The sequence below is a fragment of the Schistocerca nitens genome, chromosome 4, assembly GCF_023898315.1.
Source record: "Schistocerca nitens isolate TAMUIC-IGC-003100 chromosome 4, iqSchNite1.1, whole genome shotgun sequence".
Classification (NCBI taxonomy): domain Eukaryota; kingdom Metazoa; phylum Arthropoda; class Insecta; order Orthoptera; family Acrididae; genus Schistocerca; species Schistocerca nitens.
Window position 1 is genome coordinate 851,478,041 of NC_064617.1, and position 72,089 is coordinate 851,550,129.

General features: G+C 39.7%; 1 protein-coding gene and 1 long non-coding RNA gene across 3 annotated transcripts; one reads left to right on the top strand and one right to left on the bottom strand.

Annotated features, from left to right (window-relative positions):
• Window positions 1–4,994: 4,994 nt before the first annotated feature.
• Window positions 4,995–16,637, top strand: LOC126253290 (nucleoplasmin-like protein). 2 transcript variants are annotated; one of them, XM_049954517.1, is made up of 6 exons: window positions 4,995–5,172; window positions 5,933–6,051; window positions 11,467–11,680; window positions 11,774–11,859; window positions 14,148–14,228; window positions 15,950–16,637. In XM_049954517.1, exons 1-6 carry the CDS (start codon window positions 5,151–5,153, stop codon window positions 16,040–16,042), a joined length of 615 nt encoding a protein of 204 aa, XP_049810474.1. In that variant the 5' UTR covers window positions 4,995–5,150; the 3' UTR covers window positions 16,043–16,637. The 2 variants fall into 2 exon arrangements, with proteins under 2 accessions (XP_049810474.1, XP_049810475.1); XM_049954518.1 differs by lacking the exon at window positions 14,148–14,228.
• A 30,493-nt stretch (window positions 16,638–47,130) lies between these two features.
• LOC126253291 (uncharacterized) lies at window positions 47,131–55,102 on the bottom strand. The gene is made up of 2 exons (XR_007545935.1): window positions 54,199–55,102; window positions 47,131–47,402 (listed from the first exon to the last, which is right to left on the bottom strand). It is a non-coding gene; the product is annotated as an uncharacterized LOC126253291 (long non-coding RNA).
• Between the last annotated feature and the right edge of the window lie 16,987 nt (window positions 55,103–72,089).

A 72,089-nucleotide genomic window follows, 5' to 3' on the forward strand; every position in this document is an offset into this window, starting at 1 on the left:
TTTTTTCTTTCCCTTTGCATTACATTGGAACTGTACTAATTTTATAGATAGAAAATTTAATTAATCTTTAACTACTTGTACGGGTTATGTTATCACCATTATTATAGTCTGTTCAAAATAACTTTAGGATTGACAGTTCTGCTGGAGCACATGGGGACAGAGAGCAGATTTGCCACATCCTGCATGGATCACATGCATAATCTTAAATTTTTTTTCTACTTGCTCAAATTCTCAAACTATTCACTTTATAAATATAGAACTTGGATCAATGTGATCTGGAAGCTCTGCACTATGTGTTTACTTTTATGTGTTGCAACAGATAATAAGACGGTATATGGACACAGAATCAGATTTTCATTCTGCAGTGGAGTGTGCACTGATATGAAACTTCCTGGTAGAGCACTTGCCTGCGAAAGGCAAAGGTGCCGAGTTCGAGTCTCGGTCTGGCACACAGTTTTACTCTGCCAGGAAGTTTCGGTATATGGACATTTTACGAAACTGCATTTCCTGACGACATTACTGGAATTTCAATCTGCAGGAATCTTTTTTCTTATGGAAATTAGTTGAACACCTTACAGAAATGAAATCTTATGAGTACATCAGATTTTGAAGTATGCCAAATAGGAATTTTATCAGAGTCTTCTAACACAAATAATATGACAGTGTTCCACTCACGCAATAAGTACTAAGTTGTCACCCGCATGGTTTCGCTACCAGAAACGGATCTCTAGTCTTATAATTAACCTGTTACTAAGTTTTCTGATCCACCTACGTACTTGTTGCTCTTTTTGTTGTGATCTTCCATCTGAAGACTGTTTTGATGCAGCTCTTCATGCTACTCTATCCTGTGCAACACTTTTCGTCTTTGGATAACTACTGCAAGCTACGTCCTTCTGAATCTGCTTATTGTATTCTTCTCTTGGTCTCCCAGTACGATTGTTACTACCACACTCCCCTTCATTACTAAACTGGAGATTGTTCGATGTCTTAGAATCTGTCCTATCAACCGATTCCTCCTTTTCGTCAAGTTGTGCCACAAATTTCTTGTCACCCAAATTCTGTTCAGTACTTCCTCATTAGCTACATGATTTACCCATCTAATCCTTAGCATTTTCTGTAGCACCACATTTCAAAAGTTTCTATTATCTTCTCGTCTAAACTGTTTATCGTCCATGTTTCACTTCTATACATACTTGCAATCCAGATAAGTACCTTCAGGAAAGACTTCCTAAGACTCAAGTCTAAATTCGATTTTAACAAATTTCTCTTCTTTGGAAACGCATTTTTTGCCATCGTCAGTCTATATTTTATACCCTCTCTACATTGATCATCATCAGCTATTTTTCTGCCCAAATCAGAAAACCCAACTACTACTTTAAGTGTCTCATTTCCTAACCTAATTCCCTCAGCATCATCTGATTTAATTTGACTACATTCCATTATCTTTGTTTTGGTTTTGTTGAAGTTCATCTTATATCTTTGTTTCGAGACATTATCCATTCTGTTCATCTGCTCTTCCAAGTCCTTTGCTGTGTCTGACAGAATTACAATGTCATTGGCGAACGTCAAAGATTTTATTTCTTCACCCTGAAATTTAGTTTCTACTCCAAATTTTTCTTTCTGATTATTATTGCAGAAAGGAATCTCTGACACTCAGCATGTTACTGATCACCATCAAGAGTCATGTCTTTTTCAAGTTAGTGACATATAGTTTTTTCATTTAATTAATATCAACAGTGACAGTAAGCATCTATCATAGTGACAAGAGTGATATCAGTGGGGTTCTTGGATTACCACAACAGAAATTAAGTACTGTATAATAGGATTCATCTGCATATTTGAAGTGTACAGTCTAAAATAGCAAGTATCTACATAACAGAATTGTATTTTCGTGAGTTTTGACATTTTAATAAGAAGACCTTATCAACAATAAACTGCAAATGAAGTTTGTCTGAGGAATTCAGTCTGTATCACACAAAATAACTATTAAAGTTTACAATATCATTACTGCAATGTTAAAGTAATGTTTTTGATTCGCTTTTGTTCTTTTTCCTAATACTGGCTGAAGTATTTGAAATATGCTCTCTCACTGTATTTAACATGCATAGACCTTAGATTGTATTATGTCACAAATGAACCCCACGAACCATGGACCTTGTCATTGTCGGAGTGGCTTGCATGCCTCAGAGATATGGATAGCTGTACCATATATGGAAACACAATGGAGGGGTATCGTTGCGAGGCCAGACAAACGTATCGTTCCTGAAGAGGGGCAGCAGCCTTTTCAGTAGTTGCAGGGACAACTAATTTGATGATTGGATGATGTGACCATGTAAGATCAACCAAAATGGCCTTGCTGTGCTGGTATTGTGAGCAGATGAAAGCAGGGACAAATTACAGACGCAATTTTTCATGAGGGTGTGCAGTTGAACTGTGTGGTTAAATTATGATGGGATCCTCTTGTGAAAAATGCTAATGAAGTGAAATAATCCTCCATTAAAATCTTCAGACAGGGACCACTCAGGAGAATGTTGTCAGCAGGTGTAACAAAACTGGCTTTCTACAGGTCGGAGAGTGGAATGTTAGATCTATTAATTTGAGAAGTGGGTCAGAAAATTTAAAAAGGAAAATGGACAGGCTGAAGTTAGATATAGTGGGAATTAGTAAAGTTTGGTGGTGAGAGAAACAGGACTTCTGGTCACATGAATACAAGGTTATAAATATAATATCAAATGGGGGAAATGCAGAGTGGGTTTAATAATGAATAAGAAATACGAATGCAGGCAAGTTACTATGAACAGCACACCGAATGCATTATTGCAGCTAAGAGTGACATGAAGCCCATACATTCCATGGTAGTTTATATGTCAACTAGCTTTGTAGATGATGAAGAGACTGGAGAAATGCATGATGAGAAAAAGAAATTCTTCATGTTTGTAATGGAGGACTGGAATTCGATAGCAGGGAAAAAGAAGAGAAGAAAAAAAAAGTAGATGAATATGGACTGGGATATGGCAATGAAAGGGAAAGCCACGTTGTAGAATTCTGAAGAGTAAAATTTAATCATCACTAACACACTGCTTAAGAATCATGGAAAAAGGATGCACAAGTGGAACTGATCTGTAGACACCAGAAGGTCTCAGAATGATTATATAATTGTAAGACAGAGATTTTAGAATCAGATTTTACATTTCAATGCATTTCCAGGGCCTGATGTGGACTCTTGACCATAATTTATTGGGTATAAACTGTAGACCATAATGTATTGGGTATAAACTGTAGGTTAAAACTGAACAAATCGGAAAAAATCTAGGAAATGAAGGAAATGGAACCTGAATAAGTTGAAAGAAGCACATATTACTGGGACTGTCAGAGGGAGCATTAGCAACAGTTGACTAGAACAGGGGAAAGGATTACAGTAGAAGATGAATCGATAGCTTTAAGTGGTGAAGTAGTGAAGGTAGCAGAGGATGAATTAAGAAGAAGACTAGGCCTAGTAGAAACCCTTGGATAACACAGGACAGCAAACTGCCTGAAACTCAAACACATTGGAAGCAGGAAGTGTTCTGGTCATAGGGCGAAGGTTTGGCACTCCGGTTACGTTAGCTGCAGATATTGTGGGATTGGCAGTATTTGCCCCCTGCATGGGCCACTCCCTACTACTTGTAACCTGTCTGCCAATCCTATAGTAATTTTGAACAGAGTATAATGTACTATATTTATTGCCTTAAGAATCATTTTTCCTTTGTTGTATCATCATTATGTTTCTTGTAGATTGTTTTTATAATATCTGTATTGTCATTACTCCTGGTAATGGAAATATCCTATATATCTCACAATAATACCATTTCCATTAATTATATTAATTTAATAATATTGGACTTTAGAGAGCAAGGCTAAGTTATATGCATACTGTTGACAGATTTAGACCACATTCTTCCCCTTTCGGAAAAAATGTCAAGCCAATCCAGACACTTCATGTTGCCCATCTCAAAGGTTCAGTGGCCAGTAATTCTCTCTGGATGCCTTAACTGATGGTTAATTCAGTTTATGTGAAAATATGCTTGTGTACTCAGAAACACTTTTTGTGGAACTTTTCTCCTGAAGCAACTAAAGAAGAGAGATATACGGTAACGATAAGCTTGCAGCGGAATGCATACTGTTCCATAGTCGAAAGTAGCGCCCAATGAAGGCGTCTGACATAAGCTGTGGTTGCAGACAAAATCTTGCGAATTGTAATAGCAATTGCAAATGGTTTGCTGAACTCAGAACGATAGTCTTGAAGCGTTGTTACATCTTTCATATATATATATATATATATATATATATATATATATATATATATATATATATATATATATATATATATATAAAGGAAACTGAATGAGTCCATAGCGTAACATGAACGTGAACAATATAAACAAGAGATAATGTTGGCCTGTAGCGACACAGAACCTCGTTCTAACGTATCTCTGAAATTTTGCACTGTGTCGACTACTGAAGTACAGTTATTTTCACCAATTAAATTTTGGGCGAAATTCTATGAAGGTTGACATTTCCCATAATATTCGTTTGGCATTTTTTTTGTTGATATGTCTATTGTTGAAGTAATTGAAACAAACACTGAATTCTGATGAAGTCAGTCAAGTAAACATTAAATTTGGGAAATACATTTCGTACGCAACTTTTTGTCAAATTAATTACAGCATCTTCAGTCAGTAAATATCAGTTACTAATTTTGTTTAACAATCAGTTATGCCAAGGATCTATTTTTCAATAGTTTTGTAAAATTTTCTTAAAATGATTCAAATGTTTTATTTTATTTGGAACTGCTTATATTCTAACTGCTTCCATCTTGAAGGAGTTTGTTCGTCATGGTTAATAATTATGTAGAAATAAAATAAAGACAACGATAATAGTACTACATGAAATGGAACGCGCCCTCATTTTGCATTCGATCACGTGGGTGAAATGCGTTGCTGGCTATCACCAAGCGCGCCATTTCTTGTACGATCACTTTGTCACAGGGAGCACTGGAGGCAAGAAGGAGTTAGAGGCTTCCGTTACTTGTGCACACGTGTTGTGAAATTTAGCGTCTCTGTTAAAACAGAGCTTCTTGGTTTTATATTCTAAAAAGAAGTACAATCAATATGTCTGAAGAATATTTCTGGGGTAAGTAAAGGAGTGTTGTAAGTATTCCATTCAGAAAGACGCCAATACTGGGAATGTGTAATGGAGGGAAAGACTGCGTGTTTCAACGTTTTTACATTTGCACTGTAAGTAGGTAATGCATTGCAGAATTGGGAGATTGAGCAAGTCGGCAAGTGTGTTTGGTTGTCTGAAATTGTATTTCGGTGAATTCGGTTTATTATCTTACTAAATTTAGAGGTGTGTTGTTACCGGCAACTTCAGACGTAAGTAATAAAACTTGATTTTTGTGACAATGAGGAGTTAAAAGTTTTAAAGAATAAGGAAAGATGTATAGCTCAGTTTTGAAGTTGGGAAGTTTCCAGAATTTTTCAGAAGTTTATAATTTGGAATTGGGAGAGTTAAAACTTTGATCATGGTGTAGCCGTATTAGGAAAAAAGAAATGTAAATAACCCAAGTTATCGTGAGATGTAAAACGTAGAGGGGGTAATAATTTTCAGAGATGAGACTATTGCACTCGAATTAGGTTTATCGAAGCCTTTACAAAGTGCAGTTTTTTTTCTTCGTTTGTGCCATTTGTTTGCACGGAGTTGAGTGTTTTTCTCCCACCAGTTCATATCCGCAGTTACAGGTTGTGTGTTGGGTAAAACTGAATTTTTTACACGTGATTCATGGGTGTGATTGGATTAACGATGTTCTTGTGTATCATATTGTGTACATTTCATTAAATTCTACACAGCTTTGCCATTAAAATTAACTTACTAGAGTACTCCTATATTTCAGGATTGACATTGAAGGGTGGAGATGAGAAGACATCAGTGTCTCAGTGGGATCCTGATGGTGATGTTGAAGAGGCAACCAAACCAGGATTCCGCAGTAATCAGTCACTTATAGTGAAACAGGTATGTTGGCATCTTCTATGTACTATCTTTCTTGATAGGTCACCTTGCGTGTTTTTTTTCCCCCTAGTACATTTTTGGGAAGTAATTGTTAAAAAAAAAGCAATGTCAATTTAAATATTCAGTGGAACATGTAGTTTTTCCGATAGGCTTAGATTTTGGATTTGTTTCTGACAATGTATTAAATTTGGTGTGAGCATAGATGTCAGCATAGGCAACAAAAATTTTTCTTCAGCTAGTATTTTGTACTCACAGTAGGATTTGCCTCTTCAGTCGTATAACTGTGACCCAATGTAGACATTGCTGTAGATAAGCCTTTACAAAATTGGGATTAAATTTTGCCATAGTGTTGTCTGAGAGTGTAAAAATAAATTGGATTCATTTTGTAAAACATTGATAATGTTTGTGGGATTCTGTGTGGGGAAAATAATTGGCAGAAGAGTAACAGAGTACACTGTCTCATAAAGTGATGCCATGTTGTACTGTTTGTCTCAGTACTGAATTGTGCTGCTAGTATTTCTAAATTATTGTATTTTTGTATCAAAATCACAATGTACTTTAAAAGGAATGGGATATGTCTTCCATTTAAGCTGGTCATTTCAAAAGGCCAAATTGATATTATGAAATGTTGCAGTTTAAATGGATGTTCATTAGATTTAAAGATGAAAAATATTAGTTTATTTCTTGATATTTACAGATTGACAGTTTCTGTAACTCTAGTATGATTATACTAAGATTATAATCATTTTCTCCTGGGAAGTGCTGCTAGTTAAGAGCCCTTACATGCTGTGTAAGTGGCCACACATTACTGAAAGTGAGATGGAATGACTTTTTCTGTAAGCATTCAGTGTTTGTGATAAAGATATGCAATTATTTAGTTCAGAGGGCATTTTAGGTTATACAAGCTTACAGCAGTTAGGGGAAATATTTGAGAGATGTTTCCTATCATTGGTTGCTGCATCGTGTTGTATTCTGAAATATTGTGATCTGCTTCAGAATTTTATTCAAATATGCACAAAAGATGAAAAATTAAATCGGACATATAACTGACAGGCTTCGATAAATTTCTGTCCAGATACCCAGCAGTTAGCGGCCAAGACACTTAGGGAAACTGATTCCTTCTGGACATAAATTTGGGAGAAGGGGAAAGTTGATGTGATAAGTTTGGGAAGTGATGTGGATCAAATGTTCTGTTGAAATGGTGTTTCAGTTTAAGTACAATTTTAACTATTTGTAACTTCTGTATCAGGTGAAGTTTGTTGCATATTTGTATTTGGCTCATTTGTCACTAGAAATAGCAATGTTGCTGTCAACCTTTCATGTGATATAGCTTCCTCTTAGCTTTCGCTTTCAGTAGAATTCAGGGACACAAGTTTCATGTAAGTCCTTAATTAATCCTCGGGTAATTGTTAACCTTGTGGGGTAGATCTGTAGTTCACTGCAACCTGGGAACTAGCTTCTCATTAGTCACTTCACCTCAGCTATTCATGACAGTCGGGACCAAAGTGAGAGCATGATCTGTATCACACATGAACCATCATATTTGAATGATGGCATGGATGACTTATGCATGCACAGTTGCAAAATGTGTGCACTTGGCATCCAGTAATGTTAATTCAGTTTCCCAAGTGAACTGAATATTCAGAATTAGTTTTGGGCTTGCTGCTGATTGCCAGTGACTGAGATCCAGGTTATGTTGATGCGACACATGGCAGTCACCTTCAGGTGAGTTATCAGACTGTAGATGTCCACCTGCAATTTCTTAGGGCCCTTTGCATTTGAGCACTAGGTAAGATATCACTGGCAGACTGACCTCACTACCCTGAGACTAAGGTGTCCTCATGGTTGTTGCTTGCCTTGCCATAAGCATACAGTCTATGGGGCAAATCGTGGAAACTGTTGGCTTCTAAACATTGTTGAACTTGTAGCTGCTGTCATGGTTAAACAGATCTTCCATGTGTGTTTCCAGTAAGTCTTTGTAATGAATTCCCAAAAGGTTAGTGTGACTAAAAGTTTTATTGCACTATTGAATGTCTGGTGGAGATGTGATGTTCAGTTATGGCGAATGTGGTTGCACAAGTGTAGCATTCTTGCATGGTACGTGTGGTCTGGCAAGTTTTTGCAGATTCCAGCCTTACACAATAACAGTTTGTCAATCAGTGGGCGCAGGAGGTCTTAAATACCTTTAAATTTCTGGGTGACTAGCTGCCTTATAATAAAATAATTTCCAATGAAGGGAAGAAAAGCTAATTGTTGTTTTTGGCAACTGCAGACATAGTTGCTCAAGTTCATCCTGTTCCTGGATTTTACTGTTGACAGTGCCCTGTTAATCTGCTGGTTCGAACATTACTTTAACAGTATGTTTTTTTTAGTTGTGAGCTGTTTTAGCAAACTCAGGATGTGACTGTTTAAAACCTTTTAGCTGCTACCGATGAGCTCGGCTGTACTGCTTAGGCCGGTATTAACACCATATTTCTTTGATAAAGATTTGATCAAAGATATGATCAAATGTTTGTCAAATTTGACAAAGATATTTGATGTTGTGCTGGAAAAGTGTTACCCTATAGTCATTTTTCATCAAACTTTAAACATGGCAGGCAACAACCTCTTTATTATGCAGTGCAGTTGCTAGTACCACAATTGTACTGTGTATTTGGAAGAATAGTGGTGGGAAAAAAGGAAACTTGAATGAAGCCATAAGTATTGTGTTGAAATAGTAAAAGCATTCAGCACAATATGTCAAGAGAGCTGCCAATGGAGGACATAAATTACTTATGAATGAATGAGTGTATTTCAGTATTTGCTCAGTAAAGTGGCTTCTTATATTACAAAAGAGAATACTATTATGAGAAATGCTTTTACGTGCAGAAGGCAGACAAACTGTGCACTGGAATTTGACAGGTGAGAGCTACTCTAGTTTTAACACAGCACTCAAATATCACATTGTACATTAACCAAAATAATTCCAGAAAGATGTGAAGTGATTTATAAAGCACTGAAGGGGCAATATGTGAATGTAAATAAATGTGGAAATACGTAAGCATCCGATCCCGCCCATTTGCTTTGACCCATGATGTCACAAATATGGCGGAAACAAAAACACACACTTTCCACAAGAAGCCTAATGACACTAACGGGACAAGCGCGGGAAATGGGGTGTTTTGGGTGGGGGGCAAACTAAATATAAACAAATTTAGACGCCTTGCGTAGCTACAACATGTGAGGACAGCCATGCATGAATACCCACCCACCTCCCCAGGGGTTGTAACCCCTGCAACCCATAGAAGATAAAGATGCTTCAGTAGCTGATTGGTGTTTTTTGTCTAAAAAAATCTCATGGGATAGAATGAACAGATCAGAAAAGTAAATAAAATAAGATAAAACAGAACTGGAGACAGCCACACTCAAACCAAACTCTGTGCCGTCATGACGTCACACATCAAAACCCTTAAGTCACGGGTCAAAGCAGACGTGTGGGATCGGACGCTTCTGTCGACCCATAAATGTTTGGTACACTTTATGGACAATAAGAACTTTTTATTTTTGAATAATGGAATTAGTGTTCCAACAACTACAAAATAAAAAGTGCAAAAGATGAAAGTACGTTTTAACTTGTGGCAGCTAGAATTAAAGGATAAACAAAGTATAGTGGAAAGCCAAGGAAGAATTTATTTTCTATCTCTATTCTGACTTGCTGAAAAGCTGCCTGGATGTTTCCAGATGTAGAGGTGGATGGCTGTAACTGATTGTGGACATGGTCACCTTCAGCTTATTCCACATGCCCAAAAAGCTGTCATTCTTCAATCTAACAAAAAGGCAGACGACTTTTTCTCTCCCTAATTGATTGAATGCTCAATTTCTCTGGGATGAGGCTGTGCTATGAAAATGATACACATATCTGAGACATTTCAGTTGAAAATTGACAAGCTGTTTTCTTTACAAAGTCCTTTGTAAAAGGTTGGCTGTTGGTTGAAGGAAGGCTACCCATACTGTTAGTCTGCTGAGTCTTTGTAGAAAAATATTGAGGAGAGAATCCCAAAATGAAGCATTGCTGTCTGTCTGAAATGTAATTTATGCACGACTTTGTGTAGGGGACATTTGTAAAGTGAGATGTCAAGCTAGCTAATGGTTCTAACTGCTTAAGAGCTCTATTAATAAAATCTATTTATTTGAGGTTAGTGTTTGCTTGACAGTCTCGGCAAGGAAGCGAGTTCAGTTAAACCATATCTAGGAGCACTACTATTGGCTGCAAAGTTAGTACCTCTTTATGAATTTTAGGAAGGCTGTAAATCTTGAGTCATACACTAGTGTAGGACGTAAATCTCCGATCTCTTCAGGTAGCAAGGAAGAATTAAGTTTTGCAGTTCATTTTGTATAGGATTGAAATATTCTTAGTGACAGCTCACGTAATACACCATACAGGCTTAATAGGTAACGGTACAGTTGCTTTACTTGTGTCAAATTTCATTACTACTGGTGGAATTGTTGGCAGTTATGTAGTGTAGCCTTCCTCCAGGGGCAAAGTTTCAGCACAGAGAAGCCTCTCTGAATGCACAAGATTTCCTTTCTTATTTTTTCTGCAGTGTCTAAAGTTGTGTAGTGTTAATGCTGCCCACAACTTATTTAAACCCATTTTGATGTGCATGCAAAATTGATATACAAAGTGCTGCTTTGCCCAAATTCTTGTCTGAAGTTGCTCACAGAATACAATGTGGGGCAATAACTGCTGTAACAAATCTTGGAATGTGTAGACATGTTTTATCCTTAAGGATCCATTCTAATTTTGTGGAAGTCAATCCATTGACTCAACCCCATGAAATGTGAGATGTGCTGTGACCTTTAGAATTGAATCACTTTAAAGATCACAGAACCCATGACTTGGGGGTTGCCTAACTGCTTCCAAGTTAGACTGGATCCATAAGGATGCAACATCTCAGCAGATTTAAAAAATTTGATCTGTTGCCACAGCAGTTACCTCCATGGCAGATAACAGCATGATGTTTGCCATGCTGAACTTCAGACATCAATTTGGATGTTGCAGTGAGTTCTGTGATCATTTTCTGAGGTCACTTAGCCTTCTGGGTGGTGTGGTGAGTCTGCCACTAGTATCTTTGTGCACACACAGAAGTGCACACTTACACACACTACACCAATAGATTGTGGAACTGGGGAAGTCTTGGTCTGTGATGGCTCATCTGAAATTGACTGATTGGTGGGTGTCACAGTTGAAATACTGCGAGTTGAAGTTGATAGTGATTGACAAGGGTCGAAACTTTATTGAACACATTGTAATGACTTCATAGTATAATCAGTAACCAGTTACCATACTGACATGGAATGAAATCTTTTTTTCACTGTGTACTCAATAGTTGTTCAGTTGTATTAGTGTCAAATAATGTTACTGTAAATTAATTTTAGGCTGTACTTGGAGCTGAAGCCAAGGAGGGTGAAGTTAATGTTGTACAGGTGGAAGCTTTGGGATGCCGCCAGAGCATAAAAGTGCCAGTTTGTGTCCTAAAGGCTGGCTCTATACAACAGGTTCTTCTTGATTTGACATTCCCAGATGCTCCTGTAACATTCAGCTTAGTACAAGGCAATGGACCTGTTCATCTAATAGGAAATCATGCTATAGGTAAGAAACAGGCTTCAAAATTCTCTAGTAGTCATTTGTATTTAGCTGGCATTGTAAATTTTCATTGAATGCATTGTGAAATGGTGTTTGCAGGTGGACCTGTGGATGAAGAGATTGATGATGAAATGGATGAAGAAGAATTAGGTGAGGAGGAGGAAGGAGAAGATGGAGAAACTGCTGTGAGTAATATTTGTCAGTAAAACAACACATAATAAAGTACTGAAAGTTGTCACACTGTTTTGTTGTTAATTACTACATATAAAATGGTATTGTCACTTGGATGTGAACACTTTGAAAATAGGGTGACAGGTGTGTCTGGTAATTAATCATACTAGTTACCATAGTATGTTTTAGAATGTCTTTGTGCTCAGTAAATAATTTTTGTTGTTCTGTACATGGGGTCTAACTGTATTACATAAGTGACTTACTTCTAAGTACACATTGACTTACTTATCTAAAAGGTAGACCAAATTTGTCACTTGGGTCATATTTCTTTACAAGAAATTATGTACATGGCTGGAATAAAGGTTACTTCCTGTAATTTACTGGTATGTATTTTTCCTCTTGTTTTAGGTAATCTGTAGTCTACTTTTCTGCAAATAGAATCACGAAACAGCCCAAAAAACTTCAGGTCCCAAGCTAATTTTTTTTGTTAAGATGAACTTGTCAAAATTCCCATAAATTTCAAAGTTTATATTAAATTTATGACTCATTTCTGCTCTTAATGCATTCCAGGTGCATAAACCAACTTTTTTCAGCAGGTGTTCCAAATCAAATTTTTGAAATGTTCACATTTTGTCTCCCCATTTAAGCACTGGAAATTGTATGTCACTTAGGGCCTGTATATGGACTTCATAGCTTGCTTCATAGTTAAAGTGGCAGGGGGTGACTTAAACTTCATCACTTGCATGTGTTTATCTTTGCCATGAGCCTACAACACTGTTATGAAGCTCATGCTGTAAATTGTAATCTGCAGAAGCTATATAGAAGGTAGTCCAGACACTTTCCTTGTGGCATCAATCTGTGCATTCTTCTTCATGGCTAAACATAATTGAGCTTGTCTACTTCCTCCTCATTGAGGCAGCTGCCTGTAGCTTTGGCATCTCACAAACTTTTCCTCTCATCCCATGTATCTGCAGCCACTTTTGAACATTTGGCACATTTAATTTTCAGTGTATACTTTTTATAAGGAAATTGCACTCCTTGTCTAAGATCCTCAAGGTACTTAATATTCGCCTCACAATGTGTGAAAGTGGCAGAAAAATGAGTGGCCACACACAGATCTATATTAAACTTCCCTCCTGTTCAGTTGTCTCAACATTCAATGAGTTCAGAAAACTAGACTTACCTAAAAGGTGAAAAAGAATCAGATTCTAAGCTGCTTTGTCAGGAAGTTGCGTTATATGTGAAATACTCATCTGTAGACACAGGTTTTTGTACCTTACCAGAAATGGTGTGTGTTTGTGGGATATCTTGGTAATGTGCTGCCAAGATTTCGTAGCAGAAAAAACACAATATAGCACTTAAACATCAGTAAGATGTAATAAACTGAAAGGTCTTTTTCCTGTGAATCAAGCCCCAAGACATGTAGCAACATGTTAAGCTACTGCATGTACACGAAACAAAGCAGTCAAGTGTTCATGCTTACATTTTTGTGGCATGTGAGTGGAAGTATAGCCCAGTATATTAAAGACCCTATAGCTTTGGCATGTGAAGTCTGTGATCTGACTTATGGCTGAGGCTACACTACGGAGAAATTTCATAAGGCTTCATTCCAAAGAATAGAAAAATTTAGTAACAAAATAAACATTGACAATGTTCTATCCTGTTGCCAGCAACACTTACGAAAAGATATTGTTACAGTTGCTGTTGCCAGCAACACTTACAAAAAGATATTGTTACAGTTGGTATGAAAATATATTGTTACAGTTGGTTTTTAAGTGAACCAAGGAGATGCCATGTTGTTAAACCTTTGTGGAACAAAAATTTTTCCTTCGTATTAATTTAGTTGAATGATTAACCCTGTATGGCCAGTAAAACTTCTATGTGCATGAGTGGTGGCCATAGTAATTTTTGTGTGGCCCAAATTATCAAGTCATTGTTTTATGTTGGGTTCATTGTGGAAGATTTCTGATGCTATTGGACAGAAAAATACTTGCATGTTTAAAATCCATTATTTCCTAATGGGATGGCTGAATCTTGCCTGCTTACCTTGCACAGGTTTGGAATGTTTTCATATGGTTAGCCATGTTGGAAAAATATTTATTCTTGATGTGTATGTGAAGTATTCGGGTATTTTTTGTTTTATACAGTTCTGTAAGTTGTAGACTACCTAAAGCATAAGTATTTGGTATTATTGTTTAATATTTTAATGTTGTGAATTTATGTGCATCCTTTAACGGGTGATAGGTGTGTTCAGTGCTTTTGATATATGAAGAGTTAGTGATTGATTTTATACCTGTGCTAGGTTGAGCCAAGGAAGAGAAAGCTGACCCCGAACCAAAACAAGGTTAACAACAAGAAGGCTAAGCTTGATGAGGAGCCAGAGGTAAGGGCACTCAATGCAAGCTCTAGATACTACTCTTAATTGGCATTACTTCCAAGCATGTACATCTAAATGATCCAGGTATCTTAATATTGCTTGCTGAAAATTCTTGTTTGATCAGAATTAAAAAGCCCTGGATTTTATTACTGGCTCCTCATTCTCAGATTAAATTTAATTTAAAATGTTGTGCAGTACTGTTTCATTATTTTGTGTTAGTCATGCAAAGGAAACAGCACTGTTGGCCATCATAATGCTGCACCAGGAAGCTGTGTAATCTGGTGAAGCTGTTGTGCACTTTGGCTTTCTACAGATTCACTGTATTACATTTTGTGTTGGTAACCTTATATGGGTTAGTTTTTTGTCTTATGTATTTGGGTGTGTGAATGTTTTATATTGGTTGTTGAGGGATTACTGTTTCAGTGTCTATACAATTGTGTGAATTTAATTTTCTTTTATAACTGTGTATTGTGGTATAAATGATCTTGGTAGGCAATCAAATTTTATGGTAACATTTGAAAAAATGTTGTGCTGTGGTTCAGAATCCAGTATTAAACACAATAAGCTACAGGTGTCCCCCCCCCCCCCCATTATTGGCTGCCTAATTCAGTTAAAGGGTTGGCATACTGCCTTGATCAGTACCATGCCTAGTTAAGCACTGTGATGTTCAAAGCAATCTTCAGATTGACAACCACTTTACTAATTCATAGACCTCTAGCAAAGTTTGTTCTTACATTATGTTTGCAGCTATGCTCTAGTATTATGTTAGTGTTGCTAAGCTGTTAGTTGTTAGATTCAACAAATGCTCAATGTGCTGAACAGGATGGAATGCACTTTGCAGAAAGGATAGCCCTGTTGCCTAGTAAAGAAGTTTAAAGCCAAAAATTCGTATATCGTCATTTGGTATTCACACACACACACACACACACACACACACACACACACACACACACACACACACACACACACACACAAAATCACAATCTGCAGGTTTTTAGTGCTCTGGAGATATACTGAAACAAGATGGTTGAACTTCTACTTAGAAGTCTATGAAGGTCTTTATAAGCTAAGACATTGCAAATTACTTACCTGATTAGGAGTTTCACTGCCCCTGCGCTTGTAATTCCAAAAAAGCAAGAAATTTTCATTTGTTAAGAGTAGCTTAACATTTTTTTTGACATCCTGCCTTACATTCATAATCATTAACTTAGCAATAAGATTTTGTTAATAGGAAATCAGCAAAGCTATTAACTGGGAAGAGTATCTGGTTAATTTGAACAAGTTTAAGCCAAATTCAATGAAATTTAATTAGAACAGATTTTTCCAGTTAATATTTGTAAATAGTTCGGTATAGTTGTATCCATTTCAACTTTGTGGCTCAGTGACTCTTCCAGTTCAATCCTCAGTTAGTGGAAGGATTGTCAGTGTGAAAATCATTAAATTTTTTGAAGTTGTAACATATTTTGGATTCCACTTACATTGAAACCACCCCCTCAGTAATTGATGGAAAAGATATTTAAAAACTGAAGGGGTAGGAACTTGAGAGCCTAGAAATGTATTGATTTTTAGTTAAAAACTGTAAGTTTGCTTTGCAGTGAAGACTGTGTATGCATTGTAATTGAGCCAGAAAGTTTTACCTTCTGTCCTTAAATTAGATTTTTAAAGCTTTTATAGTAATGATTAGCATTTTGTTGCGCCAATTTTTTAAGAACATGTTTGGTTTTCAGGAAATGTATGATGATGAAGATGAAAACTTAAGGAAGAAAGCAAAAAACGATGCTGGTAAACCTAAGAAGGAAATGTTGAAGAAGAAGAAATAAATTTACCAAAAGACTGATTTTAATGCTGTGATTCATAAGTTCCATTTCTCACAGTTATGTTGAAGTGCGGTATTACAGTAATGTACTGTCGTGAGGATACAGGTTCTTTCAGCTGTAGAATAGTTTACACCTGTAAGAACCTAAGACATTCAGCAGGAACTGTTTATGTTGTCTTTATCAGTATAGGATTGTAAATCTCATTGTCTTAATACATTACCATTCCTCATAAGTTCATTATGAATAATCAGTGGATAAGTGATTTTAATATCTTAATGTTCATACAATAATTTGAATATATGTATCTTTCAAAGACACTGGTCACTAGATGGATTTTATTGAAATGGTCCCTACTTTGAAATCCCAGGTAACTCCAAACCTCAGATTGAAGAAGCAAAATCTATTTCGAGCAAGTATTGGCATTCAAATGATCAGTTCAAACTACTGAAGCATGATGTGATTTTTCAGCTATAGGGCAGTGGTAAACTAAACACACCTAAACTGACATTTAGATAAGTTTTTGTTGAGCAGTTATTCATTTACATTTTTACTCCATGTACAAACAAAATGCGCATTGAAATAAATGCATTTGACAAACTTCAATGTAGTTTCTTCATCTACCAACAAAAGCTGGAAAAATTAAATGCTCATTTGTTGAAGTTCTGAAAGGAGTCAGCCTTTTCTCCTGGCCTACAAAAGTTATTAAGAACTATTGATCTACTACTACCATGGGATCAGCTAAAAATAAAAAATTTATACCTTTACAGGACTTTTAAATTGTATTGAAACCATGTAGGCAGTGGTGTGAATTGCATGCGCATTTGAGCTGTACATCAACTTTCTTTCTTGCAAGAAGTTTCTTGTTTCAAATGGGGTTTAGAAGTGTGAGTACAAAATAAGAAAAAATGAGTGATACAGAAAAGGCAGGCTACAAAAAGCAAATACTGCTGGGCTTATGTGAGGTCAGTGTCATAAGGCTACTCTAGCAGTGCCTATGTATTTGATGTTTTGTACAAGGGCATATTAGTGACAACTTAGTGTGATATTTACAGTTAATACATTCATTTGGAAAACACTGATCATATTGACATACAAAAATAAAATTTCTTTGTAGGGATGCACACTGTATAAAATGAGCATTTTGGAATCTTTCTGCTAGTAGTAGGAGGTAAGTGCATATGTAGACACATATGCCTTAAGATACTGGATAGTGGACACTCGTCAGTGTTAGAGGACAGCTGATTTGGACATCTTGCAAAATAGGCCAAGAGGCTGTCATAAATAGAAGTGGCCACCTATCAACAACCAGTAGCACACATGGAATTTCATAAGCATGGAACACACATTTGGGAAAGTTGAGGACTTAAAACATTTTCATTTATGCTGTACGTGGGTTTTGTTAAAAGCAGTCCTAATTTTCATACCTCTGCTATTAGTGGATGTGGGCCTGGAGAGACACAAGTTTTGGAGTCTGTCTGGGAGACAAATCAGTTAAAAATGGGTACTACAGGAGGAGATGCTGTAATATTTTCAAAGTGCATAAAATTATTTAAGTGTCCACCATAGGCAGTCATCTATTGTAGATTTGTAGGTATTGGACACTTACAGTGTACTCCTAGTTCCTGTATTCAAACTTTTACACTAACATTGCTTAGAATACATCTAGTACAGAGATAATGTGGCTTTGAAATTTATCTGGGGGTGAGTTACAGACAAAAGGAATGCCTCAGACATGGCAAACCGATAAGACTTGTTTAGCATGTTGCTTATGTGTAAGCTAAAATGAGATAGTTCAGATATTTTCACTCGGTGCCCCCCCTCCAATGTTGAGAAAACCCTTCCTAATGGTCATGGTGTGTAGTAGACTCAAAATGGATGGGCTTAATAGATATTTGAGTGTTGAGCGTTTTTCATCAGCAAATGTTTCTTTTCCTAGAAATTGAGAAAATTTGTTGAAACTACTGCTTATGTACCCATAAGGTAAGTACTGCCAGACAAGTGCTGCTTTTGCTGTGACAAAGCCATTTGACTGGAGCAGAGAACCAGTTTACCAAATGTTATGCAGTTTCTACTTGAATTTTTTCCTTGTCAAACTAGGTAGGTATAGGATTAATGAGAACCAAAAAGGGGTAATGAACTAGGCAAATTTCTCAAGTGTTCTGTTAGTGAAGTTAGTTTTCAGCCTCATTGTGTGGAAAATAGGAATATGGCAGCAAATTAGTTGCAGTGAACAGAGCAGACTACAATGCTTGTTTACAGCAAGATGTGGTACAGGCAGTCACACCTAGTGATACGTGGCTGGTGACCCCGGGTCCCTGAGCTGAGTCCTGGCATTGCTTCCACTTAAGCCAGGCTCCTCACTTCTATCTTTCCTATCTGGCCACCCTCATCCAGCTCTTTTCTTCTCCGACCCTGACGCTATTAGGTTTCGAGGGCTAGAGGTCTTTCATTTTCCAACCTATACTTCTCATGCAGCGTCTGACCCGGAGCGGCCGGCTGCGAAAGGTGTCTGTATCCCATGTTAGGGGCGGCCTCCAGAACTGCAGAAGGCAACGGAATACCACTGCAGATTATCTTCCCTGCATAATGCAGTCTCCATTTTATGCACAAAAATGGCTTCGTCTCATGTTAAATCAGTGTCCGGAGGTAAAATAGTTCCCCATTCGGTTCTCCGGGGTGGGGGGGACAACTTGAAAGGAGGCAAAAATCAAAACGAGAATTGGTACCTGGAATGTCAGAACTTTGCTACAAGCAGGAAAACTAGAAAACCTTCAAAGAGATGGAAGAGAATCATATGGACCTCGTAGGAGTTGCTGAGGTAAGATGGAATGGACATGGAGAGTTGCAGTCAGATGAATATGTATTCTACTACTCAGGAGGAGAAGTAAAAGGAATTAATGGAGTAGGAATGATTATGACAAAGGAATTGGCTAAATGTGTGGAATATGTAGACTATGCAAATGACCGGGTTATTGGTGTAAGGCTGAAAGGAGCACAAAGATTTATTGATTGTCCAGGTGTATATGCCAACTTCAGAACATGATGACCAAATTGTAGAGGAAATGTACAATGTAATAGAGAGAATAATGGACGAAAATAAAAATGATGCAAAATAGTAATGGGAGACTGGAATGCCATTGTGGGAGAAGGGAAAGAGGGAAACATAGTAGGCAGTAATGGTCTTGGAAAGAGAAATGACAGAGGTGAATGGTTAATTGACTTCTGCAGGGAAAGGCAGCTGATAGTGGCAAACACATGGTTCAAGAACCATAAGAGGAGGCTCTACACTTGGAAATCACCAGGGGATAAATACAGAAACCAAATCGATTTTATACTGGTAGAAGAAAGATACAGGAATGGAATAAAGAAGGTGCACACATTACTGGGTGCAGATATTGACCACAACTTACTTCTGGCAGAAATAGAAATAAGAATAAAAAAATTGAAAAAGGCGACAATGGTGAAGTGGGATTTAGAGAAGGTACGGTCCAACAAAGAGCAAATTACAGAAATGCTGTCTCGGGACTTTCTAAACACATTAAGAGTCAAAGAAGCACCTGATAATGCCAACGAGTACTGGAATATGCTGAAAGAAGGGATCATTAAAGCAGGACAGCAAAAAATAGGATATGTGAAAGGGAAAAGGTCAAAAAAGCCATGGGTCACACAAGAAATGATTTCCAAGATGGAGGAGAGAAGAAAATTGAAAAACAAGAACACGATATACCGAAGGTTAAATAACGAACTGCGAAGAGAAACAGAGCAGGCTAGGAGAAAATGGCTAAAAGAGGAATGTGATGAAATTGAACTGGACAGGAAGGGAAGATACGACTTACTATACAACAGAGTAAAGACTGACATGGGAACAAAACAGAGCAGGAAGTGCTACTATGGAAATTTTGAGTAAAGACGAAGAAGTAGTGTACAAAGATCGTGACGATGTCCTCCAGAGATGGGAAGAATATATAAAACAGCTATGACACAAATAGCAAACCAGAAACTCTGGAACTTGAATCAGACAAAAGTGTAAGTGATGAAGAGAAAGGACTGACCATCATAATGGAAGTAGTAGTCTGCCATTGCTGCAATGAAAAATGGCAAAGCAGTAGGTACAGATACAATACTGGGAGAAATACTAAAATGCTTGAACCACAATGGAATAAGAGAAATATTGAGGTTATGTAATAAAATGACAGTGGTGAATGGCCGGAGGACTTTTTGACAACAGTAATGATTCCATTACCGAAAAAACAAGGAACTAAGAAATGCAGTGAGCACAGGACAATCAGCCTCATTTCACATGCAGCCAAAGTGATGTTAAGAATAATTAATAAGACTTGAAAAAGTAATAGAGGAGAATCTCGGCGAGGAGCAGTTTGGCTTTAGACGGAATACGGGCACCAGAGATGCAATAGGGCTCCTACGAATCTTGGGAGAAAGGTTTATTGAAAAAGGAAGAGACCTATATATGTGCTTCGATTTAGAAAAGGCATTTGACAATGTGGTTTGGGACAAGTTGGTGACTATTATGAGGGAAAAGAGTGGACTGGAAAACCAGAAGACATAAACTCATTATACCTTAATCAAAAAGTTTCAGTTAAGGTGAGAGGAGATATTACAAACTGGATCAGACTAGGGAAAGGAGTAAGACAAGGATGCTGTTTATCACCTACTCTTTTTCAACCTGTACTTGGAAAATATGATTGACCAATGCTCATTAGATGACAAAGGAGTAGAAGTTGGAGGAAGAAGAGTAGGGTGCTTGAGATTTGCTGGACACCATTGCAACTAATGGAAAAACACACAGAATGAAAATTAACATAAATAAAACAAAAGTATTGGCAATAGGAGCAAATAAGGAAATAAAAATTGTGCTGAATGGAGAAACACTAGAACAGGTGCAAAATTTTAAGTATCTTGGAAGCAGGATAGACACCGACTGGAAGTGCACCACAGAAATTAAAACAAGGATAGCAATGGCAAAAGAGGTGTTTTATAAAAGGAGAATCTTCTGCAGCGGTCTGGACAGAGAACTCAGAAAGAGACTCATAAAATGTCTTGTATGGAGTGTTCTTCTATATGGCGCTGAAACATGGACTATGAGGAAAAGAGAGGCTGGAGGCTTTTGAGATCTGGACATGGCGGAAGATGGAAAGAGTAAGTTGGATGGACAGAGTAAAAAATGAAGAGGTACTGAGAAGAGTGGGAGAGAAGACAGTTACTAGATGTAATAAAGAGAAAAAGAAATTGGATTGGGCGTATATTAAGAAAGAATGACGGACTGATAAAAACAGTTTTAGAAGCTTATGTAGAAGGACCATGGACCTTGCCGTTGGTGGGGAGGCTTGCGTGCCTCAGCGATACAGATGGCCGTACCGTAGGTGCAACCACAACGGAGGGGTATCTGTTGAGAGGCCAGACAAACATGTGGTTCCTGAAGAGGGGCAGCAGCCTTTTCAGTAGTTGCAGGGGCAACAGTCTGGATGATTGACTGATCTGGCCTTGTAACATAACCAAAACGGCCTTGCTGTGCTGGTACTGCGAACGGCTGAAAGCAAGGGGAAACTACGGCCGTAATTTTTCCCGAGGACATGCAGCTCTACTGTATGATTAAATGATGATGGCGTCCTCTTGGGTAAAATATTCCGGAGGTAAAATAGTCCCCCATTCGGATCTCCGGGCGGGGACTACTCAAGAGGACGTCGTTATCAGGAGAAAGAAAACTGGCGTTCTACGGATCGGAGCGTGGAATGTCAGATCACTTAATCGGGCAGGTAGGTTAGAAAATTTGAAAAGGGAAATGGATAGGTTAAAGTTAGATATAGTGGGAATTAGTGAAGTTCGGTGGCAGGAGGAACAAGACTTTTGGTCTGGTGATTACAGGGTTATAAATACAAAATCAAATAGGGGTAATGCAGGAGTAGGTTTAATAATGAATAAAAAAATAGGAGTGCGGGTTAGCTACTACAAACAGCACAGTGAACGCATTATTGTGGCCAAGATAGACACAAAGCCCATGCCTACTACAGTAGTACAAGTTTATATGCCAACTAGCTCTGCAGATGATGAAGAAATAGATGAAATGTATGACGAGATAAAAGAAATTATTCATGTAGTGAAGGGAGACGAAAATTTAATAGTCATGGGTGACTGGAATTCATCAGTAGGAAAAGGGAGAGAAGGAAACATAGTAGGTGAATATGGATTGGGGGGAAGGAATGAAAGAGGAAGCCGCCTTGTAGAATTTTGTACAGAGCATAGCTTAATCATAGCTAACACTTGGTTCAAGAATCATGAAAGGAGGCTGTATACATGGAAGAAGCCTGGAGATACTAAAAGGTATCAGATAGATTATATAATGGTAAGACAGAGATTTAGGAACCAGGTTTTAAATTGTAAGACATTTCCAGGAGCAGATGTGGATTCTGACCACAATCTATTGGTTATGAACTGCAGATTGAAACTGAAGAAACTGCAAAAAGGTGGGAATTTAAGGATATGGGACCTGGATAAACTGAAAGAACCAGAGGTTGTAGAGAGTTTCAGGGAGAGCATAAGGGAACAATTGACAGGAATGGGGGAAAGAAATACAGTAGAAGAAGAATGGGTAGCTCTGAGGGATGAAGTAGTGAAGGCAGCAGAGGATCAAGTAGGTAAAAAGACGAGGGCTAATAGGAATCCTTGGGTAACAGAAGAAATATTGAATTTAATTGATGAAAGGAGAAAATATAAAAATGCAGTAAATGAAGCAGGCAAAAAGGAATACAAACGTCTCAAAAATGAAATCGACAGGAAGTGCAAAATGGCTAAGCAGGGATGGCTAGAGGACAAATGTAAGGATGTAGAGGCTTGTCTCACTAGGGGTAAGATAGATACTGCCTACAGGAAAATTAAAGAGACCTTTGGAGAGAAGAGAACCACTTGTATGAATATCAAGAGCTCAGATGGCAATCCAGTTCTAAGCAAAGAAGGGAAGGCAGAAAGGTGGAAGGAGTATATAGAGGGTTTATACAAGGGCGATGTACTTGAGGACAATATTATGGAAATGGAAGAAGATGTAGATGAAGACGAAATGGGAGATAAGATACTGCGTGAAGAGTTTGACAGAGCACTGAAAGACCTGAGTCGAAACAAGGCCCCGGGAGTAGACAACATTCCATTAGAACTACTGATAGCCTCGGGAGAGCCAGTCATGACAAAACTCTACCATCTGGTGAGCACGATGTATGAGACAGGCGAAATACCCTCAGACTTCAAGAAGAATATAATAATTCCAATCCCAAAGAAAGCAGGTGTTGACAGATGTGAAAATTACCGAACTATCAGTTTAATAAGTCACAGCTGCAAAATACTAACGCGAATTCTTTACAGACGAATGGAAAAACTGGTAGAAGCGGACCTCGGGGAAGATCAGTTTGGATTCCGTAGAAATGTTGGAACACGTGAGGCAATACTGACCTTACGACTTATCTTGGAAGAAAGATTAAGAAAAGGCAAACCTACGTTTCTAGCATTTGTAGACTTAGAGAAAGCTTTTGACAATGTTGACTGGAATACTCTCTTTCAAATTCTGAAGGTGGCAGGGGTAAAATACAGGGAGCGAAAGGCTATTTACAATTTGTACAGAAACCAGATGGCAGTTATAAGAGTCGAGGGGCATGAAAGGGAAGCAGTGGTTGGGAAAGGAGTGAGACAGGGTTGTAGCCTCTCCCCGATGTTATTCAATCTGTATATTGAGCAAGGAGTAAAGGAAACAAAAGAAAAATTCGGAGTAGGTATTAAAATTCATGGAGAAGAAGTAAAAACTTTGAGGTTCGCCGATGACATTGTAATTCTGTCAGAGACAGCAAAGGACTTGGAAGAGCAGTTGAACGGAATGGACAGTGTCTTGAAAGGAGGATATAAGATGAACATCAACAAAAGCAAAACAAGGATAATGGAATGTGGTCGAATTAAGTCGGGTGATGCTGAGGGAATTAGATTAGGAAATGAGACACTTAAAGTAGTAAAGGAGTTTTGCTATTTAGGGAGTAAAATAACCGATGATGGTCGAAGTAGAGAGGATATAAAATGTAGACTGGCAATGGCAAGGAAAGCGTTTCTCAAGAAGAGAAATTTGTTAACATCGAGTATAGATTTAGGTGTCAGGAAGTCGTTTCTGAAAGCATTTGTATGGAGTGTAGCCATGTATGGAAGTGAGACATGGACGATAACTAGTTTGGACAAGAAGAGAATAGAAGCTTTCGAAATGTGGTGCTACAGAAGAATGCTGAAGATAAGATGGGTAGATCACGTAACTAATGAGGAGGTATTGAATAAGATTGGGGAGAAGAGAAGTTTGTGGCACAACTTGACTAGAAGAAGGGATCGGTTGGTAGGACATGTTTTGAGGCATCAAGGGATCACAAATTTAGCATTGGAGGGCAGCGTGGAGGGTAAAAATCGTAGAGGGAGACCAAGAGATGAATACACTAAGCAGATTCAGAAGGATGTAGGTTGCAGTAGGTACTGGGAGATGAAGAAGCTTGCACAGGATAGAGTAGCATGGAGAGCTGCATCAAACCAGTCTCAGGACTGAAGACCACAACAACAACAACATGTAGAAGGGAAAAGGAAGTGAGGAAGGAAGAGATTCCAGATACTGGATGACATGATGGACGGTACAACATACAGCAGTCTTAAGAAGGAAGCAATGGATCGCAGAAAATGGAGAGGCAAAGGACCTGCTAATATAGCAGATGACATGATGATGATGATGATGATGATGATGATGATGATGATGATGATGATGTTGTTGTACAGAACTTCGTTTAGGGGTTTCAGAATAAGGAGAATAGCACTTACACATAGTAGCATAGATAAACTTAGTCCAGATTTTTTTCCCCCTGCGAGTCTGGGAGTTAGAATAGGCCTGAGGTGTCCCTGCCTGTCGTAAGAGGCAACTAAAAGGAGTGTCACATGTTTGGACCTTTATGTGATGGTCCCCTGTAGGGTTTGACCTCCATTTTTCAAAATTTTCTCAAAGAGCGAGCCAATTGGGGAAGGGCACCTAACATAGTGTGATGTACCCTGTTGGCTGTTGCCCCCTGACCACAGGGATTGCTCTGCTGATGCCTGTGCTGCTAACTCCACACATATGCCAAGGAGTAGATGCCAGTCACCCTGGGCCATCGGGACTACCGGCAATGGCCATCCTGCCAGGTGGCCTTTCCTGTGGCTGGGTGGTACCTGTGGGGAGGGCCCCTGGTGAGAGTGGGTGGCATCAGAGTGGATGATGAGCGATGAAGCATTCCAAGTCCTCACTTGCCGGAGATCAAACACCAGCAGTCTCTAACCATTCCAAGTCTCAGTACAATTCAAGGAAGTATGATCCTAAATTGTTCCCCTCCCTGGCCACACCATGGGAGGAATGCCAGGCTGAGAATGGCAGCAAACCTTATTCGCCCCGGTACCATGTATTTACGAGAGTTGATAGGGACTCCTTTCTTGATGAAGCCTCAGTTTTTTTGTAGAGCATTTAGAGGAAAAGTTTGGTTAAGTGGAGGGCTTGTCCAAAATGCACTCAAGGTCAGTCTTGATAAAAACAGCATCCTCTGCCCAGTCACCGGCATTACTCGCATGTGTCAGGATGGGGATGTTTCTGTTAACATCACACCTTAAAAAGAGCTCTCATTTACTTACATATCCCCACTTTCTTTGAACTACATAGGTGGCACTTAAACAATAAGCAAATACTCAACAAGATCTAATGATTGCGATCTTCATCCAACTACACTGTTCCTACCAAAGATTTCACAGAAAACAGACTGTTTAAAAATACATTATTTCTTTTTAGTGATTAATTTTAATACATATCACTTGTGATAATATTGTCTAAAATATCTGGACTGATTGCTTGGTTTAAAAGGGGGGAAGGGACCAAACTTGAGGTCATCAGTCCCCTTGTTCCTAGTAGAACAATTACTTAAGGGAAAGAAGAAAAAGGAGACGTACGGCACAATGACAGGAGAAAGGAAGAACAAACACTACAATGGGCAAAACAGGACAAGAGTACCACACACACACACACAGGGAGAAGGGATTAAAAACAAGAAAGCATATTACCATGGCTGGCTGACCACGAGAATAAAAAAAGGGAAGCCAGCAACTCTGCAACACATTAAAACCACCACCCTAAAAGCCTAGAGGAAACTAAAAATGGGGTTGCCAGTGAGGTAGCACTAGGAACTGAAGGCACATTTAATACAAACACAAATGTAATTTCAAACAGAACTGAACTTCTGGGCAGAAAGTGCTGCTATGTATGCAGACATCAAATATTCCAGAATACAGATTCAATTTTAAAACATACAAGAAATTATATAGTATACAGCAAGTAATCACTGATCAGGGTAGAACTGGTGACCCACAGCACGACACTAGTGACTGCGTACCAGTTAACAGTATTGCTCCCTCTTACAGAGAAGCAGTGAGCTGCTGTTGCAGAAGTTCTTATTGTAGTAGACTACAGCAGTTTGTCAGTGGCCCTCTTACGGCAGCCTGGTAGATGCTCTTGTTTTGGTTGTCACATACTTTTCACTATGATGAAAATCTGAAATAAACACTCCCAAGCTTTGTGGTTGTTGAGCAGATCTCCTGTATCTAATTACTGTGCTTGGGCTTTATGAAGGGTCATAATCCTAGCATTCGAGACGTGACAACGGTGTGGCCCAAAGCGGTGCTTTAGTAACTTCGGTAGCCTTAATGTCTGCACAAATTTAAAAATTCAGTCTCCTGTCCTGGATCTACCTAGCTGTTTGGTGTTACAGCTCAGTATTTTATGGTGTTACAGTATTATTCTGGGGTGTGAAGGCTGGTGGTGGTTTTCTCATTATCACTCTGAATAATGTAAGGTTAACACGAGAAAAGTGTGTCCATTGTCTCGGCTCTACTGTGGAGTCTTTCTTTTCTGTGGTGTATGCACAGAGCATAGAAGGATATAGAGCGGCCGGCATGTGCTCGCCCCTCTGGGCACCTACCTGGCCGGCTGGGCACAGCCCGCTCTCCTTTTTCCTTCCTAATTTTTTTCTTACTGCCTTATCTCACCTGATTTTCTGATCTCTAGTTGTTAGTTATTAACGTATTCATGGAGATGATCAAGTAAACTAAATAATATAGGCGGCGAGATAAAAAAAACTTAAAAACAAATCAAATTGAATGGCATTACTTTCACTGAAAAACTTACTTTTTTTAACACGTACTATAATTGCTTGCTACTTATATTACTTTCGCACGGCAATAAGCATCCAAAATTACCTGTAGATTATTGTTATGTTTAATATATTCACAAAAGAAATAACGGAAAAAGCAAATAGGTTGTGCACAATTCTTTTTCATTCTCTCTCTGCACCATTCTCTTCCTAGAAATCATAATGGAAAAGCTGTTTTTTAATCCTAGCATAATTCAGCATTAATGTCTTATTAATTTGAACATTAGCATAAATAAAAATGAGTAATAAATAAAGGAGTAAGCTTAATTATTTCTAACAAATTTTTATTATTGGCCTTTGAAATGAACATTTTTTTTTTAAGTTTTTGTCTAATTTTTTGTTCCTCAATATTCTGGTTTTTAACACATATATATTTCTTGATTCTAATACTAAAATAAATTTTCCCAATGCTGTCAATTATCCAGTTTCTGTGATCGTCTTCCCCACCATTTGAGAAGTGTGGCGAGTCGACAAATTGAGATTTGAGCACTGGTTGAGCAAACTGTTGCAATAAAAGGTAAGATTGCTCTTTGGTCTCCCTTTCAATGTGCTTGTCTTAAAAATGTCACAAATCCTACATATGCGATTCACATCAGACGAAGGCTGCACCAACCCTCCACAGTTTTTAATTGAAACCATATTGACAGCTAAGTTCAAAGGCATATTTTCGTTATGTCCACTGATTGCCACCAAACTTTCTTCACATTTTATTTTCCGCCCTAGGCTCCACACAACGTATCCTCCAATGCATTCCACAACATCCATACTTAACTGTCTCCATTGGTAAGAAGGGTCCATCTTCATCACTTCCCCTTGAAACTTTTGCGTCCAACAAGTTTGATTTAGGCGTAGACACATTTATTTTATCTTTACAGCTTAATTTAGCTCCAATTCCAAGTCCCAAAAGGTCAATTTTATCAAGTGGTATTACATTTCCACTGCTAACATCACTTCCATGCAACTGCTTATGCACAATAACTTTCCTGAACAAGTGGCAAAACTCGTAAGCGTAAGCACTTGGGTTGTCGTTGTTTCCTCCTCTCCTTCTGATATAGCAGAACACTATCTCCAAATGGTCTTGACTTATTTTATACAGGGGTATATATTTCAGCAACTTCTCCTCTTTTATAAGTCTGACATACATTCTGCGCTTGCTGTTGATGCATATCAGAAAACCCATAAAACCAGTGTTACGGGGACCATTGAGTACTAATCTGCCATTTTTTTTCTTTTAGTTGCAGAATGTAAGTTTCTGCTCTCTCTAAAGTTAGACAAACATCAAGTTCATTATTTTCATTTATTACTTGTTTTAAATATTTTTCTCTAATAGTTCTGGAATTTAGTACATCAAATAAATCATTAAAAATATTTACGAATTTGATACTTCCATCAGTCTTCGAGGCCTGGAATGCCTTTCATTTTACAATATTTCAGTGCATCCGCCACACTCCTAAGCAACTGAGCTGCTAGCTTCACTTTCATTTTTTGATTTTTGAACCAGACATGCTGATTTATTTTATTAGCCACACTCATACATTCCATTTGTTGCAAATGTAACAGTTTATCGAAGACTTTCCAGCATATACCTCTCCCTTCTGAGTCCACTAATACTTGCAAGTCATGGAGAAAATAGCGTTCTAACTTTAGCATGTGTGATGGATCGAAAAATGCATTGACGTGATGAGGTCCTGTTTCGAAATGCGTTACCAGCTACTTGGGGTCTTTGAAATTACAACCAAATTTTCCGAAACACGCAAAATTGGATGAAGTACCATCACAGGTGACAGACGACTTTTATGTTTATGTCTGACAGAAGTTGCAAACTGAGAAATCAGACAATAAATTTGTTCGCTAGTGATCCCTTTAATGAAGAAGTAACCCAAAGGAATTTTCCACAATCAATTGATGCACACGAGATGAATGACGAATACTTCATTGGCAATTGGGGCTCAGTCGTCCGTATTTCCACATCCGAGGTCCATGTATCCATACAACTTTTTTCCATCCCAATCAATATACTGTCGAATGGCCAGTGAATCGAATATCAAACTGCACACAAGTCCATGATGAAGTTTACATTTTTCTTTCAGTACCCAGAAGACTTCTGAGCTGAAACCTGGTTCAGCATTGATGGAAGAAAACCACTTAGCAATTGTTTGTGGATGCGGCAGGCAAGTCTGAAAAGTGTGTCGTACAAAGTTGTAAGGCTTAGGAGATAGGAAATGCAACGCCGTGGCGAAATTCCGTACACTTTTCTGACTCTCTCTGCACAAGACACAATGATGTTGGAGAAATGTTGCACAACATATCGCCGTGCTCTGACTGAATAAGATTTTTTCTTTTTAGTTCTTTAACGATATCTGTTAAACTAGTCACTTTTAATTGCAGTCTCTTTTGTTTCAGTTTCATATTCCACAGTTTTTTTTCTAGATTCATTTAGTTTTGTTGGGTCTTTTCTAGTTTTTCTTTAGTTATCGTTAAATCAGTTTTTGGTACTTTTTCGGGCACTGACGATGGAATAGGCGAAGTAACACGTTTGAGAACTCTTCTTACCTTTGAAGCTGATGTTGATGGCTGTAGATGTGAACTAAATATCGATGGAACTGCATTTTTTTCAAATATCTTCGAAAAGGAGAAGAATTCTCGAAGTCTTCCTTGCTGAAACGACAGCTGCAGATACAGCTGTGAGTTGAAGGTTTCCAGTTGTCTCTTCTGATCGCTTGAATCCATTTCTCCTTCAGTTCTGGATCGTTAGGAAAGCGGTGGAGCAAAATCTCACACAATAACAACTCGTCTCCGACTCTACACCGAACCAACACTGGACTGAACAACGAAAAGCTCTAGACTGCATACCTGTTCGCATAAAGGAACGGTACCCAGGCAGGAACGGCAACACAGGGCCCCAGCGCAGTAGGTGCCCAGGGAGGCGGGGTTACCTGGCACATCCCGCGCCGGCCGAAGGCCGCTCTATATCCTATGCCCTGTGGGTGTATGTGAATGTCATGACAGGTAGTATTGTATTCCAATATTTAGACATCTTTGTACATCTCTTACTAAAGGCTTCTGTGAGGCCATTCATTGGTGGGTGGTAGACAGTTGTCATCCTGTGTTTTGTTGTAGTGTGAAATTACTTCTGATACTAGTCTGGACTGGGTAACTTTTCTGTGGTTGGAAATCACATGGGGTGCTCCATGCATGAAAAATCATGTTCTACAAGGAACTTGGCAATTTATGAAGTGTCAGTAGTTGTTCCAGCTTTGGTGCCAGTGTAGTGGGTGAGGTAGTCAATGCACTTGATTCCCTAAGGGGTTGACTGCAATTCAGTGGAATGGTGCTGCTTCAGTTAGAATTTATACCAGATGCCCCGGAGATATTTGTGGGAAGTGCTTCCATTCTGTTTAATTTAAATTTTCCTTCGGTTGGTTCTTCCTCAAAGGCATATATGGTTTCAGTAGTTCTGGATCTTCTTTCTGTTCAGCAGCAGTGTCATGCTGTGTAGCAGTGACTGAATTTCATCCATGCTGCTGTGTTCTATTAAATGATTCCTTGAAAGGCAATCAGTGTCCCTGTTTGTGTCCCTTTTCTATACCATTGTGACGTGCTCATGAAACTTTGGTTCACATCTCACCAGTCAACCACACAGATACTTCAGGCTCTTGAGCAACATAGGGAATGATGGTTCATGACAATGGTGAATGGTTTACAAACTAAACATGGCCAGACATTGCTGATGGTCCTAACAACTACTAGGCACTCTTTCTAACCTGTAGAGTATTTAAGTTTGGACTTGGAGAGTACAGTTGAAGCACAAGTTAGCACCTTGAATGTGCAGTACAACTGCACATATCTTATAACTAAGAGGATGGGACAGATAAGAAAACTGCTATCTGCAGGGCTCTTACCTGTGCTGACAGATGTTAGTTTTGTAAAGCAATTTGTCAGTGCTCTGACGAAAGACTTGCGCGTGGTCGGTATTTTCACTTGCTGAAGTCTGAACTGCTTTGAAGCAAATTAAAGTTGGACATATTTCATTGACAGTCATATCAAATTTACTCATTTGTTGCATATCACTCGCACAAAACGTATTTGTTACTTTATATAGAAAGCCGTTTGATAAGAATTTTTGTACTCAGTTTTTAACGTTTTATGCACAGGCCTTATAATGTAGATAGTTATAAGCCCATATTGTAATACTTTGTGGGCTGCCTTATACTCTTTATGGTTGGCAAAGAAGTTGTAATTACTGAAACAGCTTTTGTGACTCTTTATGTAGTTGTTTCTTCTGATGGGAAGTCAAATGAAGCTGGGACACAAGTCACGTGTGTATTGTTAAATGTTTGTCTCATAGTTGGCACAATAATGCCAGATTGTCTCAAGTTGTTACTCTTATTGTGACAAGCATTGAATCGTGTACTTATAAATATATTTAACAAAAACTTTGATATAGATTCACCTATTTTATACCGAACATTATGGCATATTTGATAAACAAAAAGAAGTGAGATTATGAAATGAAAATTCCAAATTATTGCTTATCTTAGAAGAGCCAGTTTGGTGAATTGAAATTGCATAGTTGAACTGTTGTTGCAAAAGCAATGGGAATTACTCAGGTGTAAGGGAGCCATGTATAGGTTGGAAATAGAATGTGCATTTAAAAGTTTGGAAAACCATGAAGAACATGGGGTCCTTAGCTGTTGCAGATGTTAACTGTGAACATAGTCTTTTTCCAGGGTACTGCAATTGAACCTTTATAGGGATACTTGTTCTGAATGTGTAATAAATGCTTAAAATTTATTTTGTTGTTCCTGTGGCAGCTTACAGCATTTGGCTTATTAAATTGCACAATTTGTTGAAACAGAGTCTTTTTCCAGGGTACTGCAATTGAACCTTTATAGGGATACTTGTTCTGAATGTGTAATAAGTGCTTAAAATTTATTTTGTTGTTCCTGTGGCAGCTTAAAGCATTTGGCTTATTAAATTGCACAATTTGTTGAAACAGACTGGTCCATTTGTACGCCTGTTATAGAGCAGGTGCGCTCACTCCAGTGACTTGGAGCCCATGTGGTAGGGGGTGCTAAGAGAATGTGGACAGTGATGATGTAAAGTGTGGCTGATAGATCACAAAGCTCTGCTATGCAGTTGCATTTCATTGTTCACTGCAACCGATAATGCTCTGCAGCGTGCCTGCCCATTTGATTATTCAGAGTGACAGTGCTCAGTGAGCTGGAACAGCCTCTTCTAGAATAGCATTACTGCCAAGCATGTTGAAAGTTTAGGTAGGGACTTAAAAGATAACCATTATGTAGTTTCATAATATTCCACAAGTATGATTTAGAAGATAAATGTTCTTGTTGGTATACTAAAAGGACTATAAATTAATTTTAACAATTTCAATAAAAACTCATTAAATTATTTTCTGCTTCCCAAGGTGATAAATGAAATATTTAAAAATGATTGACACCTCAGAGAAAGGCAGTAGAACGAGAGAAGCTGCATGGGTACCTATTTAGTTCGAAAGATACTATTCGGGAAGATATTGTTGATTATCTGTGGCTTCAAAGAAGTGGGTCAGTTCCGCATTATTCATCTAGCAGTTATAAAGTATGCCAGTTTGGAAAGATGTCGGTACATGCTTTCACGTCTGTGCACCCCCAATGTCAGATTGTGGCCATCCACAACTTGGAATTTATTTTTGATATATTTTGGAACTTCATCTGCGCCAATGTTGATGTCTCTTGCAGGTTCATTTCTGCTGACTCTTCACATTTGTCAAAACCTCTCATTGGATTTCTGTTTCTTTGCAGGAACCTCAGATGTGAGCTCATTATCTTTGAACTGTGGACACTTCCTTGCAACATAATTCCTATCTTGTGTAACTTTGTCTTTCTCAGTGCAGCCAAGAAATTTTAAGCAGTTATATTCAGGATTGAAAAATGTTGGGAGTTTGTGCATTATTTTCCACTTATTGTTTAAAAGTGATTTTGCTATAGTCTTTAAATCCATTAGAAATGTGGTTTTGCTCTTGTTCTTTTCTAGAAAAGAGCAGTTTAATTTTCCACAATACACACAGATAGAGAATTGGTGTTATGGAGTCTTGAGATATATCAAGCATTGTTTTTAAACACTGCCAGAAAACTTATTAAGTCTTTCAACTATTTTTTGTCAAGTATTGATTTTTCTCAGAGAAAATTGCAAGAACCTCAGACCACTGTGAATTGACTTACATGTCTAGTTTACTGTTCCATTATCTGTCCACAGATCCAGTCAACTTTTACAGACAATAATTTATTAATCACTGTACATCACTCTTACCATTGACACCTTCTCGAGTCTTGTGCTCCAGTGCGGTATTGACAAAGTGCTACTACAATATTTAGACCTGTCAGCAACAGGCAAGACTTTTTCCACAGTGTTGAGTAAACTTAATGACTGTAATATTTTTATTAGTTTGTGTCTAATATTTTCTCCAGTTTTTTAAATCTCAAACTCAACCCTAAAGTTTTCCTTCTTCACTGTTAATGTAATGTGCATCCACACCTGTGCAATTTGCTCTTGCAATATGAATCACACCGTAGAGCGATTGTTAGTGCCCCTCCTGCATCACTGAAAACATACCTCACCTGTCTAGAAACAGCTTCATGGTGACAGTCTGGTTTCCATTAAATTTCTCGAAAGGGTGGTTCACTGTGGTAGCAATTCCTTGACACCCTTCTTTGCTCCTGTGTCAATAATGAATTGTGCGTCTCGAAAAATACGTTTCCACATGCAGCTTCGAAAAGTAAAATGTCTTTGCTGACTAGATTAAGGGAACTTTTTTGCTGTGGCTTCCTTCAGATTTGAGGGGTCTTGAAGGTTTACATCTTGTAGTATTTAAAAAGTATTATACTAGTATGTCTAGTCTTGCACCCATGTTTTAACAATTTTGCAAGTCCCAGATTTGTCTTTTGGAAGAATACACTTTTTTACCTGCTACACGTGCCACTATATCTTTGATTTTTCTCCTTGCCATAGTACATATCCAAATGTCTTCGAAATTGGAAATTTCAATTTGATTTCCCACAATAATGTGAAATAACCATGTTTCAGCATACATGAAATTTTGACCATGGTGTTCATTTTATTGAAGCACTCTGAATTATGTTTACTCACAAAGGGAGGCCACAATGTTGGGAGCAAGGATTCATTTCAAACTTTGTACATCTTTAGTAGACCATTAAAACAACATAATGTGCAAGTAGTAAAGTGCGCTACTCTGATAATTCAGAGAAAATAGCAAGATATGTTTGATATGTATTACGTAATAGACATCTGTGCGTAGGAGCTGCATGCTAGAATTCATAGTGGTCCAGTGGTTAGCGTTCCAATCTTCGGAGGACGAACTTACATGAGGCGACACTTTTCCTCCCGCTCACACGTATTTTTAATCTGTTTTTTTTTTCATCACAGGTCATGTTATTTAATTTATGAAATGTGAAAGGTAATGAAATAAAAAAAATCGAGATCTTTTTGCATGAAGTTAAAGTGAATTTCATGTTGTTTGGCTACTTACTATTTTTAATTAAATTTAATTATTAGTACAAACATATTTATAACTATTGATGAATAAATGAAGAAAAGCATAGAAGTTTCCTGAAAATGTATGCCTGTCGTGATTTCTGAGATCCCTTATACGTGCAATCTGGTAAGGTACCCGGAACTGCTTTGTACCTCGACGTTTGGAGCTGCAGACACAGAGGCAGGCCCCATTTGGTAGTTAACCTGCCTAATGGTGAGACATTGCATACATAGCAAAAACGAATAGTGTAGGTGCATTTTTTTTTTTTAATATTACAGAATTCATTCTTGTACTACAAATATGGTGGTTTCTGTGGGAATTGAACTGTCACCTCATACACGTCTTATGAAGCTTGAACACTTACCACCTAACTTCCAGGAACTCTTTAATGTGCGACATTTTCACACACAGATACATCAGTTACATAATAGACATGTAAAACTTCTCTTGCAATTGCCAGAGTAGTGCACCTTACTACTTGCACATTGTTGTTTTAATGGCCTACTAAAGGTGTACAAAGTTTAAAGTAAATATGTGATTCCAGTGTCGTGGCCTCCCCTTGTCATACACTTATGTGATCACTCAGTCACTGCAAAGCATTTACTGAAGGCAGCAGAAACTTGACAATTAGCAACCAGTGGTCAGGCTTGTCATCCAGAACGTGCCACAATGCATAGTCATTAGGTGTAGATACCGTGGACAGTTTAAGCAGTTTTAGCCAGACGGTAGGGATTGAAACAGACTTCCACTTTACATGGACCTTCAGACATTCCAAGAATGCCCAGACTTCAGATTTACAGCTACAATTACAGCAGACCTGTAATTCCAATTAATACAATCTCGTTAATTGAGTGCAGGGAACATAATTTGATGAAAAGCATATAATAAGAGTGATATTGTCATTTAATTTTTTAGATAGAAAGCAGTTATGTGAGATGTCTGCAAGTGCGGACACATTTATACAAGAGGTAACAATTACTGTGCATGCATCTGCCTCCCCCCCCCCCCCCCCTCATGAACCATGGACCTTGCCGTTGGTGGGGAGGCTTGCGAGCCTCAGTGATACAGATGGCCGTACTGTAGGTGCAACCACAACGGAGGGGTATCTGTTGAGAGGCCAGACAAACGTGTGGTTCCTGAAGAGGGGCAGCAGCCTTTTCAGTAGTTGCAAGGGCAACAGTCTGGATGATTGACTGATCTGGCCTTGTAACAATAACCAAAACAGCCGTGCTGTGCTGGTACTGCGAACGGCTGAAAGCAAGGGGAAACTACAGCCGTAATTTTTCCCGAGGGCATGCAGCTTTACTGTAAGGTTAAATGATGATGGCGTCCTCTTGGGTAAAATATTACGGAGGTAAAATAGTCCCCCATTCGGATCTCCGGGCGGGGACTACTCAAGAGGACGTCATTATCAGGAGAAAGAAAACTGGCATCCTATGGATCGGAGCATGGAATGTCAAATCCCTTAATCGGGCAGGTAGGTTAGAAAATTTAAAAAGGGAAATGGATAGGTTAAAGTTAGATTTAGTGGGAATTAGTGAAGTTCGGTGGCAAGAGGAACAAGACTTTTGGTCAGGTGAATACAGGGTTATAAATACAAAATCAAATAGAGGTAATGCAGGAGTAGGTTTAATAATGAAAAAAAAAAAAAAAAAAAAAAAAAAATAGGCGTGCGGGTAAGCTACTACAAACAGCATAGTGAACACATTATTGTGGCCAAGATAGACATGAAGCCCATGCCTACTACAGTAGTACAAGTTTATATGCCAACTAGCTCTGTAGATGATTAAGAAATTGTTGAAATTTATGATGAGATAAAAGAAATTATTCAGATAGTGATGGGAGACGAAAATTTAATATTTATGGGTGACTGGAATTCGAGTGTAGGAAAAGGGAGAGAAGGAAACATAGTAGGTGAATATGGATTGGGGCTAATAAATGAAAGAGGAAGCTGTCTGGTAGAATTTTGCACAGAGCATAACTTAATCATAACTAACACTTGGTTCAAGAATCATAAAAGAAGGTTGTATACATAGAAGAATCCCGGAGATACTAAAAGGTATCAGATAGATTAAATAATGGTAAGACAGAGATTTAGGAACCAGGTTTTAAATTGTAAGATATTTCCAGGGGCAGATGTGGACTCTGACCACAATCTATTGGTTATGAACTGCAGATTAAAACTGAAGAAACTGCAAAAAGGTGGGAATTTAAGGAGATGGGACCTGGATAAACTGACTAAACCAGAGGTTGTACAGAGTTTCAGGGAGAGCATAAGGGAACAATTGACAGCAGTGGGGGAAAGAAGTACAGTAGAAGAAGAATGGGTAGCTCTGAGGGATGAAGTAGTGAAGGCAGCAGAGGATAAAGTAGGTAAAAAGGCGAGGGCTAGTAGAAATACTTGGGTAACAGAAGAAATATTGAATTTAATTGATGAAAGGAGAAAATATAAAAATGCAGTAAATGGAGCAGGCAAAAAGGAATACAAACGTCTCAAAAATGAGATCGACAGGAAGTGCAAAATGGCTAAGCAGGGATGGCTTGAGGATAAATGTAAGGATGTAGAGGCTTATCTCACTAGGGGTAAGATAGATACTGCTTACAGGAAAATTAAAGAGAGCCACTTGTATGAATATCAAGAGCTCAGATGGAAACCCAGTTCTAAGCAAAGAAGGGAAAGCAGAAAGGTGGAAGGAGTATATAGAGGGTCTATACAAGGGTGATGTACTTGAGGACAATATTATAGAAATGGAAGAGAATGTAGATGAAGATGAAATGGGAGATACGATACTGCGTGAAGAGTTTGACAGAGCACTGAAAGACCTGAGCCGAAACAAGGCCCCGGGAGTAGACAACATTCCATTAGAACTACTGACGGCCTTGGGAGAGCCAGTCCTGACAAAACTCTACCATCTGGTGAGGAAGATGTATGAGACAGGCGAAATACCCTCAGACTTCAAGAAGAATATAATAATTCCAATCCCAAAGAAAGCAGGTGTTGGCAGATGTGAAAATTACCGAACTATCAGTTTAATAAATCACAGCTGCAAAATACTAACGTGAATTCTTTACAGACGAATGGAAAAACTGGTAGAAGCCGACATCGGGGAAGATCAGTTTGGATTCCGTAGAAATATTGGAACACGTGAGGCAATACTGACCTTACGACTTATCTTAGAAGAAAGACTAAGGAAAGGCAAACCTATGTTTCTAGCATTGGTGGACTTAGAGAAAGCTTTTGACAATGGTGACTGGAATACTCTCTTCCAAATTCTAAATGCTATTTGAATCAAATCTTTCATTATAGGATAAAGTGAGTAACTACAACATTAGCAAGATGTCTTGCAGCCTGAAGAATGTCAAATTCATAAAAGTAGGTACAAAAGGAGTTATAATGCAGAAAAGATACCTCAACACGCATATTAAAAAGGCTTAAGAACTTGTAAGATCACCTGTGCAAAGCGAGAATGCCAAACCTACGGAGTAAACATTATGGACAAATTTCTTTCTGAAGTTGGTGTTACTGAAGATGTTGCCTTCTTTCAGTGGCCCTGTGAAAAACCAGCTACAATGAAAATGCTTCAAATTGTGAACATTGCAGAACGATTTGCCCCTTTAAAAAAGTTGTTGAAAGGTCTCTCTGTCCACACCTATGGCAGTGTTAGACAGCGTATTGATCTTTTTTATTGAAGGAAAATTAAAGGGGTGGTGGAATAATTCCACATTCTGATTTCTCGAAAGTTAAATCATCAAGTTTTAAAAGCAATTAATGGGAGCTAACTAAGGTTCTGAAAGCTGTGAATAAACAACTGTGATATCCATTATAATTCTGATAATAATGAACTTCATATAGGGTTGTACCTGAGTCTAGATATCATGACAAGTAAGCTGTTCTGCCTTTCACAAGGCTATTTGTTTTAATTTGTTTTCACCAACAAGGCCATACAGTTCTAATTCTGTCATTACTGGACTGATGAAGGAGCAAGCATATCAGTTTAAAACATGGATTCATTTTTGAGAACTTTCAGTTCCATGAAGGAGACTCACGATTTCCAGCTGCCTGGATCTTCTTTGTAGAAGCACACAGAAAGGGTGCAGTTGATGGAATCTGAGGTGATATAAAGAGGGATGTTATGGCTGAGTCTACTGCATGGCAGGAAACATGTATCTAGTGCAGAAATATTAGTTGCATCAACTATTGTGAGAAAATCACGTATTTTGTATGTTCCTACTAAAGAAATTGGTCAGCTTACTTTCAGCCTCAAGGCATGATGAAAACATGCAGAAAATTACAGAACATTATTCTTGCACTGTGTGAAGTGAGGTGAAATACCTCACTACATCTGTGTTATCTCAAATTCACCATTTACAGGTGACATCAGCACATATGTGTATCATTGGATGGAAATATCAATTCTGTTCCTGATATAGGTCAGCTTAGTGCCTAATCTGTTATGCCATATGTGGATGGTGAGACTGAGGGGTGTTCCATTCATCAGATGACTGCCTGTGCGATGCAGTAGATGCTGTGCAGTGAGCGCTCTGTTGTCCAGCAATCAGATGCTGTGTCGCCCATCTAATGCTGCAGTACAACACAACTACATTTAAAATATAAAAAAACTAATTTTGTACCCACCCATGTCATGGAAAGAGATGCTGGAACTGCTTGCCATTATTTTCCATGCATTTCTGACATCTACTCAAGAAATCATTAATCACACGATGTAATTCTCTCTGAGATACTGAATTAATTGATTCATGGATATTATCCAAGAGTTCCTTTATCGTGTGACGATTTATTGTGTCACTTTGTCCTCCAGTAAACTCCACAAATAAAAATTGCAAAGAGTTAAATCAGGACTTCTAGTGGGCCACATATTGTCACTAATCCCTCTTTCATCGAATACATAACAAATTCTGTGCAAAGAAACATTGGCCATATGAGCCCTTGCCAAATCTTGTTGAAAAAATGCAAAGCTTCGGTCTCTGTCACTCAGTTCATTAAAAAATGGTCGCAAAATGTTTGCACATGTCTTTCACTTGTAACTGGTCATTAAAAAAAATTGGGCCTGTTATTCTGTCACCACTAACAGCACACCACACTCCTATTTTCTGATCACGAAAGGGTTCCTCATGAAGCATAACACATCTACCTGCTTTGCCAATAGTTTTGGGAATTAGTATACCTGTGTAAATGAAACCAAGCTATGCCTTTCACCATATCCAATTGTTTTAAAACCCATTAGCAATATTTAACTCGGTGCACAGGATAATCGGATTGTAACTCTTGTACTATTGATACTTTATAGGGCCTTAGCCCAAGCAGATTAGCACCTCTTTGTACAGAGGTGCATGATATTTGTGTTTGCTGCGAAAGACATTTAAAGGACTTTTAAGGGGAATTTTCCAGGCGGTATGCAATGTCATTGAGATGAGCTTCACACAAAATTTTTTCACTAATTTGTGAACTGCTTTATGACTCAGAACTTGAACACCTGGAAACTTCTGTTCAAACACTCTCCGTACAGTACAAGCAGACTCTGTATGCACATACAAATTGTAAATAAACACTCATTGTGGAATAGAATAATTTGCTCTTGTCATTGCCGTGTTCGCAAACTTCACTGTTACACTCATGGTGGCTGTTTCATTGCTTGAATGTCAGTAGCCAACAAGGCGCATATGTCCTTATGGCCTCCAGGCTAAAACCCACAATACCTGGGGCAGGAAGTCATCATATAAATGGAACACCCTGTAGTTCCCCACTGCAGATTGCCAATGTCACTGACTTACACACATGTTAAATTTACAAGGAAACATAAATCTTAGACATCTCTGTATGGCTGGATGTCCCAGGTGAGTGTGTTACAGCTGATGAAACTGACACAGTTTGTTTTATCTGAATCAACACATGGCAAGAAAGGTGAACTGATTTTTGCTTTTGGGTTTTTGGGGTACAATATGTGTTAAGTAGTATACGATAGGCTTCTTTTATATTTAATGTTTAATTATGAATGAAACCTAATAAAGTAATTGTGGACATCACAACAGCATCTTTTAGTGAAGTGTGTGCATTATCAAGGGGTTGCCTAGTAAATTAATGGAATTATTGCACTGCAAAATAATGTAATTGGCATGGCCGAGTAAAATTTAGGCATCGCCCTAAGGTGCTGCAAGATTCCAGAGAAGATGGTCAAACCAGCTAAGCGAGTTATGCAGTATGACATGCTATTTCTGCAGAAACTAGTGCTCTGGCACTGAGGCAGTTACTTCACACTGTTGCTGAGCCGGATCCAAGGCATGGAAGTATCAACACAGCAGAATTGGCGTTAATGGTGATCATTACCTAATGTTCAGGCTAAGTTTCTTTTACAACTTAAGTGGAAGCAACCAGTGCTGTAGCAAAACAAGCAAGGAGGAGGTCCGCATAAATATTTCTCATTTACAGCTAATGGTACTTCAGTCCACTGGCATCCAGCTATGAGGTGGGATCTATGATGGTCCACAGCCTTTGTTTCTACTGCTCTTAAAGACTTCCATGGGTATGGTCATTCTTCTGTGCTACTAGCCAAGGCCCTGTGCTTGTGCAGTGTCCAGTGGAAGGAGACCAGACAGCGAGGTCATTGGTCTCATCGGATTTGGGAAGAATGGGGAAGGAAGTCGGCCGTGCCCTTTCACAAGAACCGTCCCGGCATTTGCCTGGAGCAATTTAGGGAAATCACGGAAAACCTAAATCAGGATGGCCGGACGTGGGATTGAACCGTCGTCCTCCCGAGATAGATGGAAAACTGCCTTAAAAACCATCCACAGGCTGGCCAGCACACCAGACCTTGACACTAATCCGCCGGATGGATTCGTTATGGGGACTGGACGCCTTCCCACTCGGGAAGCAGTGTGTTAGACCACACAGCTAGCCGGGCAGGCTTGGGGCCTCTTGATGGCCTCTACTTCATGACTGGAAGAGTGCTTCTGCTCATCAGCTTCCACTTGTGTTGGAAAACTACTGGGCTGCCTGCACCATTCACATGGGCCAACTCTACTGCTTGGCGCTGCTCCTTCTGCATGAATTCTATAACGTGGTCATGCTTGCCCTGGTCGCCTGCTCCCGAGACTGCTAGCAGCCACTGGTCCATGTGTGTGACACAGCAGTTCAGCTCTTTGGGGTTGGTAACCTTGCAGTGTTGCCGGTGTTGATGCTGCTGGTACCACTTCCTTCGCTGCTGCTCACCTGCGGCTGCGAGCCATGTTCTGATCAACATTTACCTGAGCAGGCATGCACTATCAACACCCTGTGGGCACTGGCTGTTTGGAGTAATGTCATCTGTCATCTGTATTCTGAATAATAAATATATTGTTTGTTGATACTGTTTCATTTGCACCGCATCGGGCATCTAGCAAGTGCCCACTCACCACAACACTGCCCTCCCATGCACTGGGTGGTGGTTTGTCAACATCCAGGCCTCAGTCTGTGCACATCACCACCAGCACAACAGCCAGTGAGCCCACCCATTACACCTGGTGCCTGACAAGTCTGTCACCTCTACACTTCAGTGACGGGGGAACCCAACAGCCACCATCCGTGGAGAAGATGGTACAACTACTGCAGGACGGGGTTTCATCAACATGCAGTGTGGTGAGTGCAGTGGTTTTATCATGTTATTGTTTTTTTTTTCCTTTTGACAGGTGTTTAATTGTGATTGAAGCTATATGTATAGTACAAGGGAAGTGAATACAGATAATGATCTGAGATTATGTGTGTAATGGAATGGACAATATATTTTGGTTTGAGTAAGGGGTATGGCTCATTATAGTCGTAAGAAGACATTCAAGTGGAAAGCTACATTGCAGTAACTGTTATGCTAGTAGTGTACTGAAGTGTCCTCATCATAGTTTTATTTTGTTCTTTTGTTGGGTTTTATGTAATTATTAGAGGGTCAACCATGTGATTTTTGATACCACAGGAAACTATCCTATGAACTGAAAAGCATTTGACTCTGTACCATGTCTAAATTTGTTGTACATGGTATCAAATGAAATTTTTGACTGAACTGAGGATCTTTTGGTAGAGAAGACAAAACATGTTATCTTGAATGGAGAGTCATTGAGTGCCCCAGGGAAGTGTGTTGAGACCCTTGCTGTTCATGCATCAGTGGTGTGTTGGAGCGAAATGCAGTTTGCATACCTTCACATGCCTGTGTTTCATGTGCAACTGCTGGAAGTTTCAGTGTCGTATGTCTGTTGTTGAATGCTGTATTGAGTAGAACGTTGTGTCACACAGTTTGTGAATTTCGAGATGGCAGAGTCAGAGAAGCAACATGTCTGCATTAAATTTTGAGCAAAACTTGAGAAAACCTTTGCAGAAAAACACCAAATGATGCAGAAAGTCTGTGGTGATGAGTGCTTAAGCTGTACTTGGTGTAATGAATGGTTCACATGGTTTAAAGATGGCCAGACAGAAGATAAGATAAAAGTGACCATCATTCAGGATGCCCTTCAACATCTACTGATGATGCTCATGTCAGGTACATCAATAAAATTGTGTGTATCAATCAAAGATTGAATCTCTGAGAGATTGCAGAAGGCTGTAACATTTCAGTTGGATCATGTCATAAAATCCTGACACAGCATCTTGGAAAGCATCGTGTTGCCGCCAAGTTCATCCCACAGCTCATGAGTCAAGATCAGAAAGACCTTCGCCTTGCAATCTGTAAAAAGCTTTTGGATCGCACAAATGAGAATTAAATGTTCCTTGAGAGAACTGTAACTGGTGATGATATGTGGCTATACAGTTGTGATGTTGAGACCAAGGTTCAGTCTTCTCCATGGGTCCTTTTCCAAGACCAAAAGAAGCTCATCAGATTAGATGAAATTTCAGAGCCATGCTGATAGTTTCCTTTGACTTTGAAGGATTAGTTCATCATGAATTTGTGACACAGGAACAAACTGTTAATCGATGGTACTATTAGAATGTATTGCAGCACCTGTGAGAAAATTTGAGAAGGAAATGGCCTGAAATGTGGCAAGACATTTCGTCACAATAACGCACCTATACATTCATCCCTATTGGTGCGTGGCTATCGCACAAAAAACAAAATCGCTGTGCTGCTGCATCCACTGTAGTCTCAAGACCTGGCCCCCTGCAGATTTTTTTTTTTTTATTTCTAAAGTCAAAAACCCCATTGAAAGGATGAAGATTTACATTGATAGATGAGATAAAACAAAATTTGTAGATGGCACTTTGCTCGATCCAGCAAAAGGGGTACCAAGACTGCTTCCAGAGATGGAAACAGTGTTGGGAGCGGTGTAGCAATTGTGGAAGAGAGTATTTTTAAGGAGACCATGCACAATAACTAAACAGGTAACCATTCAAAAAATGTATGGACAAAGTGCCAGAATTTTTTGATCAGACCTCATACTGTGAGAAAAAGGCTACACAAATATTCAGTCAGATCTTGAAGAGATTTCAAAGTGGTGCAAAGATTGACAACTTTCTTTTAAAAAGATATAAAGTTGTGCACTTCACAAAAAAGCACATAATATCCTATGATTATAATATCAATACATAACAGTTGGAACCAGTCAATTCATACAAATAGTTTGGAGGGATATGGAACGGAATGGCCACATGGCTCAGCTGTTGGTAAAGCAGGTTTTTTGACCTGTGGGAGAGTGTCATGAAGATGATAAGAACTTAACTGGCACACTCTTGAAGACAGGCACAAACTATCCTGAGAAAGCCTACGTACAAAGTTTCAAGAACTGGCTTTAAATGATGACTCTAAGAATACGCAACAATACTCTGCATATTGCTCCTATACAGATTGTGAGGACAAGATTAGATTAATTATAGCACACACAGAAACATTTAAACAGTCATTCTTTCCACACTCCATATGTGAATGGAGTGGGAAAAACCCCCAAGTAATTCATACAATGGGACATACCCTCTGCCATGCACTTGGCAGTTGTTTGCAAAGTATGGATGTTGATGTAGCATTTTGTCAGCTGAAGTGGCTCAGTTGCAAGAAAACAATGTGAATATGTTTTTAGGAAGTACAGGTTCAGAAAGAAGATCAGGCAGCATTAGGAGAGTAAGAAAAAGTTGAAAAGGAAGTGAAATGAGATTGGTATTTTGCTGCTGCAGAAGAAATGGATGAGAGGAAGAAAGAATGGGATGGTTGGTGAGAGAAAAACAGCAACTATGTTTCTCTAGCATTAAAGAAGTATTTTGAGGAAGTGTAAGGAATTAAGAAACAAGAGGGCTTGCATGAGAGCTGTGGAAGGAAACAGCCCAGTGACTAGTTTGCCTGATGACACAATATATCCAAATGTCATTGACCTAGTTAATTCTATTGACAGTTTGAGAAATGAGGCAATTGGCAGGATGATTTCATGACTCGTGAATGAGATGTCTTAGGTCAGAAAGAGAGCATAGCAATGAGGAAGTTCCTGTAAGTGTACTCAGTGTATGGTGTACTGATGTTGTTGAAGATAAGGAGAGTAGTGTAGAATTATTAACCTAAGTATCTTGTGAAAATGTGGAATCTGAATTAGCCATAGAGCCAGATGAAATAAGTGTGAGCTGTACTGAAGTAAATGAGTGTGTGAGAAGCAACATGGGTGATTTAGGTACAGTAACATCTATGTCCACGGGTGATAAAGGTTATTGTTTTGAGGCTGTGGAACGTGGACAGGATGTACAAAGAAGTACATGTGGCACTGATTTTTTGTGTTGTGCAGAGAGCCCCTGCAGACAGTAATTTTGCTGTAGATACTGTGGAGGATGCACAGTGTGGCATGCCCGCACTCCAACCGCGTGCTGATACTGTCGATGCCATAGAGTTATTACTGCCGCAGCTCTCACAGTGGAGTTGAGACACGATGCGCGATGACGTAGGTCCCCGTTGGTGAACGGGAGACAGAAATGCGAACTCGTACAATGGATGCTTCTTCTGATTTAAGATTGAATGATTCATTGCCCGGATATGCAGTAGTTGTTAAATCTTATCTCATCCGCATCGTACACACGACCAACTGCGAAGAAACATTGTAATTATCAGTCTTCTCGTACGTTGTTGGCTCGTTGCTATGGAGTTGTTGAGCCTATATGAAGCGAGATCCACAGATACTTTTTGATCACGTCTGAGTGTACCTACGCTGTAATGTTAAAAAAATGTTCAAAAGTTCTCTTTTCAATTAATGAAGCAGGTATTTTGATATTCAGATTAAATTGTCCCTGCTGAACAGTCGTTGGTTAACTATCATTGATCAAATCACTTAATAATGTAGTCCACGCTCGATATTTCACTTGGAACAAACAGTTTATTGTTCCTTGGCCACTAAATACTTTATAACTTTTGCACCACATGCACACGCAGTTGGTTGGTAAAGTCAGTTCTATTAAAATTAAGTTTCTTGACAATTACGACAACTTGACTCTTCAGCGTAATTGTATTATCTTCGTGAAGTCATGTAATTGTGTCCTACTCGAGACTAACTGAGTGTAGTCCTTTGATATACTATCCACTCTTCTTTTAGTTCCAACTACTTGAAAGTCAAGTCCAATATTCACTAGTTTCATCAATAAAGTTCAATTAACCCGTTAGGCATGGTTAAACGTGTCTATCAGTTTCTGTCTCTGCTTAGAAAATCAGTTTCCGAAGTTCGTGAATCAAGTTATGCAAGAAACACTTCTGAACGCAAAACAATCTCATCACATTCCGTACTCTCAATAACTAAGACAAGAATTGTTCTCGCACATCTTTACAGGACGAAAGCCAACAAGCGACTTCTTCTGTGAAAGAGTATTGTAGGCGCATTGAATTTCTTCGTGGCACTTACAACTCTCATCCACATAAAGTTATCTCTGACTAACATCATCTTGGACTTAGCTTTCAAGATATTAATTGCAATTATCATTTGGATATTTGTCCATTAATTAAATCTGAGATTTCTTCCTTCTCTTTTCATAGCAAAAACTCTCAGTGATGTATAATGTTGTTGTTATCAAAACTTCTTGGAGTTAGCTTATCGGCAAAGATGTTGTATTTGCCAAGATAACTCTTCCCTACTTCATATTATGATATCCGACTTAATTGACTTTAAGGGGGTCATTGGGGTGTTATACTTGCCCCCCGGACGATGAAGTGGGTATTTCATTCCTACTTCGAAGTCCTTACTTAGTTCGGGTCCTTATTTTGGGTTTTCCATTCTCACACACATTTACAAATTTGACCTGTACACCATTCATAGATATACATTGATCTTTACACAAAATGAGCCTAATGTTAATAACTTAAATAATTCATTTTATTGCATTGTTGTCGTCGCATCATCGCACTGACACTGCGACAGCACTGGACCATGTGGGCTGCGAGACATGGCCGAGTTCAAAGCCTGTTCTTCCACTCCAAACCGCTGGCGATGCAGCTACTGCATCAGATCGTACAATGCAGCGATTACGATCCGATTGTCACCGGTCAAGGGTTGATCTCGTTGTCCTGTGGTGATGTCAGCAATAGACTGCACCACAGCTTAGCGCAGCCTGCAGCTTGGATGTCTGCAACATCACAGTTGAAAATCTGAAACACTTATTACACTCCCTCTCTTTGTGCACACACACACACACACACACACACACACACACACACACACACACACACACACACAACATTAATGGTTCACTGTTTACTAACGACAGTATATTTTGTTTCTGCCTAATAATGTCATTCAATAGTTTGAATAGTGTCTGATTATTCTAAGGGAACTTCTTTAGTTTATTATTCATGGATTGTTCACACTATTGTCACTTAATTTTGATTACGTCATTTAAAATAGTTCTCACTATTTGGTACCTTCATGGTTACTTGGTCTCTTTCCCCAAAATAAGTGATCTTATTTTAAAATTAATCTCCTATCCACATTAATCCTGATTGTAGTTCTCATTGTGCTTGCGTGTGTACATGCGGTGCCTTTGTTATCACAAAACATGTTAACAATATTCCAAATAAACATTCATCTTAATTTAAAACAAATACATAATTAATCAGCTAAATTCCAATATATTACTCTTTTTTTATGGTTTGATCAATTAATAACTCAATTGAACTTATATTCATTAATTAATTCATCTCATCTTAATTAAACTTAATTAAGAAAACACTAACGATTATGAACTATTAATTTACTAAACTAAATAGAAAATATGAATAGTCTTGATCTTCTCTTGCTTTACAAATCTCTTGATATAAAATTCTTTCTTATGAATTAACTAAAATATCTTTTTTAATTCAAAATGAGGATAAATTCCTTTTACTTTTCTATGTTCTTCGTCTCTGAGATGGTAACTTCCAGCATGAGGTATCTGAATAATTTGATAAGGTCCATTATACAGATTACACCACTTCTTATTCAGTCTCTTTTTCCTTGATGACTTAGGATGATTTCTTAATAATACAGCATCATCTACTTTATAGGTGATTACTACTCCTAGTCTCTTATCAAACTGATTCTTGCATATTTTAGCCTTATGTTTTAATCTTGAGTATGCCTTACGTATTATTTCCTGGTGATTTCTTTGCTTCTGATTTATAGATGGTAAAGTACCAAGCCAATTATCATTACTCTGTTTATGAAATAAGATTTCACTTGGTGAATAACCAGTCGATAGGTGTGGTAGCTCGTTGTACATGGTTTCAAAACTATCTATCAGCTCCACCCATCGATGGTGTTGTTTGCCCACATACATTCTTATAAACCTATTGAATTCTCGAAATATCCTTTCTATTGGGTTCCCCGATGGGTTGAAGTGAGATATGAATACATGAGGCACTCCCCATGTCTTCATAGCCTCACACCACATCTTACTTCTAAAGTAAGAGGCATTATCGGAAATTAACCTCGTCTGTTTACCTATGTTCACTAAATAGTCGTCTTTGATTTTCTTTAACATCGGTTTAACATTAGTTGATCGTAGCGGATACAATTTCACATGTTTCGAGAATAAATCGTACATAGCAAATACATACTTAAAATTCCCCTTGGCTGTTGGAAAAAGTCCACATGCATTGCATGATACAATACTCAGTGGTTGCTTAGGCACTATGGGATGCAAAACGCCTTTAATACCATAATTAACTGGTTTTGCTCTTTGACATATTTTACATCTTTTTAGTATCTTTTGAGCTCTCTTTAATAAATTTGTATAAAAACATAATTCCTGTAGTTTCATAATGCATTTCTGATCTCCAAAATGACCCCAACGGACATGAGTAAACCATAAAATAGGATCAACATACTTATCAGGAATACATATCTTCCACCAATCTCTCTCACTTTTTCGATAAAACAACACACCTTCTTTTATTCTGTAGTGATTCTTAATCTTATTATTCTTGCCAGTACTTAAATTACTTATAATTTCTTTCCATCTACCCTTTGCATTTGTCCCAAATGGGAACACATCTCACTTACTTCCTTAGTATATGGAACAGTTTCAAATATCATTATCTTAAAATCTACGATCCGTTCTTCTTCAATTTCACCGGACTTAGGTAACACTAATGCCCATCGTGTAAGTCGTCCATGTAACATTCAACTTGAGATAAGAAAAGTGACAGCTTTGTGATCACAATATATGACTATTTTCTTACCATATAAAGTATCTGAATTTCTTCAATGCCCATATTATCGCTAATACCTCTAATTCAGTTGTACAGTATGAACGTTCACAATTAGAGAGTGTTCTACTAGTAAAAGCAATTATTTTAATGGAATCTACATTAGTTTCGTCATCCATCTGAAATAAGGTAGCCCCCAATCCTGTCTCTGATGCATCAGTTGCGATGAAAAAAATCCTCTTCCATTCGCGGATGGTGCAGCAGCGGAGCATTAAGTAGAGCACTACGTATTTCATCAAAAGCTTGACTACAAGCATCAGTCCAATGCCATGGTATATTTTTTCGTAACAATTGTAACAGGCATTCTTTATTCAATAACTGGTGTGAGATGAATTTTCCGAAAAAGGACACTAATCCCAAGAATGATTTCTACTGCTTCCTATTGATAGGATATGAGCAGTTTCTAATTGCATCTGACTTCTTGGGGTTTGGCACTATTCCCCCTGGTGTAACTATATGACCAAGAAATTTAATTTGATCTCTATCAAATTTTGATTTAGCCAAATTAATTGTCACTCCACATTCCAAGAATTTTTCAAATACCTGATTTAATAATTCAAGATGTTCTGCCCACGTTTCCGTGGCAATTAGTAAATCGTCTACATAAACCGTAACTCGTTCCAATAGATCTGGACCAAGCACTGAGTCTAGTACTGCTATGAATACACCACCACTAATGTTTAACCTAAATGGCATTACCTTAAATTGATAGCTTCTTCCAAAATAAATAAAAGCGGTGTATTTTTGTGATTCTTTAGAGATCTTTGTTTGCCAATATGAACTCTTGAGATCGAGGGAGGTCAGAAACTTCACTCCATGGAATTTTGCACGAGTTCAAGATTTTCTGGACGAGTCCTCACTGGTTTGATAATTTTATTGATATCCCTCGCATCTAAGACTAAACATATCTCTCCATTTGGCTTAGTTACAGCTAAAAGAGGGCTGGAGTACTCTGACTCTAGTACCTCCCGCTGCAGAAGTCGAACACGTGCCAGAACAAATGGATGTGGTCAGCCCATAGAGGGCTCCGCGTCCGCGGCGGCTATTCCGCGCAGCGAGGGCGCCACCGTCACGCCACGTGCAGACAGCGGCCAATAGCCACTCCCTCCGGTTTTGTATATAGGGACCCGCTCTGCCCTAGTCCAGTCAGTCTGGTACTCGCTCTGGATTGCGTCTATATCTCGGCGGTACTGCATTCTGGTCGTTGCTCGTTGTTGACGTTTGCCTGGCTCTGGTTCCGAGTGGATTTACTGTTGGTGTTTGGTGTTGTGGTTTCTACAAGCCTCCATTGTTTATTTCTTCCTTGTCGTGTCAGTCATAGTTGGTCATTGTCGGTTGTCATTGGTCTGTCATCCGACTTGTCCTTGTGTTTACCCGGTGGTGCATGCTCCACCGCTGGCGGTTTCCCCGCCTGGCGGCTCCGATCCACCCAAGGCGTTCCCGCGGTTGGTTTTGGTTACTACATCTGACGTTGAAGTTTCTATAATACCCCAGTCTAACATCTTTATTTCCTTCATCACTGCTTCTCTCTTTCACCAAGGGACTGAGTATGTTGTCTTACAGAATGTATTATGAGGGTAGGTTTCAATGTGGTACTCGAAGTTTTTAATTATTCCTGGCTTTTTATTAAATACAGGTAGATATGATCTTAACACTTCTCTTAACTCTATCTACTGCTGAATTGATAAGTATTCTGATTCCCTAACCTTTTCATCAATGCTCAACATCACGGTTTCAACCTCGGTTAATTTATCATGGTCATCACCTATGTAATGCACAATATTCATCGGAACATAATTGACAGTCAAATGTTGACAATATTTTCTTAAAATAATTCTCTTCTTTCTTAACATTATCTTCAATCTCTTATCGTTAACAGTTAACGTACAAACACCTTCCTTAATGTCCAGGATTGCACTATGTTCATATAAAAAATCCATTCCCCAGATACACGGTGTAGTCATTTTAGATACTATCAAGAAAGTACATTCCAATTTAGCTTCTTGTAGCTCTACTGTTACCCACACTTGTTTAATTATTTTTTGCGCTTTAGCGCTAAAAGCCCCCGAAACGGTACATCCTGACACTGGTAAAGTGAGTAGTTTCTGTTGCCTACTAACCATATTTAAACAATCACTTGTCATTACACTGACCGTTGCACCTGTGTCAATCAGAATACTTAAAGGAATATTATTAATCTTAGCATCTACTATAGCCTGTAAAGTAAATTCTTCCTTGCTGCTTCAGCCCTTGGTTCTTTCATTAACTCGTCTCTGATGTCAGAGCCATTATTATAATTAAGGACATTGATTAACTCATGAAGTTTGCCTCCCTCCTCATAACCAGCCATCCACAAGGAAGGCCTAAAATGACTGGCTCTCATTTGACCGCCCGTCACTTAGGTTCCTCGGTGGTTCGTGTATTTCAACTAAATGTACTTCATTCACCTTTTGAGGGTACATGTTGTCTCCTCTTACATTTCTACTATCCGGTAATAGTATAGGTCAATTAGAACTACAGGAGTTGCCTGTAGTATTGGGATTATTCCAATCTACATTAGTCATTTGGCATGTTCCCCATCTAGATTTGCTCGGAGGCTCCATAGGAGCACAGTTATTCTGTCGGCCATCGCCACAACATTGGTGGTTTGGTGACTGCCGCCCCCCCCCCCCCATACTTTCTTTTCCTATTCATTGCTACTACATTTACTCTTTGGAATTTATTTTGTCCTTGCACTTGGTTATTGTTCAGTGCGAAAGCACCTTTAGGATGATTATAATTTGAATTCCAGTTTGGACTGTCCTTTGGCCTGTGATCACTTTGTGCGCTACCATTTTTAAAGTTCTGGTTATAGTTGTTAAAATTCTTATTATTATTTGACCTATTTTGATTCCATTGATTGTTATTACCGTTATTACTATTATAATTAATGTTGTTGTTGTGCCATTGTCTGGCATCCTCCATTAACATGTCAATTACTGATAAAAACTGTTCTACGTCAAAGTCTGGTGCATGAATAAGCTTTTCCCTTATATTGAACGGCAGCCTGCCCTTCAATATACAGATTACTTCACGACTTGAAATGGGTTCCAGTCCAATATCTAGTTTCATTTATATAACGTTCAAAGTATTGTCTTAACGTTTCTTTCTTAGGGTTTTAAAATTCGGGTTGGTAAACTTCCTTCCGCAAACGTTCTTGACAACTCAAGGACCAATATTTCGCCAAGAAAAGCCTTTCAAATTCTGAACACGTATTATATGTTTCACTAATTTTCGCAGCCCATAACGCAGCTTCTCCTGTGATCTTAGACACGATAAATTGTATCTTATCAAATTCAGTCCAGCTGCACGGAAATATTCTCTTAAATGAGTTTATGAACACTTTCAGATTGATATTGTTTTTCTCACTAGAGAATGTGGGAAACAGCCTACTCTTAAAGATGCTGTGTTCTACCTTTAGAGAAGAAACACAGCTTTGTTGGACATACGGATCATCTTCTACTTCCCAATGTGAATTTACTTCCCACGGATCACTAGCAAAGGTGTTGGACTGCATACATGGACGCTTCGTCTCACAGTTGGATTTTATTTGACTACCTACATATTCATTTTCTGGTTCTGCGTCACTATAAAATTGTTGCTCGGATGTTTGAGCAAACCGTACATGACAATCATGCACAGCTTTATTTTTAATTTGATGACATTCATCAACAAAATTATTTGTCAAATCTTCTAATCTTTTACTCTGACTAATTATATAGTTATTGATCTTCTTAACCGTATTCTTTTCAATTTCATTCAGATGTTCTGTCATATTACTATAATTATCTGTCAAGGAATTAACCCTTATCGATATGATATCACACTGTTCCGATAAATTACCAAAATTTTCTTGCAATTTATCTATACAATCAGTAATTTTAATTTCCTGTTTTTCTTGTTTAGTTAATCTAGACTCGACATCTTCCAATTTATTATCCACTTTGACCTTTTGATCAACAAATCTAGCTTCAACATTCTCTAACCGGTTAGCTACTTTAACCTGCTGTTCAGCTAATTCAGAAAATTTACTACTGAAAAATGCTTACTGTTCTGAAAATTTAATAGCTTGCTGTTTGACTACTTCAGAAATTTTACTATTCAAGGTCACTTGCAGTACTGCTTGCTGTTCGGCTAATTCAGAAAATTTACTATTGAAAGATGCTTGCTGTTCTCAAAATTTAATGTCTAATTTTATTTGTACTTCAGCAAATTTTTCACCCAACATATTCAGTTTTGATAACGTTACACTGAGTATGTCTACACTTCCAGAGCTGTTCAGTGCGACATTCATTCTACATTCACCCTCTCTAACATCAGAATTATTATCTTGTAATTCTACAACTTTATCTTCTGTTCTAAGCCCCGATACACTCGGTATCGCTTTTTTGTCTGGTTCAGTAAATGTTTCACGTCCTACATTGACAATATTTCTATTACCTTCTTCCTGTTCTGACAAATCACTAGTCTCCTCCCCTGATTCAGGTATTCTCTTATCTATATCACTACGCAGTCTCAAGTTTATTTTAGGCATCACGATAACTACAGAATACAAGCACAGTGAAATCTCAATTATAACTACGGTACAAAGTCTACTCTATAATACTCAAAGGATCACTTATTTTGTGGATTGCTTACTTTTCTCTGTAGTTATAAATTGTCGTGGCATGGATGTGATCACTGTCACATTCTCCAATGCGCTGCGTCGTTCTGCATTTAGCTCACTCCAAGTCGTGGAGCGTTGGCTGCATAGTGGAGGAGTCAGCCCCCCATGTCGTCTCTGCATTCGTCGTTGAGAAGAAACGTTGGAAGGTGTGACGTCTGGCGTTGTTGACTTCAGTTCTGTGAACAAACAATGTGTAGCTGTTGCCCACAAATACCACGTCGTCTTTTCAATGATCCGACTAGCGTCGTCTTCTTGATGAGGCGTCGAGTGGCATCTTAGGTGCTGTGTTGTCTCCCAGATGAGGCGGCAGCTGGCGTTGTCGAGCCCCACATTGCAGGCACCAAAATGGTGTGTAGCATCCCCGCACTCCAACCGTGTGCGGATATTGTCGACGCCGTAGAGCTGTTACTGCCTCAGCTCTCGCAGTGGACTTGAGACAGGATGCACGGTGACGCAGGTCCCCGTTGGATATTTGTCCATTAATTAAATCTGAGGTTTCTTCCTCCTCTTTTCATAACAAAAACTCTCAGTGATGTATAATGTTGTTGTTATCAACACTTCTTGGAGTTAGCTTATCAGCAAAGATATTGTATTTGCCAAGATAACTCTTCCCTACTTCATATTATGATATTCTGTCTTAATTGACTTTAAGAGGGTCGTTGGGGTTTTATAACAGGAAGCTATTGATGAAGTTAGTTACATTGCAAATATTGTGGATAACAAAGTGTACACTCCAATCAGAATTATTTTGTGATTGACATTTCTCTGAATAGAGTGGTAGGGGCCAGACACAGCAGTTTCTGGGGCTCCATGCATCCATGTGACACAACCTGTGGGGTTGGGAGAGGGTCACAAGGGCGGAAGTGAAGGGGAAGGAGCACTTAAGTATGCAGTGATTTTTGCTTTGTGGCACTACAAAAATACTTTTATGCCAGTACAGCAAACGTATATCTGTTGCTGAAGTTTGTCTTTAGTAAACATTTTAGATTATGCACAAAAATATTGAAAAAAGTCAGATTCACAATATTTATCACATAATCACAAATAAACTGTTTGATTAAAAGATTTGATTCTTTTGCAATTTATAGTGTAATATTGAACCTTACGTTTAGTGATCATTGTTATTACGATGTTTTGAAACTAAGGAATCTATGGCAGTTTATCTGGAGAGCTTATTGTTGAGGGGACTTTAGGTCTGAGGAGGATTACTGGGTTGGTTGCACCAATAATCACACCCATTTAGCAATAGTTCATTTATTAACCTTAACACATACAAGGATCACAAAGAACTGAACTGAACATGGCAGAACAGCCAAAGATAAAGCCTAGAGTGCAAAGATGAATGAATATTGATGTTGGTGTCGATTTCATTGGTGACACATAGACCCCCCCCCCTCCCCACAGTACAGAGTACTCTTGAGAGGGCAGGGGGAGGGGGGGGGGTTGCCGCATCGGCAGGGGTGGTAGTGGGTGTGGCGACCACACGAAGCACGTCCAGGTCGACGTCTGGCGGGAGAGGAACACATTTCACTAGGTGGCAGGGAATGGTGTAGGTTGTGTCGTGAGCACTGGATGAAGAGAAACACACGATGAATAATGTAAAATCGCACAGTGTTATTGAGATGTCGTGGATTATGTCCAGGGCGACAGGTACAAACACCTCGAGTGAGGGCACGTTCAAGATGGTGGAAGGGGGACCGCGAGTGAGAAACCTCGACAGGGCAAGGCAGGCAAAGGTGGAGAGGTTGAAGGCACCAGCGAAGGGACCTGGCAGTAGGTAAGTTCACGTGGGGAGCATTTGGTCACTTGACGGAGTGTGTGAGACCGGAGCAGAGGGCTAGGTTGGAGGAGAGCTCGACGATTGGAGCTGGAAGTCACTCGATCAAGAGTGTAAGTTCGACGTGGAGGGAGTGGTCAGAGCGTCGTGAGCCACGACAGTGAGTGGCGTGGTCGTGGCCTGAAGGGGGGGTGGAAGAAGGCTCAACATGAGCGGGCTTAAGTCTGTTGAGAGAGACTATAACAGCTGAATATTTCATCTGGATGTCATAGGTGATGGCTGAGCGCCACAGAACTCGGTACGGGCCAGTATATTGAGGTTGGAGGGGAGCACGGACAGTGTCATCTCGGAGCATGACATACTCGCAATTGCAGAGATTTCGGGACGTGAAACTTAGGGCGGGAATGGCTGGCGGGCGGAGGGATATGGAGGTTGATGAAGTGGTATCCGACGCAGTCCACGAAGGAAGGTAAGTCACACTGAGGGAGAGAAGCGGAAGGGCTCACAAGTTCGCCAGAGAGAACAATGTTCTGGCTATATACGAACTCAGCTATTGTGCCTTCGAGGTCTTCCTTATAGATCACACGAATGCTGAGTAGCACAAGGGGAAGGGCCTCCGCCCATAGAGAGTTGTGGCATCGAAGAGCCGCCTTGAAATTGCAGTGCCAGTGCTCAACTAGCCCGTTACTTTGCGGGTAATATGCTGCGGTACTGATGTGCCAGATGCCGCAATTGTTACAAATCCCATTGAACAGGGCCAACTCAAATTGTCTGCCCCAGTCAGTTGTGATGGTAGCTGGACATCCAAAATGTGATACCCATGACTTGACGAAAGCTCGAGCAATAGTTTCTGCCGTAATATTGGAGAGAGGGACAGCCACGACCCAGCGAGTTGTTCGGTCGATAGACGAGAGAACATAACAAAAGCCGGGAGAGGGCTGACAATGTCAATATGAATATGCTGGAAACGCCCAGGAGGGATCAAAAAGGCACCGAGGGGGGGTGAAGTGTGCTTGTGTACTTTGCAGCATTGGCACGCGACGCAGGAGTGTGCCCATTGCTGGCAGTCCTTGTTGACATTTCTCCACACAAAGCGCTCCGCTATGAGGCTAAATTGGGCAATGCATTGAAGACAGCTCGACGGAGCATGGTTGGGATGAGGGGGCGTAACATGCCCGTACTGTTGTCGCACCAGATCTCACCAGAAATGCCAGGGAAGGTGGTGCGGATGAAATGTAGTGAAGAAGTAGAGTCTGAAATCATGTTTTGTGTTGCCTCGTCGGCAGATTGGAGGTTAGGCAGTTCAAAGAGGTCTAACAGCAAATGGACAGTGTCAGCTCATGAAAGGAAATCAGCAACTATATTGTCAGCACCCTTTATGTGTCTGACATTGGTGGTGAACTGAGATATGAAGTCCATGTATCTGAAGCGGCGAGGAGGCGGGTCAGCTGGCGGGTTTGTAATGGCCGCAGCCAGGAGTTTGTGGTCCGTTAAAACATAGAAAGGGCATCCCTCAATGTCAGTCTTAAAATGCTTAATCGCTTCGTAGACTGCGAGCAACTCCCTGTCAAACGCGGAATATTTCTGTTGTGAACTACAGAGGCGAAGTTTGGCTGTCGATTATCTGGCTAAGGACAGCGCCAATGGCAGTATCGCTCTTGTCTGTGTGATGAAAAGCTGCGCATTGGGATGAGGATGCGCAATGGTGCAGGACTCGGCAAGAAGATTTTTGAGGTCAGTGAAAGAGTCAGTCATAGCAGGGGTCCATAGAACAGGCCGAGATCCAGAAGTGTTGGTGCCTGCCAAGGCATCCGTCAGTGGAGCCTGAATCTCCGCAGCCCAAGTTAGATGTCGACGATAATAATTAACCGTCCCCAGAAAGTGTCAGAGCTCTTTGAATGACGAAGGTCTGGGTAGGTTTAGTATTGTTTGCACTTTCTCAGGGGACGGTGAAATGCCGTCGGCAGAGACCTGAAAACCAAGAAAAGTGACAGCGTGTTGATGTAGCTGCAATTTATCCTGGTTGGTCTCGATGCCTGCTGCCGCGAGAGTGTTCATAACAGTTTGCACATGTTGAATGTTGTCCTTGACAGAGGAGCTGAACACAAGAATGTCATCAAGATATGCAAAGCAGAATTTTAGGTCGAATAGCACTTCGTTGATGAAGCGTTGCCAGGTCGGAAGCGTTGCCAGGTCGGAGTTGCGTTTTTCAGACCGAAGTGCATGAATCGAAACTGAAATAACCCGATTGGGGAGGTGATTGCTGTCTTCTCGATGTGTTCAGGTGCCATGGGGATCTGGTGGTAGGCCCGTTGTCAATCAATGACAGAGAACATGGTCGCACCTGCGAGGGAACTGGTAAAGTCAGCAATGTTGGGTATGGGGTAGGTGTCCATAATTGTTTGTGCGTTTAGTCGATGGTAGTCTCCGCACATGCGCCAGGACCTGTCTTTCTTGTGTGTCATGTGTATGGGTGTAGACCAGCAACTGGCAGAGGGTTCAATGACACCGGAGCTTTGTAGTTCAGAAATCTGATTTTTAAGGTTGAAGAGGCGCTCGGGACAAAGTTGACGTGGTTTACTGGAGATCGGGGGACCTGGCCTGAGGCGAAGCTTGTGAACTGTGTCATTGGGACGGAAATGTTGCCGGTGGCATGGGAGACGGTTTGTTTACAATGTGTGGCGGGCATGGCAGGCGAGGCGTGGTCGTGGTGTTTGGAACCACTCGGCGGATCCGAGGGGAGCCGAGGCGGCAAAGTATACCAGGAGACAAGATGGCCGCCGGCCCAAAGCAGTGGCACCGTGGTCGGGTGAGCTCGGTAGAGCTCGTGAGCTGTTAGTGAGTCCATTGTCCGAAGGCGTGGCCTGTGGCAGCACGGTCGCAGGCGAAATGCTTGGCACAAGTGCAATGTTTGTGTTGTCAGTGGCAGTCACACGGCGGCACGCAGGAGCCAAAGTTGCATAGTTTGAGGTTCTGTCCACGAGGGGGTAGGAGCTGTCAGTTCGGGAACACGTGAACCTCGTCGCGCATGTGCACTTGTGTCCCACTGAGTGTCAAACGCTGCCGTGTTATGAGTGTGTGGCCTTGCGGAACTGTCAGTACACTTTATGGCAGTCTTGATAGCACAGTTGCAAGAGGCAGCTGGAGGTAAACACACGGAGGCTCAATTGCTGGGATTGCAAGCAGATTCGGAGCACTTACTGACCTTGCTTTGCCCTTGCCCTGTAATTCCTTTGCTGCATCAGAGTGCTGGAGCTGTGTTTCGTGGAGCCAGAGGGAGAGCTCGAAGTTTTCCTTGCATAGGCGAGCGACGTGTTCAAGCTTGACAAGGCACTTGTGCATGGTTTCTTGTAACGTCATCAACAGAGACGAGCATGTACGGATGACGGATGAGATGAGCCTGGACCAATGTGTCACGGAGGGGGGGGGGGGGGGGGGTGTTGCTCAACGGAGCACAGGGGAAGTGAGTCTTGGACGGATGATGAAACATGGTGTTTTGCACTAGGTCTGGTGAAAGTTTGTGGTGTCACAAGAAGTCAATGCCTAGTATAGGTTCGTCAATTTCGCACACTAAAAAAGTCCACTTGAGTTTGCAGTTTGCAGAGTGTGAGATGACGTGGGAAGTTGAACCTGAGCATTGTAGTCTAGTTAAATTCATGGCTTACAGTGAAGTATGATGAGGGCGGATGTTTGATGACACTAAGGACGTAGGCAGCAGCGAAACATCGGTGCCTGTGTCCACTAGGAAAAGTTATCCTGATGAAATGTCTTTAATGTAAAGTTGTCCGCAATTATCAGATTGTTCCCCGACAGAATGGAGCACTGGGGGGTGCCTCTCAAGTTGTGCGCAGGAGGCGGCACCCGGACCTACCTGTGATTGGCATTTGGGAAGTAGCAGGGTGGTCTGCAGATCCGTGCCGCCTCACCAAACTGTGTGTGGAAGTAACAGTACGGGTAGTGCGGTTGCATTTCCTGCAGAAGATTTGTTGCCAGTGGTGGTGGCTGAGGTTCGGTGGCTGCAGCAGGTTCGGTTGCAGGAGGGGACGTGACTGTGGGTGGAGTTGGTATGTCCCAGTTGCTTGTTTACTGCTTCCCGGAGCGAGCGGAACGGTCGGCACAGTACGGCCCCGCCTGAACGTGAGACTTGTCAGGTAGGCAGTGGCTGAATAGAGCAGTGATGCATCCTGTAGCTTGTCAGCAATTGTCATTCTTTGCTCAACAGGTTTAGGAGACCTTTGAGCCAGAGCAAAGTGGATGTGAGGAGATTATCTGACCAGATGGTGAGGAGAGCTGTGTCAGAGAGTAGATCGGCGCTGACCAGGGCACCTAGCCATCTCCAGGGCTGGGAAGGTTTGTCATTGCCTAGTTGCTCAACATGGAGCACTTGCCTTATTGCTGCCCCAGTTGAGCGTGCAAGCCGACGTAGAACTGTCTTTTTGGCTAGAGTGTACCGGGTAGATAAGTCCGGGGCGTCGACCAGGTCAGCAATATCGAGTCCTCCTGGTCGTGCAGGTGGGTGATGAGGCACAGAAACCTGGTTGACTCGTCGAGTTTGTAATGGTCGAACACTTCATCCACAATTTTGAACCAGGTTGTTGCTCTGTTGGGATTAAACAGCGGCAACGTCGGTAAGCATTGTAGAATGTTCAGAAGAACAGGTTGAGATGAGTTCATTGGGGCACTGCCTGAATCGAGCTGTTGTTGCTGTAGTATTCCAGGAGAGTGTGCCTCCAGGGGATGTGGCAACAATGGCTGTTCTGGTGGCAGCGTGAAGGTGACACGTTGCGGTTGAGCGCGATCCATCTCGACGCGGAAGGTCGACGCAGGTGAGACACCGTAGTGTGTCGATTGCAGTTACGGAAGCTCATCACATTGGGGGTGTGTTCTTGACACGTTGCGGAAGACCGACTTGGATGAGACACCGAGATGTGCCGAAAACGGTAGCGGAAGCTCGACTGGAGCCGTCACAGGAGCGACTGGTGGGAAAAAGTTCAAAGTTTGAGAACGCGTGTTAGTCCACGGAAAGCTCGACGTATGATCAGAGTCGGGGCCACCTGTGTTGCAGGGAGGCTGCGGAGGTGCGGGCTGTCCAGAAGCACAGAATGGGAAATGATGTTGAACATGGGACGGAATGTGTGAATGTTCACTGTTCATAGTCACTCCACTGAAAACAGTGTGCAGATAAGGTGAATATCGTGGCACAAAACACTGAGGCGTAGCAGTGGGACGGAGGTGGAGGTCAGGCACAGATAACAAGTTATTGTTCCTGTTGCAGGCCGAGGTATCGAAGTAGGAAGGCATGTGCTGATGCTGAACCGAGGCAGGCGTGGGTGTGGTCGGCTGCTGAGGAGGTAGACCTGTGAACGAAGCAGTTCTGGCCACGTGGCAGGTATCCACGTGGTACTGCATGGATTGCGGTGTGGCAAATCATTGTCCTAGTGGTAGTAGGTTGTCTGACGAAACATTTGCAGAAATCGGCATTGGTCGCGCACTGCACCGAGATCAGTAAGAGGAAACTGCACAGTCGATGAGGGAGGGCACATGTGGCAGGAACAAAGGCATTTGATAGCCGGAATCATGTGCACTCCTAACCTCACTTATTGTTGTAGGCTTGAAAACGTCTGGCGAAATCGGCGGAATCATCAAGTGAGAGGCATCGTGTTGCAGTCCTGGTGGGTGTACATCGCCCGCAACACGATGCATGTCGATCACAAAATCCGGCCTTAGGCGCTGGGCCGAAGTCATTGTTTGAATGCTGTGTGGATGTAATACACGCGAAAATAACTGACGCGGAGGTCGTGGACACAGTAAAACGGCGAAAACGGAAGACGTTACAACTCGGGGTCACCAGTGAGGAGGATTACCGGGTTGATCAATAAACACCTCCGGGCTAAGTTGCCGTGGTCGATCTGTGGAACTTCTTCTCCCTGACGTTTCGTTCTCAACTACGGAGAACATCTTCGGAGGTGAGTCAATGACTGGCTGCTAGGAGCTGGGGCCGCCACTTATATGGATATCGTAGAGGGCGCCACCGCACGTCACGTGGCGTCAATGTGCAGCTATCTCTGGCTATCGTCTGTTCTCTCGATTGCAGGCAATCGATTGTCACGTGATTGATGCAACGTCAACTGCCATATCTTATCCAATTTTAATCCGTCTTCTTTACGATTAAAATTGTATTGATGTTTGTGGATTTCAATTGCCTCTCTATACATACATGTATAATAATGCGACGTCCTCGCTAGCATGCTTGTTTCACCAAATTTTATTTCGTGATCTCCATCCTTAAAAACATGTTCCGCTACTGCCGATTTGTCGATATGTCCCAAGCGACAGTTTCTTTTGTGCTCCGTCAACCGTGTATTGATGCTTCTTTTTGTAGTTCCTATGTAAACCCTGCCACAACTGCACGGAATTTTATATACTCCTGGGGTGGCTAGGGGGTGACGAGCATCTTTTGTTGATCTTAGGCATTCACTAATTTTCTTAGTAGGTCTGAAAATGGTCTCTACGTGAAACTTGGCTAGTACTTTCCCAATGCGATCCGTGATATTATGGATGAACGGAAGAAATACTTTTCCAGCTGATGGTTGTTGCTGTCTCCTATTTTTAGGCATTTTTCTATTTGGGTGAAGTGCTCGGTAAATCTTGTTTTTCGTATAACCATTTTTCGCAAAGGCCATTCGTAAATGATTTAGTTCTTCTTGTAAGTAGCCTGGTTCACAAATATTATTGGCTCTATCCACTAATGTTTTTATTTGTGAAACAGGCTACTTACAAGAAGAACTAAATCATTTACGAATGGCCTTTGCGAAAAATGGTTATACGAAAAACGAGATTAACTGAGCACTTCACCCAAATAGAAAAATGCCTAAAAATAGGAGACAGCAACAACCATCAGCTGGAAAAGTATTTCTTCCGTTCATCCATAATATCACAGATCGCATTGGGAAAGTACTAGCCAAGTTTCACGTAGAGACCATTTTCAGACCTACTAAGAAAATTAGTGAATGCCTAAGATCAACAAAAGATGCTCGTCACCCCCTAGCCACCCCAGGAGTATATAAAATTCCATGCAGTTGTGGCAGGGTTTACATAGGAACTACAAAAAGAAGCATCAATACACGGTTGACGGAGCACAAAAGAAACTGTCGCTTGGGACATATCGACAAATCGGCAGTAGCGGAACATTTTTTTAAGGATGGAGATCACGAAATACAATTTGGTGAAACAAGCATGCTAGCGAGGACGTCATATTATTATACATGTATGTATAGAGAGGCAATTGAAATCCACAAACATCAATACAATTTTAATCGTAAAGAAGAAGGATTAAAATTGGATAAGATATGGCGGTCGACATTGCATCAATCACGTGACAATCGATTGCCTGCAATCGAGAGAACAGGCGATAGCCAGAGATAGCTGCACATCGACGCCACGTGACGTGCGGTGGCGCCCTCTACGATATCCATATAAGTGGCGGCCCCAGCTCCTAGCAGCCAGTCGTTGACTCACCTCCGAAGATGTTCTCCGTAGTTGAGAACGAAACGTCAGGGAGAAGAAGTTCTACAGATCGACCACGGCAACTTAGCAAGGAAGTTTTTATTGATGAAGACGCCGGCCGTGAAAGCCTACATGGAATGATTACCGGGTTGGTTGCACCAATAATCACACCCATTTAGCAATAGGCCATTTATTAACCGTGACACATACAAGGATCACAAAGAACTGAACTGAACATGGCATAACAGCCAAAGATAAAGCTTAGAGTCCAAAGATGAATGTATATCAATGTTGATGTCGATTTCATCGGTGCCACAGGTCTTATGTTACCATACACAAAATGCAGCCACTATACCAAAATTGTTTTTAAGGGTGGAAGGAGAGCCATGTCTCACTACAATGTGGTATAAGTAAATGAGCTTACTGTTGTTTTTCTCTAAGAAAACTATGTTCTCATCACAATGTGGTCATAAAGTTAATAACTCTCGTTTTAGTATAATACATTTATCAATGTTAAAATAGCCAAGTGTAAGGCAAATCGTGATTTCATTTTAAAAAATCACACAATAATTGTAAGGCTGCACGGAAAGTAATAAAAGCAGAGCTAGGTATGGATATAAACTATAAAGACAACACAGATACTGCTAACATCACTGCTGAGAATTTCAATAACTTTTTTGTCATGAGAATTTCAATCACTTTTTTGTCAACTCTGCCAAACTTGCCCTCTCAACTCAGGGCAATCAGAATTCCAGTTCTACACATAAACCTGTTTTTCACCCCACATCTGGCAGAAATCTTCAACAAAACATTACAAAAATAGTGTCAGCTTGTAAATGAAGAGAAGTACAAGTAACTGATATCATTCATTTAATGCTGAAAGATGGATAAAATAAACAAATAAATAAATAAATAAAATAAATAATAATTTTGTGACTCATAAGATAAAAGACCTGTCAAAAATTTGAGAAAACCTTCAGTAATAGTGATGGGTGATGCTTTGTATCATCTTTGCATACTGATAAACTGGATGCTCTCTAGTGGACACCTTCCAGAATGTCTCAAAAAGGAAGTTGTCATGCCATTTTACAAAAAGGGTGACAAGTCCTGTATCAATAATTATAGACCAATTCCACTTGTGCTTACTCTCTCAAAAATAATAGAATATTGCATACTGTAGCAAATATGCAAACACCTATCAGACAATAATATATTAAATGATTCTGAGTATGGATTTAGGTAAAACGTATCAGCAGTCAAAGCAGTTGAAAATCTTATCTCTTTTGTACTAAGCTCATTTGAGTCAGAAATATCTGCTGAAGCCATTCTAATTGACTAGAGTAAGGCTTTTGACTCAGGTAACCACAAATTATTATTAGATAAACTGTGTTGCTATGGAATCAAACACTTGGAACTCCCACTAATTGAATCATACCCCAGCAATAGAAGACACATTGTAAAGCATAATGGCCAAAAGTAATAGACTCTAAGTATAAAACGAGGTGTTCCTCAGGGCTCAGTGCTTGGCCCTCTATTATTTATATTATTTGTAAATGACTTTCCCAGTAACTTACCCTGTAAATCTATCCTCTATGCTGATGACACAAGATTAGCTAATTCCGGAAAGGATATAAACAAATTGAAGGAGGGAAGTGAAGAATGTCTCAAAATATCAAATATCTTGTTTAAAGCTATTGAGTTAACTATGAACCATGAAAAGACTGTCAAGATAATCTTCAGTCTATCAAACGGTAACACTGAGTTATCACCTGTTAAACTACTAGGAATACACATTGACTCAAAATTAACATGGGGCACACATACAGATTATGTATGTCGAAAGTTATCATGAGCTATCTACCTACTAGCCAAACTACACACGTGTTACACAAGATTTATTACATCATTCATACTACGCCTTCTTTCACTGCCATCTACAATATGGCATTCTTTTATGGGGTAACCCCCCAGGAGCCAAAAAAATTCTGACTTGTCAGAAAAAAGCAATCAGATATCTTTATGGAATTACTGACAAGAAGACCTCACGTAGACCTTATTTTAAAGACTTAAAAATTCTCACAGTCCCATCTCTTTACATATATTGTTGCCTATTAAACACAAAATAAACCTTAACCCACTACACTATAAGGAAATCTGTTCATCAACACAATACTCGACAAACAAATATGATTGATATACCCACAACCAGGCTTAAGAAAACCCAATCTAGCTATGAATACATAGGCATAAAATTATTCAACGCTTTACCCATACAGGCTCAGTTGGTTTCACTGGATATTTTCAAAACTAAAACCAAAGTTTGGATGAAGGAAAATACTTTCTATAGTATAGAAGATTTTCGGAATAGTTGTAAAGATGACCTAATTTATTGATAAATTAAGACTTACTGTTCTGTATAGATATGACTGTAGAGGCAGCTGTGAGCTAATAGGGTACAACACTGTTATATTTTTTACAATGTAATATTTTGTTACATGAAACATAATGTACAAATAGCTATAATTCTTCTGACGACATCGATTGCATGTTAATGCTGATAAATTAAGGCTTACTGTTATGTATAGATATGGGTATAGATGCAGTTATAAGCTAATAGGGTACAACACTGCTGTATTTTTACCATGTAATATTTTGTTATGTAAAATGTACAAATAGCTGTAATTCTTCTGACATCAATCGCATGTTAATGCTGAAAGATGGAGAAAATAAATAAATAATCATTTTGTGACTCATAATATAAAAGAGCTGTAAAAAACTTGAGAAAACCTTCAGTAATAGTGATGGGCAATGCCTTGTATCATTCATATGTCCTTGATAGGTACCTACAGTAACTTTCAGAAGACAGACATTATTGATTGGCTACAATAATAATAACAAACATTGCCTACAATAATAATAATAAACATACCCATACCAGACAACTGCAGAAAGGGTGAATTACTACCTCCCATTGCCCAGAATAAACTGTTTTTACTTTTATATGTTGAAGATGAACTGGCAAAAATTATACCATAGGATCCTCAGACTGCCATCTGTCATCTGATAGATAGCTATTTCAGGCCTATTGAACTCATACAGGCTTAAGTGTTATGTGGCACAGAACAACAAAAAATGTATGTTGCTAGTAGAGAAAAGACTGGCAAAAGATGTTGTAAACCAAACTTCATCATAATGTTGTAAGGCACACAAAAGAAGTAATAACAAAAGGATGGCGAAAGGTATAATGTCAACATGAATATTTTGTGTCGCCAGTGTATGGGACAGTGCTCGAGACTTATCAATTAATGAATGGTTTTTCAGAAATGACTTTTGACTGAGAAAAGACTTATTATTACATTGTAAATTATTATTACATTGTTAAATAACAACAATATGTTTTATTATTTTATAACCAGTTGCCTACAAAGAATTACCACATAATGAAAGGTAATACCACTAAAAGAGTGTATTGGCCTTGTATTGTCTGTGGAATTTTTCCTTCTTATGTTCTTCTTCTCTATGTTGTATGAAACAGATGGGATCGAAGATAAGCTGAGGTCTGTTCCTTTAAATATTGTAAAAGATAGTCATAAGTGGTCAAAGGAAAAATATAACGTAAAATTTACAAAATGGAATTCTAGTGTACGGACTTTTATTTGTAACTAAATAACCAACTATGACTGTGTTAAGTTTTGTATCCGCAGCAATACAGACTGTGCTTTGTTTGTCGCCATTATGTGAGCGTATGGAGCGGCAATTTTAAACTGCAGAAATAATCAGACACTAATTCTTTCGATCAATATTACAATATTTGAACTCCGAGGACAAGAAACCACAGGAATTTATTATTTTTCTGTTGTAAAAGTGAAAATAACATTCAGTAGAAGAATCTTAGACTTTATGCAATGAAATAATTTTATGGCTGGTGCGTAAGATTAATTTTTCCAAAACTAATTCATCAGTGACTTTAAATAGAAATATTTACGACGCCAGTGTTGTTATGGGTAGAGGCGGTGGTGTGATATATTAGTTATTTGGTACATACATTTTAATGTTGAGTATGGAATTCTTGAAATTCGTTATGGTCAGACTCAGCGGCACATAAATATGAATTATCAGAGTTTATTTATTTCTGTCAAATAATACTGTTATTCTTGCTGCTACATTTTCATATTTTTACAATAACACTTATACACCACAACAACAACATTAAATAGAACTCCAAATTACCCATTACATTGCCGCCCTGTCACTTGGGGCTCGAGTACAAATATTATAACCAGTGTACTTCTTTTTGTGTATAGATTACCACTGTAAGGTATTTATGCTTATTTTTTTGCCTTTTCATGTACCAACAAAATGTACAAGATACTGCTGTAAATACCAAACCATCACCTGGCTGTTTATAAGTAGTGTGCAGCCCTGTTTCACCGATAGTGTTGCATATCAGCTAAAGGTAGGAACAGAAGCACATATATCACAAGCAAGCAACTAACATCTGTTCATGCACAACAGAATTTTGCACCACTTCAGCCAAAATCACTCCAGCCATAAGAAGTAACAGTATCATATTCTGGTTGCAAGCTTGTTTCACACTCTTTGATAGCTTACCAGAAGCACCAATAATTTTTATTCCAGAAACATTTATCACTACTATACCTTCTGTGTTCTTAATAGATTAAAAAAATGCCTGTGAAATGCCATTCAAGTTACTACCACTGTCCAGTAAACACTTAATACCTATACCTTGTACATTTGCTGTTATTACAGGGTGCCACACTTCCATTTTGCTTGTCATGTGACCGTCATATAACAAATCCTCATTAATTCTTTCTTTGGACAAATTATCATCCTGCTTACCAAAATGATTATCAGACACACTGTCACTTTCTCTGTGTTTCAGATTCTGTACTACTTCTACCTTTTTCTCTATTTTAGCCAATTTTGAATCTACATTTTCATTTACTTTTACCAGTTTTTCCTCTACCACTACTGCACACTTGATTTCTACTGCAGTTTCTGAATCATTTTTAATTTGATCGATTAGGTTCTCAAGTTTAACTCTATTTTTAGTAGATTGTTTCTCGAAAACCTACACCTTCCTACTATTGTCATCAGAAAGTTTCTCTCTCTCTTCTGCACATTTACTACTCAACATTAATTTCTCATTAGTATTATCACAATCTTTAACTAACACATCAAATGTCTTATTAAATTCTGAAAGATTAGCGCTAACTATTTCAATTTCCTTTTTAATTTCTTTCTTCAGTTCAAATTTTAGGTTTCCTATTCATGTGTTCTTTCATACTCATATTACTCAAAGTACTCATACTTTGCATTAACATCACTTCCAATTTACTGTCTGCCACAAACTTTTGCCCTTGCTGATTTCGCTACTATGTTTCTCCTCCTTAACCTTAACGATTTGATCCACTCCAGTACTGTTTTCATCCATTTCATTCTTTATAATAGGACTTTTGTCCCCATCCTTCAGAGTTACAGTCATGTCTGATTTATAACTACAATCGTCTACAGAACAAATCTTTCTGTTCACTTAAAAACTTAACCTCTACAGCTTTGTTCTCAGTCACACTATCTTGTTCGTTAAAGTCACTCATTATGTATCACTTAATACAAAACAGCTTTTGATAAGAAATTACCTTATTCTCATTCATTCTTCTTCTTCTCTGCTGCTGTTGCTGTTGTTGTTGTCATCTTGGACCATCGTCTGCATGGTTGTGGTAAATTGTAATTCTCTAGGAGAGGTATCTTGTTTATCTCGGTCAGCTGTGTCCACCTTGTGGTATCGATAACTAGAATGCCACGGCGTAGCTGCCATTTAAGTTGGCACTACGACAGACAACGATGACAGTGCCAACTAGCAGGTGCTGTTCAGCTCTATGAGCACCACTGAAGAGTCTGCCCTTTTTTGATCAAGAGCAGACAGCCGGGACACTTCGCTTCAGCTTTGCTCTACATATGATGGATCTCAGCATCACACCTCATTGCAAGTTATGTAACCATGTATTAACTTGTTTTTTGCTCCAGTAAAGCACTTTTACTTACATGCAGTACCGATGTATTTGTCCTGCTCCTGCTCGGGATACAAAAGTTGGCAAAGGTTTCCCCTATCATTTCATTATTTGCTCGGTACTGCTTTCTATTCATGCTAGCTTCAGTATAAGACTTTCATTTGTGTAAACCATGGCTTCGCCACAGGAACAGGCTTCGCTGTCTGATCTTGTACGTTTTCTGGCTCAGCAAATGACGCAGCTGCTTGCTGCCATAAATGGACTGGTCATGCTGCAAACTGCAGCTACTTCAGCACCTCCAACATCACTGCCTGTACCGACATCATCCGATGGCACCACCATTTCGTGCCTTCAATCCTGATGTTGAACGCTCGCCAGAATACATCGACCAGCTTGAGGCACACTTCGCAGCATACAACATACCAGGTACAGAGTGGCTTGCTTTTTTTATTGCCAACGCAGGTGTTGTGTTGTACCGTGTGCTCTTGAAATTGTTTCCCACCACGGGACCAGAAACTACGAAGTGATTGATGCTTTGAACTCCCGCTTCTGTGACAATGTAAATGTGGTAGCTGCATACTACAAATTCTTTCATCTCCGGCGTGGCCCCACTCAGTCAAATAAATCTCGATTAGCGGACCTTCAGGGACTAACTTCTGATTGTGACTTTAATTGCCTATGTCGACACTCATATGCGGATATAATGATTAGAGATGCTATTGCGCAGAATGTGGCAGATCACCGTATCTGTGAGCAAATCCTCAAATTTAAAAACCCGTCTTTGCAGGAAGTAGTGGACTTGCTAGACAGACAAGATACTTTAGACATGGCTACTTCTGCATTCGACATGACCCTGGGTATGTGTACTGTTAGCGCGGCACAACACGTGCCCTTTCGCCCGGCCAAAGCCCAGCCATCCACGCCGCGCCGCTTGTGCGCACGTAAACATGGTTCAAACCGGGCACCCTCTAAGAAACTGAAATCATGTCTGAACTGCTTTCGTGCCCACCCACAGGACAGTTGCCCATCCTGTAAAGCACAGTGTTATTTTTGTAATAAGAAAGGACATGTGCAAGGTGTCATAAGAGAAACTCTAATTCCGAAGTTGTCTCCCGTTCACGTGACTTGCATGGGCGTCATTGCAACAGCAACCACCATGATCATGATTCACATCAGCCTATGGATGTTAATGCAATTTATTCAAAGCCTTCTGCTTCACGTGCTTCAACAGCTCATCGTGTGAATCAAGTTTTGTCAGACACTTCCTCTTACATTTAGCACAATGCGAGGAAACTTTTTGTGACTTTGCACATTTTTGGACGTTCTGTTCGCATTCAGCTGGACACTGGTGCGTCAGTTTCTTTACTGAACAGATCGATGTATGACCTGCTTGGTTCGCCCCCGCCTCGTCGTTCACATTCAATGCTGACTGCATTTACTGGACAAGCAATCTCAGTGCTCGGCATGTGTAGTTTGCAAGCCATGTATGGTGCAATGACCTGTACAGTGTCGTTCCACGTGCTCCGCTCTAGTGATGCTACGAATATTTTTGACATGGACGCATTTGAACTTTTTGGCCTCGCAATTCAGAACAATGTACTTTGCATCAGCGCTAGTGACCCTGCAGACAGTGTTGCCGCAGTATGCAATGATTTTGCTGAACTCTTTTCTGATGGCCTTGGTTGTGCCACGGACTTTCCAGAACATGTTGTAGTTAAAGACAATGCCACGCCTATTTTCTGGCGCGCACACCCGGTACCGCACGCACTGTGCGACGCCGTAGCTTCTGAACTTAAGGGGATACGGAATCACCTATCCCCGCAATGTTAATATATGCCTACTATAGGGAACATTTTCTCACAAACTACTGGAGACAGAGAGGTAAAAATTTTACTGTATGTGCATTCATATGTTACAACAATACTGAAACAACAGTTTATTGTCAAAGTATTTTCTTACAGAGATATTGTACATTTATTTTTAAGTAAATTTTTTCCATCGCTTTTTACTAGACTATCACCCCTAAGTCTTTTGTAAATCAAGTAATTAAAAAATCGTTGTTTCAGTATGTAATAGGGACCTATGTCACTACGTCATAAAAATTTCAGACTTCTAGGTTGACCAGTACCTGAGATAATGTTCCTAGATGAAGTAAAAAGTAAACTTACGGGAAACGGAGAAAGAAGATTAAAACATTCCTGATCCGTAGCTAATACCCCCTTCACAGTCTTCATAATCATCTTCAAGTCTTCTTTTGGCACCCCTCTGCACCTGTCTTGCTTTTTTCACTAATGTCTTGATTATATTATCAGCATGCCTTAGTCTGTGCTGATCTAAAAAGAACATAGCACGTACCGTACGGGAACCAACACACATACCCAACTTTTGAAGGACCTGGCATTTAGTTATATTTCCAAGATTGAAGGTTGCCACAGCATCATACACACCAAAATGTAGTGTATTAATTCCGACAAACACTGTTTTTGGGAGACGATGCCATATCACACTATTCAAGCACTCGTTGGGGTTCTGCGTTTTTCCGTGAAGA

Bases quoted from the DNA above. Each gene is read 5' to 3' on its own strand.
- LOC126253290 (XM_049954517.1), top strand. From the start codon at position 5,151: ATGTCTGAAGAATATTTCTGGG. The intron at 11,860-14,147 runs GTGAGTAATATT...TACCTGTGCTAG, and splicing joins GAGAAGATGGAGAAACTGCT to GTTGAGCCAAGGAAGAGAAA. The intron at 14,229-15,949 runs GTAAGGGCACTC...TTTGGTTTTCAG, and splicing joins AGCTTGATGAGGAGCCAGAG to GAAATGTATGATGATGAAGA.